At 35.2% G+C, this 56876-nt stretch overlaps 5 protein-coding genes across 13 annotated transcripts; 3 read left to right on the top strand and 2 right to left on the bottom strand.

Annotated features, from left to right (window-relative positions):
- The first annotated feature begins 1099 nt into the window (after positions 1–1099).
- On the top strand, positions 1100–12265 carry LOC128996563 (major facilitator superfamily domain-containing protein 12-like). Of its 3 annotated transcripts, none has more exons than XM_054421958.1 (9): positions 1100–1178; positions 6680–6910; positions 7713–7796; positions 8456–8663; positions 8968–9085; positions 9925–10275; positions 10731–10842; positions 11335–11485; positions 12019–12265. In XM_054421958.1, exons 2-9 carry the CDS (start codon positions 6685–6687, stop codon positions 12155–12157), a joined length of 1389 nt encoding a protein of 462 aa, XP_054277933.1. In that variant the 5' UTR covers positions 1100–1178; positions 6680–6684; the 3' UTR covers positions 12158–12265. The 3 variants fall into 3 exon arrangements, with proteins under 3 accessions (XP_054277933.1, XP_054277931.1, XP_054277932.1); XM_054421956.1 differs by lacking the exon at positions 1100–1178 and adding an exon at positions 4711–5636; XM_054421957.1 differs by lacking the exon at positions 1100–1178 and adding an exon at positions 4728–5369.
- A 2183-nt stretch (positions 12266–14448) lies between these two features.
- Positions 14449–22005, top strand: LOC128996688 (MIP18 family protein galla-1). Its single transcript, XM_054422124.1, has 5 exons — positions 14449–14986; positions 18269–18348; positions 19517–19700; positions 21140–21238; positions 21853–22005. Exons 1-4 carry the CDS (start codon positions 14797–14799, stop codon positions 21235–21237), a joined length of 552 nt encoding a protein of 183 aa, XP_054278099.1. The 5' UTR covers positions 14449–14796; the 3' UTR covers position 21238; positions 21853–22005.
- A 297-nt stretch (positions 22006–22302) lies between these two features.
- On the bottom strand, positions 22303–30792 carry LOC128997275 (p53 and DNA damage-regulated protein 1). Of its 3 annotated transcripts, none has more exons than XM_054422893.1 (4): positions 30602–30778; positions 28380–28708; positions 23485–23723; positions 22304–22669 (listed from the first exon to the last, which is right to left on the bottom strand). In XM_054422893.1, the coding sequence occupies exons 3-4, from the start codon at positions 23708–23710 to the stop codon at positions 22497–22499; spliced, it is 399 nt and encodes a 132-aa protein (XP_054278868.1). In that variant the 5' UTR covers positions 23711–23723; positions 28380–28708; positions 30602–30778; the 3' UTR covers positions 22304–22496. The 3 variants fall into 3 exon arrangements, 2 of the variants coding, with proteins under 2 accessions (XP_054278869.1, XP_054278868.1); XR_008491116.1 differs by lacking the exon at positions 22304–22669 and adding an exon at positions 25226–26270 and having other exon boundaries at positions 23593–23723; positions 30602–30792; XM_054422894.1 differs by lacking the exons at positions 28380–28708; positions 30602–30778 and adding an exon at positions 25226–25362 and having other exon boundaries at positions 22303–22669.
- A 3971-nt stretch (positions 30793–34763) lies between these two features.
- On the top strand, positions 34764–50676 carry LOC128997254 (zinc finger protein 699-like). Of its 4 annotated transcripts, none has more exons than XM_054422868.1 (9): positions 34764–34909; positions 36753–36867; positions 38072–38194; positions 38696–39215; positions 43871–43928; positions 44780–44944; positions 46532–46712; positions 47903–48135; positions 49575–50676. In XM_054422868.1, exons 1-9 carry the CDS (start codon positions 34862–34864, stop codon positions 50391–50393), a joined length of 2262 nt encoding a protein of 753 aa, XP_054278843.1. In that variant the 5' UTR covers positions 34764–34861; the 3' UTR covers positions 50394–50676. The 4 variants fall into 4 exon arrangements, with proteins under 4 accessions (XP_054278843.1, XP_054278842.1, XP_054278844.1 ...); XM_054422867.1 differs by having other exon boundaries at positions 38693–39215; XM_054422869.1 differs by lacking the exon at positions 38072–38194 and having other exon boundaries at positions 38693–39215.
- Positions 50677–51417: 741 nt separating this feature from the next.
- LOC128996465 (SWI/SNF-related matrix-associated actin-dependent regulator of chromatin subfamily B member 1) lies at positions 51418–55568 on the bottom strand. Of its 2 annotated transcripts, none has more exons than XM_054421819.1 (2): positions 54261–55568; positions 51418–51778 (listed from the first exon to the last, which is right to left on the bottom strand). In XM_054421819.1, the coding sequence occupies exons 1-2, from the start codon at positions 55364–55366 to the stop codon at positions 51760–51762; spliced, it is 1125 nt and encodes a 374-aa protein (XP_054277794.1). In that variant the 5' UTR covers positions 55367–55568; the 3' UTR covers positions 51418–51759. The 2 variants fall into 2 exon arrangements, with proteins under 2 accessions (XP_054277794.1, XP_054277795.1); XM_054421820.1 differs by lacking the exon at positions 51418–51778 and adding an exon at positions 51805–51972.
- Between the last annotated feature and the right edge of the window lie 1308 nt (positions 55569–56876).

Raw genomic sequence — 56876 nt, 5'->3', positions numbered from 1 at the left:
CACTAGTGCTAGACACTACTGAAGTGTACCATTGAATATCCTCTTTTCCTGCCTTTTCTGGAACGTCCCTCACCGCTCAGACGTATTGTGGCCACTGCTGGCCACCTTTAGCAAATTTAAAAGCTACTAATTGATAACCGATGTCAGCAGGGCTGTCTGAAGGGGGGGCAACCAGGGCAGGCTGCCCCAGGCGCCGTGGCTGAGGGGGCGCCGAGCAGCGGCTATTTGTTTGGTAAGTGGTTTAATCATTTTGTTACGATTGTGTTACTGTAAATTAGGTATACCATTGATATTTCGAACAAAAATGCAACAATAAGCATACCTAACGATAAGCAAAATTTTCAAACTCGAAAATTTTTAAAAAAACAATACTTTCTTCATAATGTTAGGGGGAGAAAGAAATAAAGGCATAAGATCAGCTGTTGATCTAAATGAAGTACATTAGGAAATAAGCTTATTTGGATTTATATTAATTGTTACTGCTGATAACAGATAGAACAGGATTGTAATGATTATAAACTGTAACTAAGGCAAGGTACTCGTTAAATCTAATGTCCACTTAGATAAGGAATAAATTTGAAATGTTTTAGAACATTTCAAGTGAAAATCCATCAGGAAAATGGAAACTCGCTTGGTCTAAAGGTTAGCTGCGAGAGGCGTATTTTGTCTGTAACATCTCTAATTTTTTTCATAAAACCTTACAATTTTATGTCAACATTTTATCTTAGGTAAAGGATATCAGTGAGCTAGGTGGCATATTTAGATTGTGCTCATATAAATAACTTAATTTCTCACCTAAAATTACAGTTTGTATATTTTTCTATATAATTACGGCTTTGAGCACATCTAACTAGTTGAAACAACTATTAAACAAACTATACAGCAATCTATCGGTGAGAGTTAACAATGCAAAACACACAATTTCTCATCTGCAGCCAGTGTATAAATATTTATAACTGCAACATCCCTATTCTATAAAATAACATTATATGTGAGAATATTATAAAGGTGAGAATTAACAGTAAGCCAGTGGCATATTAGAATGTCCTAATCTAACAACGAAGCCCCTGCAGAAGTAACCTGAGCCAGACAGTTGTTATATAACTAGACTCAGTGGTCAGTCTAGCCTGAGCTATCAGTGCTGCATGATGGATATATAAACAGTCACTTTATATTAGGTGAGCATAAGTTTAATACTTTTTTTTTAAATTGTGAGACAGTATAAATTGAATCATTCAAACTTTATTCAAATTAAAAACATATTTGAAAGTCAATAAGGAGTACATATTTGTATGTGACGTAAAACAAGCTTATATTAATATGTAGGACTTATTATTATTAAATGTTAAGTTTTTTTTAGGATTTAGTAACAAAGAGAGCTAATACTAAGAAGTGTATATAATTTTTACTTTAAGATTATCCCGAAGGATTTGAACTCTAGTTACAAAATAATGCATTAATATGTGTTACAAATTAAGCTTTTTTTCAAAATATTCTTATGTAGATTTTTATCCATATACAGACCAGTTACCTATATTTCTGTCCAATTTATGCAGTGTGTTTAGAAGTTTACTATTTATTTCTTGTTATTTACTGAATAGTTACAAACTAGTCAAACTAGAATACAACAGTTATAATTTCCTCTGTACTACTTACATAGCTTACATCTGTTGCGATAACAAAAAATCTAAGCATGTAAAGTTTACGTGATTGTTACAGAAAAACAATCAACAAATAGTGAGTTTACAAGAGGATAAATACAATAGGATACAATAGGAGTGAAGTGAAGATTTTTACCCTCCGAAAACCGTCAGATCCTCCAAATATTGAAATTCTAGATGAACAGATTGCATGGAACCCTCCTGACCAAGCAATAAAATATTTAGGTGTATACTTCGACCGAAAGTTAAATTGGAAATCTCATATTAATAAAAATTAAATTTGGCTTATGGCAGATTATCAAAATTGTTTCCTTTAATCAACGAAAAATCATGTACGGTATGTCTATTAAAAATGGAACCCTTCCATACAAAACACTTCTACGTCCGCTATTGTTGTACGCCTGCCTGGTTTGGGGAACTGCTTCATCAAGCTCAATTCGTAAACTGCAGACGTTTCAAAATAAAGTTTTAAGGATAATTCTATAATGTCCCTGGTATGTTCGAACCCGTCAAATACATTTAGAGCTGGGAATCAAACCTACAGAAGATTTCATCAAGAAAATGACATTAAAATTCTTTACGAAACTGCCATCTACCAGCAGCATTAGATTTTATAACTCAGGTCGACCTTCTGAAATTCAGAGACTCCGGCTAAAACCCAGATTGTTTCAAGATATTTTATTATAACCTTTTTTTCATTTTTGTTTCATTGGTGGATAGCGCCTTTCCAGTCCGACCCGCTAAAACAGTGACGATAGTGCCTGAGGGGCTACCCATAGCTGACCTCTACCTATGTTAATGTAATTAATAATCCTATTTTGTTTCTTATATTACCTAACCTGTAGAGCAATGTAATGCTGATCGGTTAGTAAACTGTAAAAAAAAAAAATACAATAGGATAAAATACATCTGTTTTATTATTGATATTCACAGGAAAAACTTATTGCCAAAAATGTAGACTAAAGCAGACAAATAAAATATAAAATGATAAATTTATTTCAATATTAAAGTAGATCAATTAAAGTAATTTATCTAAAGTTTAAGTTTATATTTTCCTAATTAAAATTGACAAAAACGAGAATTGCTGTTTTTTTTTTTTAATTTTAAATTCTTTGCCATCTTGAATTAGTTTGTGGTCAAATGTTGCTGACATTTTGATTGAAGTTTTTATCTAGTAAAATTTAGCAGTGTTTAATAAAAGTAAGAATCTTTACAAAAATTTATTCCACTTCATTTTACTTAGCAATTATGTAATGCTTATGATTTTGAAATGCCTGTATTGTGGTTTTGTTCAGTTTCGTTACATTCAAAATTATATGCCTATGGATGAATGTATTTTTTGAAAATATTAAAACGCTAATTTTTACTTTATAGTACCGGGCATTTCAATACTTCAAGTACAAACACAACTTATTTTACTATTGGAATATTTTTAAGAACATTTTATGGGAAATTACATTTGATACAAAAAGGTTTACCGTACTACACAGTTTAAAACAGTAGCTATATGATTTTTGTTATATAAGAATGTTAATAGATTCTGTTAAATTTTTCTGATTCAGCAGACCAACAACTGAAGCCTTAGATTTATCCAGCCCTCCCCCCCCCCTTCCGCTACATTCCTACTCCTACTACTCCTGAATAAAACACAAGGCTGTTTCTTACATAATGCCAATGGAAGATAATTTTCTTATTTTATGATTTCTCATTCACCTATTTAAGTGTTCTTTTTCAATATTGTAATAATCAAGGATATAGTGATAGAAGTTGTATATACTCTACAGTATGGTGAAAAGATTTGTGCTTTAAAAAGATTGCCTATTTGGGTCTGATGATGATTGGAGTGTCCAATCGAAATCAATAATCAAACATCACTTCGCCATTTTATATGACTTATTTACAAGTCTACGTAATTGTTTAGTCTATTTCTTGCGAGTCGACAGTAAAGGTGTAAAAATAAAAATATGTTTTATTAGACAAATTTGTACTATATTCTTTTTGTAAATTTAACAACATGTACAATATTGATCAAGAAGTCACTATAAATTTTTTATAAAAAATACCTACGATGCATGACAAATATATTCTCAACACACCTTGTTCTTAAGAGCCTGTATAAACCTTCCAAGGTCACAGGGTGTCTAGTCATTTTGTAATACACAGCCTTGAGTGCCAATAAGTTTACAATGGGCTTCAAGTTACTCTATCAGGACTGACTAGCTGTATTCAATTGCAACGGACAATGAAAACACTTATATTCTGTTTTATAATCGTAGAATTGCATTTATCTGGTAATGTTTTAATATCATTTTTACCCAATACTTAAAAAGGCTGAAGGAATTTATTAATGTATTTGAAAAATAGACATACTATTGGAAATACAAAATTTTCAATATTAGTAGCGCTAACGTTCAGTAACATTTCAAACAAATGCAGAGAATTGTTAAGAATTTTACTTGGAACGTTCTTTGAACACTTTAAGACATCTTCAAAATTATCACATCCACACCTGTTTACTCAAGAGAATCAAGTGTTGAATATAAAAACCTGTTTAGACAATAGACAATATTCTTTATTAACATATTCCTTGAGAATAGTAAAGCGTTTAAGTACTAATCAACCATTTTCAGTTTTAGTGGAAAATTTTTAGAACCGGCCGCGAGGTTTTTCTGCTCGCCTTCAGTCATATCATTGCTGGTTTGATCCAGAGCAGCGTAAATTCTTGACTCAGATACCATAAAAAAAAAAAAAACATACTGCTCCCTGACTAAAACCTTTCTAAAATCGTCAAAATGTCACAAAATACAAAAATGAATAGAAAAATAAAAAATTGGGACTTCTCTATTTGGTGATTTTCAGACCAAAATCTTTGCAATTAACACATGTTTGCATGTTTAAATTTTGTTTAAATGTTAAATGTTGTAGACAGCTATTGTGTTTACAAACATTGATAACCAAATATTCAACAAATTCATCAATTAAGGTAAATTATGTTGTTCTACTAAAGAGAAGAGTATGTTTTCAAGGTTGTGTGTTTGTTGTAATATTTATGGTCTTCTTTATCTATACCTTGTTATGTATACAAGGAATGTAAAGATGTAACTAGCAATGCACCCTGGGAAATCTCAGTGAAATGTGATAGGCTTCCTTATGGTGTGTTAAATTTGTACAATTAAAAACTATTTAATCTCTTTGGCCAAAAGTGTTGTGTTGTGTCAATACCAGTATCACCAAGTAGTGTCATCAACCATTTATATTTTGGACAGGAAATAACTTGATTAAACTGGGTGAAATACAAATTTTGAAAATTTTCACAGTTTCACAAAAGTATAGGTGCAGCTAGAATGTTTCTTATTTATTTGTGTTGATTTCCATCGATATTTTGTGTAAAAATAAAACATCAAATGATAGAAGTGGCGATGTCAACCAATACAGACTCTTTCAAAGAGAAAATAAATTCACCAACATCGCCGAAATCAACAAAGATTCCTGTAAGTAAAGTGTTTTACGACAAGCAAATAGTTTCTGTGAGAGGTTTCAAATTTCCTCCGGATCCAAACGAGAACAAAGTGAAAAAGAAAGAAAGTAAAGAAACTGCGGTAAACGAAGAAATAATTCTGAAAGTGCCGAACAAAAGCGAACCTACCTCCTCGACAGTCATTTTCAGTCCAGTCTACAAAGAAAGTACCGAAGACAAAAAACCTCCAGGTATTATTTCAAAGTACTCAAAAAAACTTTCAAAAACCGCATCGAAACTTAGAAAGAAGATTAAAGCGAAATGTTCCATTTACTATTTTGGGAATCACAAAAAGTCGCCGTTTCATGTAAAAATGATATCGACTTCAGTGCAATATAGATCTCTAACGTCAGGGAAGGTGATGAAGAGAAAGGAGCAATCCATCCGGCACATATGGATGCCCGTAGAGTCCCTGTCATCTTTGGATGATGATAAGGAATGGCCACCATTCATGAAGGGTAAAACCAAATGCTTGTGTGTGGCTTTACAAGCTTTCCATACATAAAGGCCACACTACGTGGCAGGTTTCTATCTTTTATCAACTAATTTTTGTAGGGAATTTCCATACAAGGAATAATAAGATATTACCACAGGTCTTATGATAAGACCTAGAACCGAGGCTGTTTTATTTCATCATTTTGATGTTCCCAGAGAGGCCAAAAACACCATCCGTTCAAATTCATGTGGTATATAACCTGTCCGTGAACATGATAACTCGAGTTATTTTGGTCCAGTTTTGAGGAAATTTTGCATGAATCTGTATAGCTTGATAAACTTTTGAATGAGTTTGTGAACCAGCAAGATCTGGTCATGGGAAAAGAGTACCTACCAATTTTGGGGATTTTAAAATAGTTTAAACTTTTTCTTCAAATTTTTACTCTTAAAAGATGGAAACTCCCAATTTTTATTACAGACATTGGAAAACCATTAAAATACTGTAGGCCTATATTAAGGTGTTATGCAATTAAAGGCAATGGAGACAATTAAAAAAATTTACATTTAAATTTGTCTTGCTATTCGATTGTTAAAAAACAACTGTTAAGATGAATATATTTTAACATTTAGGTAACATTAGTTAACATTTTGGTCAAAAAACACTTTTACCTACTCGATAAATCTAATGCATTTGAATGAAGTATGTATTTTTTGAGGAAATATTTCAGTAAGAATCCAATCAGAAAAATAGAAATTCGCTTAGTATGCAGGTTTACTGCAGGGGGGTATTTTAGGTTTATCAGGGAAAAAATAAAGCTTTTTTCACCAAAATCTCCAAAAATATGTCCGCATCATAGAATAGATAGGTACAATGAACCATTTACATTCGGTGATAAATTGAGTGTGTTGTATTTTGAAAAACAAGTGTGGTTATTGTATTTTACTTTGGTGCAAGAGTCGGGTTCAATCCTTATTAGTAACCCATTTGATTAGTGGGATTCAAGCCTATAATCTAGCCACTACAATTTCCCACGGCTATTTTTACAAACTGTTTTTTTGTTTGCAGGGAACATGGAAAATGGATTGAAATTAAAAAATGGACTCGTACCCCCAAAAGAGAACACACCACTCGTGTTCCTCAGCGATCGTAAACTGCCACTTACGCAGAAACTGGCATATGGACTCGGACATTTCCACAACGACATATGTGCGGCGATATGGTTCACTTACGCACTTATATTCATGCAGCTGGTTGCAGAACTGGGACCTGTGTATGCTGGCTTTTTACTATTCATAGGTAGGCATGGGTTTTATCTAATTGTTGTCTAGTGTCTAGTTTTAGTCGAGGGAGTATTCACCAAATAGATTAGAAAGTTCTCTCAACAGTGAGGTTTATCTGTTTTTTTTTCTAGACAAGTGGATTAACTAAAAAAGCGTGGTGGTGTGATAGGCTTTGAGTCACCGAAGTTATCACATAGATAAGATTCATTCAAGGTGATTGGTGGGTTTTGAATACAGGAACCCAGGACACTCCCGAGCACTAACCACAGCCACTAGTGTACCGTTTATTACATTGCATAATTTAGCTTTTGCTGGCTTATCAAAATGTTCTAAAAGTATCAAAATACTGCTATTAATATTTTTTTTCTATATAAAAAGTTCATTCACAATCAAGTAATTGACTCAAAGATAATACAACTGAAAAGTCCTTGATTTATTGTCTATGGTATCTAAGGTGTTTGCCCTGTATTAGTTTCTTATTTTAGTTTTGGTTACCTTGGCAGGTACAGTACATGTTATTCATTTTTGTTACGGTTGTAGCAGACATTGTTAATATACATGTCAGCCACAATGTTTTTAAGACTGTGGCATCCTGCCTGTGAGTTGTATATTATTCAGGTGTCTTCCCTTCACAATGGCTCCAAGGTTGACACTTCTACATGCTATATTCTATAAGGTAGGCAGGTTACATGCCTCAAGTAACTTGAAACACACTCGTAAGTATATGTATGCACAAAATGAATAAAATTTTTTGATTTGGTCTTCTGTATGGAAATGCCTCTGTTACGAAATTGAATAAAAGTCAATGCTTCTCTCAGGGCAAGCTGTGGATGCTGCATCCACCCCTCTGGCGGGCTACCTGTTGGATCGAACTGTCAACAGGAAACGATGGCATTTAATAGGTGAGTAACAATTGTTTTTTTTTTTATATATTAGATTGTGTTTGTTATTTTAGATTGACAACAAAACCATAAACCCCTTGAAGATTTGTATTTTCTTTTGTATTGATGGAAATGTCCTATATTTTAAGCTATTTTTGGTTTAACTGGCATTGATAACTAATGCACACATTAAATACTAACTTTATTTTTGTATTGCATTGCAACAAATCTTACAGATCAACTGAAGACAGTTAGATAACAGTCGGTGCTCTGTTCGGTATAGGTAGAACACCAGCTACTTTGCAAGTTCAAGAGCTTGTTAGCTTCCTTTGTTGTTTGTGTCTCTTGTCGCTACAAGAAATTGAAAACCATTTAAAACTCAATGTTACAATCTATTAACAAACTATTTTTATCCTCCGGTTTCATAGTATTTTAGTTCAAATTATTAACATTTTCTAAAATAACAGAGTTAAAACATTCAAGAAACATTAGTCACATTCAATAATGTAACCGACATGAAACCGACGCTAACCAGCACCAATCTTAAACCAACATGTAATCATTAAACACACACTGAATTTTACAACTTGTATGAATCTTTTTGCACTTATCCTCAATGGTATTATACAACATATAAATTCTATCTGAGCAAGTAACAATTTTAACTCATTTCCCGACAGGAAGCCTTCTGGTACTGTTCAGTTTCCCGCTGATCTTCACGACGCCAGCGCAGATCGTGGATGGTCCAGTGTGGACGCAAATGGTCTACTTCAGCATCTCCATATCTGTGTTCCAGGTAGGATGGGCTGTGGTTCAGATTGCTCATCTCTCTCTACTACCCGAACTTACGACACTGACTGAGGAGCGAGCTCAACTTACGGCACACAGGTCAGTGCTACAGCCATACAGTTTGTTGAGATTTACATCCGGTATTCTGAGAGTTATGCTCAGCCAATGCATGTGAAGAAAGTTGGTATTTATTACCATGTATCGCTGTAAGTATCAAGAAGCTTTGGAGGACGATTATGTAAAATTTATTACTTTGGAAGTATAATCAAGGTCAAAAAGAATGTTTCTAAAGTGGAGCTATTCATTGATGTATATTTAATAACATTAAGTATGTCAGAGATAATTTGATTTTTTCTAACGAAATACTTTATCTGTTGATTGAAAATGTAAATTTTTATGGCAGGTACACAGCATCAATGGCTGCTCACATTCTAGTGTACTTTGTTGCTTGGGCGTTCCTCAGCTCCTCTCACGGCATGAACATGAAACTCATCGGACCAGAAGATTCTTGGAGGTTTCTGGTAAATAAAATAATACGGTTTTCAAGTATTTTGCTATAGAAGATTTAAAATTTACATATATTTTCTGGTTGTGTGAAGCTTTTTTTACCGTGCATTTCTTTCTCTGCTGTTAATGTTGAGTAATGTTTTCCCGTTCAAATCAAATAAACTTAAAATTCCATTATTCTTAGGATAAAGTTTTGTGCATGGAATGGCTTCGACTAATCTATCTTAAATTAAATTAATATGTAAACCTCAAATCATTATTCATATTAAAAATCTAAGAGATAACAAATGCAAATTTTATAAAACTAAATCAATTGGAACTGAATTGCTACTAAAGTTCGGCCGCTTAGAAAACGAACTGCGCGCTAATGCTAAACCAATGCTGGAGGAGGTCGCTCCCTTGACAAAAGGTTTAATTGTAACCGCTAAACACAGAATTTGTATATCTACAAACCAATATAGGCTATTAAAAAAAATTTTACAATATTAATTGTTATCCAAACAATCTCTCAATCCGTCTGAAATCTCACAGAGAGCAACAGTTAATTTCAAACAAGGTTTTTATAAGGGAGTTAATCTCCCTCCTTGGTCCTATATTCTGTGATTCTGAAAAACCTTAGTTTACCTATACATTTTAACACCTACCAACATAATGAAATTAAGATACCTAAGTGTACTTTTGAATGTTACCTCTGTACCTTACTTCTCTGTGACATATCTGTTACCTCAGCTCACTCACTCAACAATGGTCCTTTATTCATCTTAAAAAAATATGCACCCTAAATCCAATTAACTCTTTAAAAATTACTGTGATTCAGAGTTAGAACAATATTTTAAAATAAAACATTTTCTAGGACTTGGCTGTCCTCACTTCTATCCTCGGGATCGGAGGAACGATCATATTCCACACGTCGCTCAAGAACTACGCTCACGCCCCGCGGTTGCCAAGGAAACAGGAGATGTTGGCGTTGAAGGCCAAGTCTATAGAGTTTTTCAAGTCACCGCACCTCTACAGTGTGGCGATCATTTACACGTCCAGTCGTCTCTTCATGACGCTCAGTCTCGTCTACATTCCGCTGTTTATCAACGAGACTATCCTCTCACAAGTCGGAGCTCTCGCTACTGTACCCCTCGCTTCATTTTTGGTGTCTGCGTTTGCTGCACTCATAGTCAAGCTCTGCAGTGAAAACTGTGGTGGACTTAGGGTAAGACGGAGTTTCAGTTAATTGTTTTTGTAATTGAAATATTTTTTGTCTTTGACTATGGGAAAGTTTGATGGGAAATGAAAATTGTTATAAGTCATCACAAACAGAAATTATATTTAGTCTTTGTGCAGTAGTTTTTTTTACTGTAATATGAGATGTAACATTTCACAGTTTGTTTTACAAAAAGGTTGAACAATTAAGGTCTTTGTTGACAAACAAGAAATGATTAAAGAAGCCACCACAAATGTGTACGTAAGTCGATGTCCGCCCGGGCCACATAAGAAACATCACTAACACATAAAAAAATAACAGCAACTGAGTGGTGAAATTAATAGCATTGAAAATGTTGTGCAAATTATAAAATGTTATCAACATATTTTGTGATGCAAAAACACTCCATTCATATATTTTATTTATATTATACATTGTTATTATATTGTACACCACTGTTTCAGATCACATATTTCATCGGCAGTGCTTTCTGTCTACTAGGCTGTGTCCTAGTACATTTCAGCTACGCCAAGACGGACGATACAACCAAAGTGTTTGGAGTGGCCATACTATTTGGTAATTTGTTCAAGTTTTTATTGTAGCGATAGTGCTGTTGTGGAAAAACTTAGTTAAGGTAAATCATTGTGGGCCAAAAAGTTTTGGAAAGTATATAAAATAGTATTTTAATTCAAAATTTCAAATGTTAACCAGCAGTCTGACACATACCTTCTCCCATTACCTTGTTAATAGCAGTCTGTCAATAACCTATATCATGGGTAAATGAGAGTAACTATGATATTTTATGGGTAAAATAACAGAATTTGCAATAATTTTTTAACCGTAATTTTTACAGCAGTGGGGGTTTACGAGTCACTGGTTTATTACATAAATAAATTATTTGAAATGGTATATATATATATATGTAGATGACAAATAATGAATTTATTTCTACAATATTGTACATATAGGCCTACATATACATAGTTACTTGTTTTAACCTTTTAGGTTATTAGGGAGGGTATACTGTATCGAGACATTCCCTATACTATAATAGTTTGCTTGTTTCAGGCGCAGGTAGCTCTATCACAATGGTTGTCAGTCTGTGTGTCACAGCCAACCTGATCGGACCAGACACGGAGTGTGGTGCTCTCGTCTACAGTGTCGTCACAACGGCCGACAAACTGCTCAACGGACTCGCTGTCATCATCATAGAGGAGATGTAAGTGTTGGCACAAACAATAGCCAAAATCATCGGCTCCATCAACAATTTACAAATTTGCTAAGGTTTTGCACAGCTTAATCTTTCTCAAATAAATCAGTGTAGTTTACAATACCATTGTCGATTAAATAATAATGTAGACGTCCCATTTATATGTACCTACTTCAGAAAGTAAGTTAAATAAAGATATGTGTAATAAAACACTTGAATCATAAACTTACACCTATACCTTTTGGAACTACACAGTATGCACTTGTGCTCAACTCGTTCTCTTCTAGCTATCAAACTTTGGTTTACATCAGAGCTGTGGTGCCTGTGGACATTCGGTAATGTGTGCGTGAATGAAAAGACAGGTAGACACCAGTGGTGTAGTGGAGCTAGAAAGCATGGGAACAGTGTTACCACTCTGGTTTTACCAAAAGATACATGAATCCTATATGTTAGTCAATTTTTAGTCAATGGTGAGGACACCACTGGCAGACACCTAATTTTTATAACAATATATATTTGACATTGTGCTTGTATGCGTACAGGAAATGTGATCGGGTGGAAGATTGTCCTTACTACTACGGAGGAGTTTTGTCTTACGTCAACGCCGCAGTTGTGTTCTGCGGACTATCAGTCCTCTTTACTCTGCCAACTAAGCTTTTTGCCGCCACCAACTCAGATTGAACTTCAACACGACAGAAACTGCCGTCTCTGATATGTCTACATCCAACCATTCTGCACTCACTGCCGCTCCAATGTTTTCATTTTGCATTAAACAGTTTATACAATTTTTTTGACGTTTCATAATTTATAAACTCTATTCATTCAGCGTCCCATACTGAAATATTGTGATTTTGTTATTACTGAAATCTTGTAGATTTATGCGAAGTTTGGAAGTTTTTAGTTGTAGTTGAGCTTACAACCTTTCAGTTCCTGGATTGTTTGATTGAATTTATTACACTTAACTGAGAATTACATAAATATAAATTTAAGATCGGATCAGGATGTGGCTTTGTTACAGTAACAAATCCTGGAGAAACTAGCTAATCGGAGGGCTTTAGTCTTGGAGATCTCAAATTCAAATCCCGTTAAAAATCAACTGCTCTTATAATATATATACGTGAACCTGATTATGCCGTAACCCTCTTAAGACTAGCCTGATCCAAAGTAATGAATAAAACGGTTCCGGGCTAGTGTCCTAAAATGTGAAGGGAGGACATAAAATGATCAAATACTCCCTCCGCAGCAAACCTGCAAACTTAAGTGAATTTCAGTTTGTCTGATTAGAATATTTTAATATAGTGTTTCCCACTAATAAACAAGTCATATTTGTATTCTCTGTTTAATAGACAGTAGGCCTAAACAATAGACAAACATCTTTATTTATTATTTCTTCAAGAAACGCATTAGTGTCAAAATACGTAAAAATTTAAAGTTGCTCTTGCTTTACAATAAAAAAATAACTAATCAAGAATGAATTAATTTTTTCCTTTTTGAAAGGGACCGGTTCAAATCCTGGTTTTTCTACTATTTTCAAGCTCTAACTTTTGTTAGATAGCTTCATTAATGTATTTATTTATTTACACGTTAAACATCATTTTTTACAAATACATAAGTGACATGTTCATGATATCAGAAATCAGAAATCCTTTATTGTCCTTAAGCAAAACAATCTTGCAATAGACATGGTCACATATTATGGTAAAATAGGGTTTCACAGTAACCCAGTTAGACTAGATTAATAAGCTAATATCACAGACAATAACAGGTAAAAATTTAAAAGTTTAAAATTAAAAAGAAGGCTGTAGGCTGGATGGAGAATATACTAGATTAAGTTAGGAGCCCAGTATGACAGTATGAATATTTGAAAAAAAGAACAATATTTAAAACTTTGCTGATTATGATAGTAGACGTATACCTCTACTGAAAAAATGTATTTTGCTTGACAATGGTAACTATACGCAGGAATGCTTTACAATAAATAGACATCTGAACATAAAACCCTTGACATGATTGTGTTAGAAACAAGTAAATAACATGCATGGAAAAATAATGTGACAGAGAAAATAACGTATGCCTACAAAAACTAGATCATACTAGCAACCTGTCACTTCGAGACTTCAAAATCCGTGATATATTTGATATGTAGTTGATAAGGATGAAACCGATTATGTCTCATCATATCACTATTATTTTTATTGCGTAGGTACGCGATCTCTTCGAGACATTTTAGAAAAATTGCAAATACTAATAAAACATACTATGAAAACACAAAATCTTCTCACAACACAATTTCTACGTCATTTTCTTCTTTTTATTTTATACAAATAACTTTACAACATTTTACTTAAATTCACTGAAATCACCAACTACAGATAACCCCATTTTGGTATGGATGCAAACAAAATTGTATCATGGACCATCTGTTTTGATACAAACAAAAGTAAGATCATCATGAAATAGTTCAGATGATTGACAACGGAATTCAGCAAAATCTATGAAATTGAAATTATAATAGCCCATAGGACGAAGGGCTTTCATGGGATATCATCCAAACTCGCAATGGGCACATCTAGAGGATAAGAGCTTTAAATTGATACCAAATACGCCTATAAAAATAAATATTTAGGCCGTAGTGAAATATTACCCCTGATTGCGTTGACGGTAAGAACCATAGATATTATTATCATAAACGCTGCGGAGCGGCATGGGTCCTGTATTTAAATTCTCCGCCAACCTATCTAGCAGGAGGTGGAAACAATGGGTGAATTCTGTCAATGGTTCTCGGTTCTGTACTAAAAATCTCAATACGGTACCTCAGGTCGGTACGATCCCGGTCTATCGTATCAGCTGCCTTTGAAATGAAATCAGCTGTTCGTTCTCATATACGTCACTTCACTGTTTAGTGTTTTGCGTTCCCATTTCCCAATTCCATTCCGATTTCCAAGTTGTCTTCGTTCTGCTTCTGCTAATCTGCTAGCTCTAGCATCCATATTTTACATCAATCTTCAAATAGAAGAGAAGGTTATGTGATATGAGTGTTGCAACTAACTATTGTAAATAGTGATTATAATTATCTAAGACATTTTTGTGCTATCATGTAAAGTGATAAATTGGTCTTGCAGTGGATTGATTGTAGAAAATAAGTGTACATGTCTGTGCGTTTTAGCATGTCATGTCCTTGAATTTAGTTTTAAGACTGTTTACAAACAACAACAAGCACTAGCCTAAACAAGACTTTCTAATTTTCGTGAATTTAAAAATCCGCTATCAAATATGAACGTTTTCCACACTCGTAAATTATAAATTGGTAATTTGGTAAAATGCTATCAGCTATCATAAATAAAACAAAGTCCTTAGTGGGAATTGTTGAGAATAATTCTGACAGTCCAACTAAAATATCTATCTCATCTCTTGCGACTCACGAAAACTTATTTTTAAACAGGAGAGATTCTTTGGACATGGCTAACAACAATGATGGAGAAAATGAACAATTGCAAGACAGTATATTCGGTAAGTAAAAAGACCTAGTCATTGCTACAGTACACACTGAACAATGTCACCTTCATGTTAAGATAAAACTTTTAAATGTTTTGTTTAGTCCTAGGTTTCTCAAATGTGTAGGGCCTAGGTTTAGTCTGGGAAGAGCTTTGGGGAGAGGATTTTAACACGTTGACTGCACTTCGGTCGCACTTTTTTTTTTTTTTTGGTTGCACTTTGCGTCGCTAGCACTTCGATGTGGCGCTCGCCGACAAAAGTTGGCACCAGACCAACAGAAATATATTTATTTATTTATTTATTTATTTATTCATATTGAGTCAGTGTGAGCTTAGCCTCAGACGGAGACGTTATAATCGTTGCCAGCCTGCCAGCTTAGAATGCGAGCTTTACTTTGGTGTAGGTTGGTACTAAAATTTCCCGTAAAATCCTGTCTGGCAATGCTTTTGTCCCGGTTTCGGGGATTTTTTCTCTTCAACCCACATTACAAAGACACTGGATACGGATCCGTGCAGTGCTGCTACCTTTGGGTGTTTCAGTGAACTACATCCACTCTCAGGGTAACGCAGCACAGTCACCACTGCTCTTTTGTGATTCGTCAGACTGAAATATTTGAATGCCAATTGCGTTCGCTGATTCGGTTGCGTGCCGGGGCTTCGCCCGCCACTGGGAGCGCCTGTACGTGGTTTTCAGCAGTCATCGTGTTAATTGAAAAGAACTGAAGGTTATAATAAGTAGCCTATGGTCAGGTTAGGGCCGCATTTAGACAAACGGCGCCCCTGGGCACACAAAACAGTTGCACCCTCCCTGCCGTAATATTGGTCACAAACGTAAATAATGTCACGATCATTGTCATTGAGTATAGCCTAGTATGTACAAGGATACCGTAATCCGTTGATATTTAAAAGAACAACTCCTTTAAACTGTATAATACCATCACATTAAACTTCACAGTAATTGGCATATATAATCTGTCCCTAATACTACACCTCTAATGAGATTAACTGAACAATGATAACAAATCAGAAAATCTCAATCTTCTAAAATGTAGCAAGTGGAAAATTTACAATACTAATTGTATTGCAAGAAATATATATATGAACCCACTAGTTTAAAAAAAATAATAATTGTTGATATTACTAAAATGTTATTTGGACGGTGTATAAAATAAATTGAAAAGTAGGCCGGTAGACGGTATGAGTTGTTTAGTCATTTATTTGACATCAACCATAGAATAATACATAATAACTTAACACAAAATACATTTATGATGGACAACATTCATGTCCCGAAACATCATTCAAATTGTCGTCTCTAAGCGAAATACCAGACCGATTCGACATTGTTTACTAACAAAGCATACAAACAGAAAGACACAACCTGGGCAATCAGGTTAGTAAACAGGAGTGAATTATACAGGCAGTCGCTGCATGGATGTCGTCGGGACTACAGCAAAAACGAAATATCACACGCGAAAGAGCAGGTTATTCCCAACACGGCAGTACCAAACAAGGCAACCTTTTGCTTGCTAAGCACAGCAAATTAAACTTACTTACTTACTTGAATACTTGTTGTCTTAATCTTTGACCGAAGTATATCGGATTGATTGCGTCGTTATACTAATATTTACAAAATTATTATATACAAAACTTGTTTTACAAAGTATCATAAAACTTAAAACTTTAAACTTAGGCTGTGGTAAGCGTGTCTATTTCTCAACCTGGCATCAAAGGATCATTTGACAACTCGTCAAGACTATACAGGGGCCTATTTGTGAGCAAGTTCTTCAGCTCGGACTTAAACGCTGTACCGTCAAGGTTCCTTAGGTGGTTTGGAAGGGAGTTGTAGATTTTGATAGCCGATCGGGGGTATCTAAACTACACTCGGGGGCTCATAGCACTAGCAGGGCTACCGGTCTGACGTGCGGGCTCATTCGTGGGATTCATTCAAGAGGTTAAAATTTTGCACCCCCTAAAATTTGGCACCCCAGGCAGTGGACCTAATGGGAAATGCGGTACTGGGTTAGGTATAGTAGCCAGCAAGTGATGCAATGTTTCACAAAAAAATTAAATTTTTCTAGCTCTAACCAACTGTGGTTTGTTCATTTTATAAGTTACATGGGTATTTATTTCGGACCCACAAGTCACCTAAAATGTTCTGTAGGCCTAAACGCTTGACAATAACACTACAACTTTCTTGATGACTTTTTTTGCAGCAAGGTTTCATTTTATTACTTATTAATTAAATAGGTGTATATATCAGCTATAAGCAATGACCCCAACTCACTAGGGGACTGGTGGGAATTTTGGGGTTTTGGGGAAGACATCCAACAAGGTTAATCAACGAAAGAGATGGTTAATTAGCCAGGTAATAACTTAAAGGTTAAAAACCGGGAGGAATGGGAAATTTTCCTGAAATAGGCCTAGGAGAAGTTTTCTTGAAATGGGGAACTTTAGTCAAAATCAACCTAAACATTGGTTGTTGAGGCATTGCTGTGTTGCTTGGTTTGTTGCGAGCGTTGCTATTGGTCTGTGGTGAGATCTGCCGACGTTTAGCAGAGATTGGAAATCAATTAGTAAAGGTTGGAAGTAAAAATGTTACCAAATAAGCAACAGTTAAGTTTAAGCCTAGGCTATATGAAAACAAAAATTGTAGGCCTACACTGATCGGTAATCTGATAGCTATAATCATAGGTTCACTGCAGAACTTTACTCGAATGTCGAATGTACATAAGTTTTAGTCAGGGTAAACTAACCAAATAAATTATAGGTTTTATTTTAGACATGTGGGGAGGGCAGATCGGGGTTTATGCGGATTCGAGGCTGCATTAAGGGTTTTGAAGTTGGGTTAGATTAGGAAGGTAAAGTGTAGGTCATAGTCTACGATGTTATTATTTATGTTACATCCATATTGGTTTTAGCCATTGGAGTAGTTGGATTAACAGCGAGAGAAAGATTTTGAAAATGCAAAATGCTAACAACTCAGAGAGCTATTCCGACTCAAGCGGTCTATTTTCATAGACAAATTTTAAAGGACAACACAACATCGACATCAATTCAAAGAGAATCACAATTTCAACTTGCCAAAAACCTTTACAACGAAACTCAATTTTTTATCCATGAATGAAAAAACAGCATGTGTGTATGATAAATGAGTTGCCGTTGGTGGTTTATTTGTCAGTGTCAACGATCTATTTATATTAGTAATTCATTTCAGCTGTTTTTCATTTTGGTAAATGGGGGACATTAGTTTTGCATTATTTTATATTGCAATATACCAATAATTTGTACGTTTCAGATTGCATAAGGACAATAAAAGACCCTGAAAAGCCTGCTACCCTAGAAGATTTAGATGTTGTCTACGAAAGTGGGGTGAAGGTAAGCTTGATAGGAAATTTTTTTAGGGTACACCTTATAGACCTATTTTGTGATTGTTCTATAATGGAAATGCAATTAAAATCGTTTTTATTCATTACTAGCTGGCCCGACAGACGTCGTCCTGTCCTAATGTGGTTTTATGTCAAAAGCTCGTTCATTTTCAAGATGAGCTCGTTCGCATAGCTCAATCACGTCCTGATGCCATACAAAATTTTAAAGTTCTCCATTTAATGTTTTTTTCTAAATCTTATAGTTTATGAGATACCATTGGCGTAACTAGAATGACTTTAAGGGGGGTTTTACACTGAGAGGTATGGAATACCCCCCAGGGTAGGAGGTGATCAGGGAAAAACCTGTAAACTTGTTTTTTAGGCTATTTAGAGACATATAAAAGAGATTCTTTAATTGAAGAAAAAAATTATTGTAAAAAAATACTTTTTAAGGTCAAAATGAGGGTTCAAACCCCTAACCCCCTTCCCCCATCCTGGATTCACCACTGTGAGATACAGATGGTGGCACAGTTAAGTTGTTCACCCTGTATAGAAACACATAGTAAAGTAGGATTTACCCACTTAAGTTTACGGGTAAACTTACTGATTATTTAAGTCGTAAGTTAGTAAAGTAGATTAGTTAATTTACTCGTGTAAATTTGATTAATTACGCGGTTTACCCACCTATTTACTTTTTGCTTTCTTTTCTATTATATTCATCTCCATTGTGTATCCTCTTGTGGAGGGGATGTCAAGAATAACTAATCCAGCTAGTAACACCATGATTTGTAAATTGTACATACTTACTTACTTTTAATACTTTTCATTGAAATGACGACCATACAAAGTAAGTACAATAACTTATATTGGAACAGTCTTATTTAAGATGATAAAAGTACCATGTGAACATTGGGATTACAATGTTATTGAGCTAAGAAGGATCAATACACTTTTTACACTCTGTTCATCAGAAATGGCAACCAGAAAAAAACATTAATTTCCAATGTAATTAAGGTGAAATTTCCATCATTGATTGACCCTCAAATTTTACGAGGTAGGCTTTAATTACTTCGGTGATTAAATCAAGGCTATAGTGATATTGAACACAACCTATCGATGACATTTTAAAGTACCCTACACTTAAAATGTTTAACAAACAACCTGTGTTTAATCTACAGGTGACAAGAAATAACGGAACTAAGGCGTACACGGTGGTTATAGAGTTTAACCCCACCGTGCCACATTGCAGTCTGGCGACGCTCATCGGACTGTGTATGCGGATCAAAGTGGAACGCTGCCTCCTCGAACAGATCAAACTGGACATCCGGATCAAGAAAGGGGCTCATGATACTGAGGACGAGAGTAAGATTATCTAAGGAAACAATTTTTTATAGAATAGTCCGCAAGCTAATGTTGATGGATTTGGTAAAAGGCAGGAGGCACTAAAAATATTGCATCATCTTTAGGACAGTTAAAAGAATTTAAAAAAAATACCGATGTTACCTACTACTATTATTATTGCTATTAGAGTGAGCTGTTGGTGTTTAATTGTAACAACAACAAATCACGACTTGTCTTCCACCTTTATCTTTTTTATGTCCCTTCTTCATATTCAAGTATGTTAGGCTCTAACCAGGCACCTCTTTTAGCGAGTTTCCAATATAGGGAATAAGCTACTACCATTGTACAATGGTAGTACTCATGGTAAGACCTGGACCCGGGACCGATTACTTTTTCGTTTTGAGGTCCCCAGAGGCCAAAAACACGATCCGTTCAAATTCATATATATATATTTATATGTTTATATATATATATATATATATTTATATGTTTATATATATATATTTATATATATATATATGTCCGTTAGCACGATAACTCGAACAAAACTTATCCGATTTTGATGAAATTTGGTATAAACGTGTAAACCTACATTTATTTGAACGAGTTTGCGAACCAGCAGGATCGGACCATGGGAACAGGGGTTTATGGGGGGTTTTATGGGGTAAAAATGGGTTTTTCCCATTTTTGACCCTAAAAATATAAAATTTTTGATTTTCTTTACCAACCATTTTATAGAGCTTAAAAAAAGAAATAATTTTGTATTTTGAAGCATTTTTGTATGCCTAATAATTACGGAGAAAATTAAAAAAGTGCAAATTTAAAATTCCCATGTTATTCTTATGGAGAAAATGAAAACTATTGTAGTTTACTTGTTTATGGATATATGTTGATCAAATTTGGCAAATTTATTTATTTCATCCTATACTATTGACGTTTTGTCAAAAAACACTGTTATTCTTCCCCGTAGCAGCAAACCTAAGCACTCGTTAATTCTAATGTTATTTAAATTGGGAATAAATATGTCTTACTGTATTTATGGAAATACTAGCTGTTACCCACGGGCTGTTACCCAAATTTGTATCACTTTCTATTTAGTCAAATAGTATCTTAAAGATTACATTTTTGGAATTTTTCCTGTTCTTTTTGTTTCATTTATATTATTGTTTAATAATATACTTCTGATGTATTCCACCATGCAAAGCAGTTTCACGTTTCAACCTATGCAAATCTAACCTCATTTCAATAAATTGCAGCTAAAATTCCCCTGTAAGAAAGTTACAAACCTTTTGTAACTTTCTTTGCAGAAGTTAAAATTCTTCTTTTCTCCCAATCACTACTTCTTGTTAGTCTTTGTCATGAGTACAATTTAGTTGTTGACGTAAACATCGTTTACGTCTGTTTACATCGTTCTATGTTTGTTTATTTGAACTTAAAACTCAACTTCTGCTATTTTTCAGTCAACAAGCAAATCAATGACAAGGAAAGAGTTGCTGCGGCAATGGAAAATCCAAACCTCAAGGATATGGTGGAAAACTGCATAAAAGAGGAGGACTGAGGTAATTTAAAATCACTGGATCTTTCTTGGTGCATAAGATTTCTAACCTTTCATGATAATAATGACTAATTTACTGCTAATTTACCTAATATTATCATAATGACTAAATATCTATTATATAATTAGTGATTATGAAACTGAATCATTGTTTTACATTAGTTGCTAACCAAAGCAGAATTAGTTGTAGATTGTCATTAATCCAAAATATTTGGGACCAGATCACAAAAATGTACAAGCACACACTGTATGAGTAAAAAAAACAATTAAATTGTATATTTTCTATTTTAGGCAGGATCTAAAAGAGAGATGATTGAAAACATTTGTTTTGTTGAAGCACTGTAATGTATTTCATTTACAGCAACATGAGTAGAGTGTACCGGTACAGTAAAACATGTGATAGGCTTTCAAGATGCGGTAGAGGTTCGTTTTTTGCAGCTAAGTTCTTGACTCCCATAGCCCACTCTTACAGGCGTTTGAGGGCAGACATAGCTTTTTACATAGCAGGACAAAATTGTATTTCTTGCTTTTGCTATAGAAATATCTGAATTATTGACGTTCTACTGAATGAAAAAAATGTGTTTGATGAGATGTAAAATGTTTACATTTATGTTTCAGGTTTTAATTGCAAGCCTCGAGATTGGTTGGTATAAAGATGTAAATAATTTGTAGAAATGTAAATTTTTCATATTAAATAATATATTTATAGTATCTTATGACATAGGCCTATGTATAATTGGATCAAATAAAGGTTTTTATATGGCTATGTTATACCTTTATTGACTTTTTAACCTGTTATTGTAAATATCCAATTTTATTTTTAAAATGTTGAAATAGAAATTATTAAGGTCCAAGTCCAGCAAAAAATTTTAAGCTGGTGTTTTTTGTTGATTGGAAGATGAACAGTACTTTGACTAGAAAACTCCATGGATGTTTTAAGCTAAATATGAAAGCAGGGCGAGTTATGAGTGGAGTTAAGATTCTTTAAATAACTTTGTATTGAAAACCTTAATAGGGATTGTTAACAGGGATTGTCAATGAAAAGTGCAATTACATTTTAAAAATAATTTATTTGAAAATATAATTGAACCATCTTAAATTGTATTGCAAAAACAGTCTAAAAGGATAATCTTGAGTTGTGTATAACAACGTCTCAGACAATTGCCTTTAATTCTTAAGAGTAAAAACTTACACAGCAATTATTTTCATAGTATAAAATATATTTACAATAATAAGAAATAAAATGTGAGAAAGAGAAAGAACTAGTCCGCATGGTATCCTAGCACTTGATTTATGGCTGACATTTCTTCTCGTGTCATCGGCTTTAGATTCAGTCCTGGAACCGGATCTTCAAACTCCAAATCTCGGAGGTCATTCACCTTTACTTTCAACTCACTCCGAAGTTTATTGATCTCACTGTTGATGGTTACTTGATCTAGAACAGTAAATTTCTTATCAGAAACTGAACTATTTAGGTTACTGATAAGGTTGAAACTACTGTTGATAAAACACATTTCAGAGATTTATCAGCTGAAGACAATTTTGAATTAGGCCTACGTTTCTGTTCTGTGTATAAAGGTGTACAGTTAATTTTGATGTTTACGGTTTACTCCTTATTTTTTCAATAAGTTTAAAACAATTTTAACCAGATGATCTACATTTAACATACACTCCAGCGGAATCTATACTTATTTAATACGCAAGCAGGTTTTTTGTGACAATTACTCCTTTTAAACTACTGAACCGATTGAATGTTTTTGGTGTCAATGGAAAGAGCTTAACGTTGTGACGTACTTTCACGAAGGTCGTCTCAATCGTTGCCACGGATGACTCAGTCGTCGCTGGGTTGGATATTCCAGGGGTCTATGGGAAGGAAAAGGATAAACTCAGATATATGGCTATAAGTCCTAAGACTTCAGGTGTGCCAGTATCATCACCGTTAGTGGGAGGGGAAGTAGGGATTGCTCGGATTGCTCTAGCACTGTAGTAAAGAAACAAATTATAGCTGAAACTAATCTACGCATCTGACCCCAGTGCTAGAGCAATCTTAGCATCCAATCCCAGTGCTAGAGTGATCGAAGCATCCGACTCCAGTGCTAGAGTAGTTTAAAGTTTTCTCTAATTCTTACTGTTTCCGATATCCCAATGGTGGCCTCCTTGAGTTGATCACCCTGTACAGTATATAAGTAGATTTTCATCTATTTAATTGAAGACTTTAAACAAAGTGGACATATTTTACATAGCATTTACCTTTGTTCAGTAAATCACTGGCTGTGGAGACAGGTAGCTTAACAAGTATTGGTCCGAGGGTGAACCAAGTCTTCTTCCCCTTTTCCTTAGACAGAGCTCTCAAAGCTTCTCGGTTACTGTTGCGTCTGCGGTCGAGGTCGACAATCTCAGCTCTGTCTCGCAAAATAGAGTCAGCTTGGAGCTCTGCAGCATGCAGTTGTTTCAAGGTTAATTTAGGATTTTCCATTTCAGATTATGCTCTGAAAAAAAAAACAACATATGGTTCAGTTTGATGATAAATTGTAGCAAACAAGTAAACTTGGGAGGGGACCATTAAAACAGAATTTGCCTTTAAATCATTCAAAAACTACTTTATTGGTCTGAGAGATAAAAACTAACAGATTGGTATCCCAGCCGAGACTCGACACACGACCGACGCGCGTCTACATGTCCGTCATGGCTCAAATAAAAGTAGGCCTACCGTGTATTTTTACGTTTTAATCGTGATGTATCTAAGTGTAAAGTTTGTGTATGTGTTTCAAAACTTCAATGGGGAAGATCAAGAACTTATATTAGGACTGATGATGGCAATTTATTCTGCCGAAATGCATCTCCTGTAATAGGACACAGCAATATTACGATCGACCGGCGGACACAGGTAATTTAACCTTTTACTGAAGATTGGTATAAAAAACTGTAACAACATTTTATGCTTGTTATAAGTTGTGTTATATTGTAATAGCTCATTACTCTATGTTGTTCCTTTTGTACTTTATAGCTTTATAACTTTATAATGACTTGGAGTTTATTCTTTGTTTTTTCTTATTTATGGATTTTGGAGCGAAACCGTTAATTCGCTCTCTCTGATTTTGGCCTTCAAATAGAGAACATGTAATCTGTAAATCAAGTATTGTGTGAAGTTAATAAAAGTTATGTAGAACCAGTAAAATCTGTATATTTATTAATAAAGCCCCACTTGCAACTAAATAATTAATTAAATGAATACAAATTAGAATAATGCTTGGATGTTAAATTTTAGTTTTAACACAAGTGTATGGAGCTTGTCTTCAAATTTGAAATTTGCGGTTTGATAACTAGCAGTAATGAAAGATTTTGATGCAATTGTCACTAAAGATGCTACCTTGAGGCGGGTTTTCCTACCTGCCAAATACGGCAGCATAATTTTGAATGTCATTCGAGGGTTTTAGTATGTTCAGGTTACAGCCCATTCATTAGTACAGCCATTCAGTTAGGAAAATCGTTAAACCTGAACCATGTGAAGGGGTTGTAAAAAAAAAAAAAACGCAGCCGAATTTGACAAATAGGAAATGCCTCAATAAGGTTAATGTCAACTTGTACGGTATTGATGCACATAAAAATTAAGAATGAACTAATTATTGTACTATTGTATGTTGTTGGTTTTGAATACAAATGAACAATTGGTAAACCGTTGTGTAGCAAAGATGTTAAACAATAAGTTATTTAATGGTAGTACAGAACAATTAATTGGCATGAATAGTCCGAATAATAATTTTTAATAGTGTAGGTTATTTGTTTTGTTAAGTTATTTTATTATATGTTTTGAGTTTTACAGCAACAGACCTTTAAAAAAATGTAGGCTACTGTGCTTATCTATATTTTATTTTTTAAATGAATAGTTTAAATTTAATAACTATACAAATAATTTTACTGATTGTAATGGAAATAGTAATATAGGCCTACACTTATTGTATTAAAGAAATTAATAGCTCAACTCACTCACCACTAATTTATATATTTACATTATTTACACCCAACATCGACTATTTGGACCCAATGCTATGACAACATTTGTCTTAAATTCCTTTCCAGTCTTTGGTCCTTTCTTTTTTGCGACTGTAGCTTTCTTTTGAATGTATCTTTGGGTTTTGCATTCCTCCGTGCATCCTCCACATTATGTGTTACTCTTGGTTTGTACTGTTTAGCTCCCAACCCCGTCCGGTCTTGTTTCAAAATGGTTTTCGGGGGAAATTTATTGCCTTCGCCGCTCGGACCTAGCCCGGTTTCTTTGTCCCATCCTGACCTGAGTAGGATTTGAAATCCTTTGTTGCTTTCAGGAATTCCGTACATTGTAGGTATCTTTTTCTTCGATGCAGCGTTGAAATTGTGAACAGTGGAAGAAAGATGTTGCTTTAACGATGTATCCTCGAAACTTAATTTACACCTCTTGCAGTAAAACGGGGTGATTCGTGATTGTTCCGAACAGGTAGACTCTTCTACGGTAGTGTTTTTGGACTGTAGAGTATATTTGTCCAGAATAGTCAAGACATGAGTGTGACCTCTACTAGAAGCTAGTTGACGACAAGTGTTGCCTTTTTTGTCTCGAAGATCAAGTCGCGGACACCATCTTAGTAGCAGCTCCACCATGTCTATATTCCCAGTACAACATGCTGACATCAGCGGAGTCCAACCAAACTGATCCGTCGTGTTGATCTTATCTTCATTTCCATCTAATATTTTTTCAACATCCTTCAAATTTCCGCCTTCAACGGCCTTCATAAGTGTATTAATATTAAATGTCACTTTGACTACAGTTTTCTGTTTCTTGCAATCATCAGCTGTTTCCCTTTTTTCTACTCGCTTAGTATTGGAAACTTTTCCGATCACCTTTTCATAAAACTGTTTGACATGACTACCAGAAACAAACACAGGTCTAGGTGTTGGATTAGAATCAGTATTTTCTGAACTGCTTTTTAGTTCATCAGACGCTTTGACAAACGGCTTAATAGGGCCTATAAAGTAGGTAGAGCTTGTTTTATCCATTGATTCTGCAACAAATGGAATTTTATTACTTTATTTTGTATACTATTTCTATTAGTTTTGTCATGGGGTTGACTTGTCAATCTTTAGGTAAAAGTTATGAAAGCAATTTTTGTTTCAATGATAATGCTCATAACAAAAATGTTGTGATTAAAAAAACAATGATCAGCAAAATTCCTCTAATATCCATTCTCTTCCGAATTGTATCACGTTTACAACTGTTAATTACAACCAATCCTTAAAAACGCTGGATATTTATTTAATCGGTGTTAGGGCTTGTTCCATAAATTGAGAATCATGGTGTCAAAAAATACTATGCCACAGTTATGATACTTTTTATCCAGCTGCGTTGAAGAACATCTGCACTAACTTAAATAGTAACAAAAATAGTAAATTTTCAACAATCTGTCACCACCCATTTTGTCTGTAATCACTGAAGAATGAAAAGTAACTAGACAAATAACTTGCCCTTTCTTCTAAATTAGTTCAATATGCTGGATAACATACAGCTTAGATCCACATTTACCAAAGCCCCGGTCTCATTGACTGCTGGGAAATATATGTTCAATAGTTGGCCACACTGGTAGGCCAGCTTGGACTTAACCCTTCTGTACCTTTCTTCCAACTGCAGATACACCCTTTGTTTAGTTCTTTCTAGTTTAGGGTATAAGTATAACATTAGCCTACAATCAATCAAGAATTTTTAGAAGTACTGTACTGTACTTTTCCTATGAGTTCCACCTGAGCTTTACTTTACTTGACACTATCAAGTTACAGTAACATCACAACATCGCAATGACAAAGATTGACAAAAAGCGATAGCCTACGAGCCGGTAATGCCACTGCTAACCTTTACACTCTGCAGACGGCTCGTCCAGATTGCCAACAGTTGGCAGCCAATCTAAAGGCGGGGACACACTTGTCATACACCCTTCCGATCCTACTACGATCCGATTTGCGGGATTCCAGAAGGATCGGTGCGGGATCGGAGGGGGTGAACACACATGTCATACACGCTTCCGAACCGGCGACCCATCTCCGATTTCCTCCACCGAGTAGATCAACACTCGCCAGTCTGATTCGTAAACGTAAACTACGTGCAGAAGGTGATAAATACTGTATGTTCAAAAACTTTTGTATTCAGGATTTAGCCATGGTTTGTCTAGGTGAAGAGGAAGAAAGTCAGACAACTCTGGAGGGCAGTGGAAAACGGAGAATTTTGGTCCATTCTGCATGGAAGGAAAGCAGAAGTGCCCATTTTATATATTATAGGTTTTTCTCTCTCGAGTTCGTTTAGCTCTCCTACCCGTCCGATTTTCATGATTGTGGTCTCGAATTGAAGGTATGCACGCACAGATTTCAAATCAACCATCGGCATATATTTATCTCAAACAATTGTTCCAATAAAGGTGATTTTAAAGAAATAACCCGTCCTGCATCCGACAAACGAATAGACTGCAGTGTCGGTGCGTGATCGGAGTCAAAATCGGAGTAGGATCGGAGTATGACATGAAGCGTGTCGGAGAGGTGTAAACAACCGCGTTCAATGTTATGTACCATTCCCCTCTCCGACAGTCGTACCGCAGTATGATCGGAGTCGGATCGGAAGGGTGTATGACAAGTGTGTCCCCGCCTTAATACTGTGTGTTTGGTTAAAAGTATTCCTTGATCTGTGTATAATCATATGTCATATTATGTTATTATTGTTATTGTTTACATTTGAATTTTTTACAAGTTGTACACAGATTGAGTTCAGTAATAAAGATACTTTTGTTAAATGGAAATTAGTAAATTCTATTAAACACTGTGTGCGTATGTTATTGCGGATCATTTACATAAAAAAAATTCTTACGTAGACTACATTAGTTTTAATTAATCATAATTTAATTTGTATCAGCGAATTTCCCATATAGAAAATAAGAGCGGTTTTTACTTTAAACTTGAAAAAAAAAACATACCTTATCAATGTAAGGCTAAGGTGCCGGTAATTATTTGTTTCTGACTGAAAATTTAAAATATACATAGCCTAAGTTAACTTATTTAGACCTAAAACAACCTCGGATAAGCCGAGGCTCAGATGCTACCTTTGATGCCCAAGTTAAGTTAGGCCTAGGTACCTTAATTTTTGTTACATCCAGTTGATGGTGACGAACTCTGGAAGGCTTGCACGTTTCTGTTCAAAGAATCGAAGTTTATTGCATGGTATTGATAAGCATTTCTCAGTTTGGACCTTATGTCATCCAGGTTAGGGTCCAATTCTGCCAGTTCGCTTGAAATACTATCAAAATTGTTGCTTAAACTTTTGCTCTCCGTTATAAGTTTCACTATAGATTCACAATTGTTATTTTTATACGTCTGAGTGCTTTCTACTTTCCATTCGATGTCATCAAGTCTCTTCACAGTATTGAGAAATTGTTCCTCAAGATCTATGATAGCTTGCTCCATTCTGTAAGCAAATAATTTTTAGGCATGAACCTGAAGTATTCTTCAATCATAGGTAAATAAAGTAAATTAACATATAGCCTACTTTAAAATTAGGCCTACCTTGGCCCAAACAAGCAGGGGGCTTCTACATAGGTGAACAAATATACCTAATATAAATGGGCGAACATTAAGACCAAAACTATAGACACTTGGAGGGTTAAATCTAACCGAATGAATAATCAATAGCCTATAGGTAACGAATAATCTACACATATCAATATTTTTCATTCGATTGAGTGAAGGACGTTAACTTAAGTGCAGCCAAACTAACCAAACGATATATCGAATGAAACAATAGATTAATCGATATATCAATTCGATATTTTCATTCAAATGAGTGTAGGACCTAAAGTAAAGTGCAGCCGTTATAATTTATAGGTCTACAAATATTTTAAAATAGCCACTTTGTTCAGAATTTTATGAGGATTCCAAAAATATAATAATATAAGGAAGTAGCCTAGGTTTGCAAATAAATAAGTTATGGGCAAAAAACAGATTTCGGTACATAGCGTTTAGCTAAGAATGCATAGCCTAACCATAGCTAGGAATCTGGCTGATAATTTACATCAATATCACTACCACTTCTTTAGGATCATCAACCAGCCCTTCAAAATCACTTAAATCTTCTTATAATGCACCACGTATATCACTACTTTTGATTTTAACACTAAAACAATGATAAACGTAATAAAACACATCAGTCATCGGTGCGAGGTTAACCAAGCTGTTTACAAATACCACGTCAGCTGTCTGCTGCAATATTTTCGGAACTAAAATTAAAAGTGTCTAGAAACAGACATCAGGAGAAAGCTCTGAATCTGCTGAAAAAACCCATACCTAACTCGATCCAGTTCAATACGATTCAGTCAGTCCCAGAGCCGTCGCCGTAAACAGTGTTTGTGAGTCGCAAAAGCAACGCATAACACTACAGCGGATGTGTTATGAGTCGCTTTTACGACACATAAGTTAACACTCGGAGGGTTAAACCTAACTAACCGTAGATTATTTGTTACCTATTATTGATTATTCATTCAGTTAGATTTAAACCTAACTAACCAAACTTGATACAGTAGAACCTCTTTAATCCGAATGCCTCATTGCTGTACTCTATGTACACAGTACAGTAGTTCTTTATTGTATACTGTATTTATTGATATACGCACCGTAATTATTTCAATTGTCTCAACTTACTGTTTATTCCCTATGTTTACTAACTGTATTAAATAAACGCAGTATTTTACTTTATAAAGCATTTTTCACTTATCCCTAGCTATTGTTATGTAAAACAACAATATTTTATGTAATCCGAACTATTCAATAGTCCGAACTACACCTGGTCCCAATTAGTTCGGATTGAAGAGGTTCTACTATATATCAAATGAAATAATCAATCGATCGATATTTTCATTCGAATGAGGGTAGCACGTAAATAAAGTGCAGCCAGAAATTTATGTTTGCAACTTGCCGTACCTATGTGTAGTTACAACAATGTATAAGTGGGTACAGTTTCTTAACTGGGCTATGCTAATTTCGATTGAAACTATCGCTTCGATTAGTAAACCCTAATGCGATTTTTCACCATCAGCAAGTTTGGTAGGTTAGGTTAGGTTATGATAGTTTAATTTTATAATAGATATAGCCTATTTAAAAATATTGATTATTAATCAATATTTCCAATTCGGTAGTTTCAATCGATATTAGCATAGCCCAGTTAAGAAACTGTACCCGTATAAGTATCCTGAACTTAGTAGCTAGCTTGCTAATAAAGATTATAACTCTAAAAAGTTGGAGTAAGCTAGCTAACCAAGACAGGTTTAAGCCTAATGGGGGATTTGAACTAAATAATTAGGCCTACCTAAATTTTACCCATTGCAGCAGTTAAAACAAAAATAACTATGAAATTAAATAACCGTTCACTTGTTCACTACAGCAGTCAACAACTTACAACTTTACTTTACTTAATTAAGTTAATAGGCCTACTTCATTACTTTGAATTTGATCTCTGATCTGACTGAATATTGAATAAGCTTTGTAAGTAAAAAGTAAAGGTTAGGTTAGGTTTAGAGTTTGATTTGGTTTTTAGGTTAGAGAGGTAGGCTGGATAAGTTTTAGGAAGAGACCAGAAGAACTAGTATGTTTAGAAGAAGGGGTAAAGCGTCGATTATGAAACATTCTGTCTGGTAAGAAATCATCCTGCATTTTTCAACAACTGCGTCAAAGTCAATAATGAAGTATATTTACTGGTAGTTATTGAATTGAATTATTTTTGCTGTGTTAAGTATCTAAACAAATTATAGGCATACCATTTACTTTACCTAAAAAGTTTAGGCAACAGACAAATTTTCCCCTTTAGCTATTATTCATCCATCAATCCAACAGCAATGTTAAGTTATAGATGTATTTAATATATCTAAAAGGCAAAGCCCTTACTGACTGACTGACTCACTCACTCAGGAAAACTAAGTAGTTTTTATTCTGATAGGACTCTCGGGCTCCACCCCGGCCCCAGTGGCTTACTTACTTATACTTGAATACTTGATTCCTTCATCCTTGACCAACAAACGTTGGATAGATTGCGTCAAAAAAGAGTAACTTATAAAACACTACTATAAACATATATATATACAATTTAAACTGTACTGACGGATGTGACTCGGATTTTTGGAAAGTTGAGTGGATTGTCAATCAGTTCCTTGATGGAGTACAGAGGCCTACTGACTAGGCTCTGGCGAAGTGCAGACTTAAACTGCTTTGGTTCTAGGGTCCGGATGGTTGTCGGTAGCGTATTAAATAATTTTATCGCTAGAGATGGATATGAGTTAAGCGTGTGGCTAAGTCGACAACGGGGTGCATCCAGGTCATAGGCTCTGCGGGTTCCATAGTTGTGCTGCATGTTTCTGGTTGAGAAGTTGTTTATATTTTCTCTCAGAAGAACTAGGGTGTTTAGCGCATACTGGCTGAAAACTGATAGTATGCCAAGTTCTTTAAAAAGAGGTCTACAGTGATCGGTAGGGCCAGAGGATGTTATTAGTCTTAGCGCCTTCTTCTGCAGCAACAGCACACTCTGGGTCGCGTAGCAATGGCCCCATACCACCAGTCCATAATTTATGTGGCTATGGAATAATGCATGGTACATTATGACTAGGTAGGGACGTGTAATCTCATGCTTCAGTTTCCTGATCAGATATAATATTCTGCTTAGCCTGACGCACACTCTCTCCACATGGAGGTTCCAGTTGAGTTTGGAATCGATCCAGAATCCTAGCAGTTTGACCGCCTCGTCTTCGATGCCCTGTTTGAGGGTACACGTGATGGATTGTGTTTTATCGTCATTGATTTTAAGGCGATTCAAAACGAACCATTCTTTGGCCTCATCCAGCAGAAATGCTGCCTCGGTTCTCAGGTCGTTCAGGTTGCCGTGCCTGGTCAGTAGTGTTGTGTCGTCTGCAAAGAGCAGCGTTCGTCTATTTAGGGACAGATCTTTAATCATTATGACGAACAGGACAGGGCCCAGAATCGATCCTTGGGGCACGCCGTGGTGTATTTGCCTGATACTGGAGGAGGCTCCCTGCAACGAAACAATTTGTTTCCTGTTTTCTAAGTAGCTAACTATTGATTTGTGGACTACTCCAGTGACGCCATATTTGCCAAGCTTGGCAAGAAGGATGTCATGAGAGACCACGTCGAATGCCTTGCTAAGATCACAGAGACTGAGATGGACGGAGTCATTAGATTCAAAGGCATCAGAGATGTTCTTGACTAAGCTAAGGAGTGCAGAGGTTGTGGATCTTCCGGCCCTAAACCCATGTTGAGAATCGTTAAACAGATTGTTGTTCTCGAAATAGGCCACCAGTTGCTGTTTCATTACTGACTCCAGAACCTTAGAGAAAACAGGAAGAATTGATATCGGCCGAAAGTTTGCGGGCTGTGCCGGGTCACCCTTCTTGTAAATCGGAATGGTTTTAGCTAACTTCAGGTTTTCGAGAAAAACACCTTTAGCCAAACAGCTGTTGACTAAATAAGCAAGAGGGGCAGCAATCGATTTAAATACGGATTTAAGAATATGACTAGAAACTCCATTTATGTCCTGACTAAAAGAATCTTTAAAGTTGTGTACTATTTTAATTAGATCTTTCTCACTCACCTTTTTCCAATTTCTAAGGGTGACAGTTGGGGTTAGGTCCGGGAGGTAGTCAACTGAGTTAGGCTGTAACAGAGGTAGGTAAGAGATTATATTATCAGCAATACCAGAAAAGTAGTCATTGAAGTCGTCGGGTGATGATGGAGATGATGGTACATGAGTGGATGGTCTGTGTTGGTTGATGATGCCCCAAGCGGCTTTACATGAATTTGGAGCATTCAAGATGGTCTGTGCATTGGACAATTTCTTAGCTAACCTAACTTTGGAACTGTAGTATTTTTTTATTTTAGAATAGAGTGAGAGGTATTTAATTTTCAGAGCAGGGTCAAGGGTCAGTTTGTAGTGATCATGGACTAAAATCATCAGTGAACGCAGCTTGCTTAATTCTGGGGTATACCAACTGTTAGGCTTGTTACTTACTTTGGTGGATTGAGATTTTGTAGCTTGCGGTTTTTTCTTAATTTCTCTAGCTGGAAAGACCAAGTCAAATTGTTCCTGGAAAAGACCAGAAAACATCCCAAATGCATCAGAAGCGTCAGGTACTGTGTAGATACTCTCCCAATTTATATTCTCTAGCATACAACATAGGGTCGGTACATTGTTTAAATCTAGTTTCCTTTTCACTATCTTGTAAGAGTCTAGCCAGTGGGGTTCTTTGCTTACCTTGGTCAGTCCCAATGTAAGGACCACAGCTCCGTTGTGGTCACCGACATGGGACGGAACAACCTCCGCTTTCAAGTCCCAGGAGTCAAAATTGGTAGCGGCTGAGTCCAGACACGCGTCGCCTCTGGTTGGCACTCTCATGGGGCTCTAGAGTTTCCCATGTTAACCTTATGAGAAATGGAATTAATGAATCTTAACAGCTGTTTCAATTAAACAAGTTGGTTCTGTTCTATGATGTTCAATATCATTAAAGTTACAAGGATTACCAACAGGGTGCAGCACTATTATTTCTTTTACATTTATGACAACAGCTAATTTGCAACCAAAAGGTGAGTGAGCGTAGCGAACGAACTTCAACCTGGAGGCGGGTTAGCGTAGCGAACCCTCCAACCTAAAAGTGAGTGAGCTTGGCGAACGAACTTCAACCAGGACGTGATTGAGCCATGCGAACCAGCTCACTTATAAAGTTAAACGGGGCAAAGCCCGCGGGTACAGCTAGTACAAATATAGATGTAATAGCCATAGACTATTTCAATGTAATATTATAAGTCCAAGTCCAGTGTGTTTGACTGTGGCGACTAGCGCTACATCTCGTGAAGCTCCTGCTCGCTAGGAGGCTAGGAGCATATACATCTTGACAGCTGCGGGTCAAAGCCCTGGTAGCTAGAGAGAGGTGGCTTTGACTGATGGCACTGACTGGTGTCAAAGGAATTTAATTTTTATTATATTACGATTATTTTCATGATTTTTGCTTTACTGTTTGGTCATATAACTAGAGAAATAAGATATTTGATTTTCTAGTTTTATTTAGTTTATGATGTTTAAAATAACTGAAATATCAAGAAACAAATTATTATCGCAAATTGAAAGGGAGTATGTTTTATCATAGATAAAGCATACTCCGTTTTATCACATCATAATCTAAGTGCAAGGTCCTATAGCTCCGATTCATTCAACCATTCAACTCATTAGCATTATTGTTTTGTTGTATGCTTATGAATATAATTTGAATTAAAATCCACGCTATATGGCATTGATTATATTTGGGTGGTAAACTAGGCTACATGTTTGTACAATAATAGTGTTTTGCAATGGAGAACTTTAAAAACAAAAATATTTAGTTTGTAAAAAAAACAAAAACATTAAAACAAAAACAAAACAGCTTTTTATTATTAGGTTATGTTGCTATGCTAGCTAAGATTTAGGTAAACGGTAAACTTAGGATTTAGGGTCTTGAATGCTAATTGTTTATGGATTATGTTAGTGAAATTAAACTTTACATAAATTTTAATGTGATAAATCTCGCCAAACATGAATGAATTAAACTCTGTCAAGGATTTGAATGACTTTAGGAAACAGGTACGTGGGACCACCTAGGCCTTGGACTCGATTTTGCTTATAGGCCCTAGGCTGTAACTAATATTACATTGTGTATTATTTTATTGGTAAACGTATAAACATTAAATAGGCCTATTACTACTCATTACTTGTAAATAAGAACAAAAGTAGATCCTAAAATTAATTTCATTATTCTAAGTTATTGACCTAAATATTATTGATTTAAATTACCTGTAACTTATCCCTCAAGTGATCCTGGTTGACCAGGATCACTCGACGGATTAAGGTATTGAAACTAGTGATGGGATAACCGAATGGTTTCTATGACCAAATAATCAATCAGTTATTTTTTGCGTCAATTGGTTATTTTTAGTTGAATGAATCACCGAATCAATTTTAGTCATTATTCACTGTCACGAAGCACAACTAATTTTTATCTTATGGGAAACTGAATGCCATTTAGTCTTTTAGCGTCAATCGGTGATTTTTAGTTGAACGAATCGCCGAATAAATTTTAGTTTCCTGATGATGTGACTAAATAACTAAACCACCGAATCGCTCGGTAAGACTAATTTAACCGAACCAGGATAAAATAACCGAACTAGTCTATTCAGCATCAATAACCGATTGATTAGGTTATTTTCATTCGGTGATTCCCACCACTAATTGAAACCTTTTATTGTAAAAATCAGTGAGCAAGAGGCTATACCGGTAATTATTCCGTGTAGGTGCCTCCAAACAAATTTTTAATTTTGATATCTTACTTAATAGTTTTTTTTACCTCGTGAATCCAAATATACCATTATTTTTCACAGCTGATGAATATTTCTCAAGATATCGCCATAATAATATACAACATTACAATAAGCAAGGTAGGATGGATGGCATTTACAAGTGGAATGAACTATGGGTTAAGTAAGCCAACAGCTGATTGTTTTGAATCATAGGCTAGTCAAAAGCAAATGGAAGTGAACATTTATAAGCTAACTCTGATTCTGAAATATGAAAATCACCTGATTGAGTTTCACTTTTCACATTCTAAGACCAATAAGCGAACACATTCAATAAATTGTATTATTGTCACCAGTATTCTATTCTTATTAATAATTTATTGATTTATATTACATCGTTTAGAAATTACATAATAAAATGGTGCTATTCTAACGTAACCTAACCTAACCAAACCTCTAGAATGCAAGCAAACTCCATTTTATGTCAGAAAAGGCATGTCAGGGTAGTAGGTCGTGCTTTATGTAAATTGGTGACTGCACTAAGTCCTTTTAAGGTAGGTTGGATGAGGTAAGTTAAAGTTTAGGTTATAATGCAACTGAGTTGTTGGTTTATGTCGCCTGCAGACTGTTTTTGTAAAGTTAAAATCCAGAGAAAAACACTTCAAATTACTATTTCAAAAATGCAAGCATTTTTGAAAAAGGTAAATCTACTGGGATGGGAGGATCCCCAAACAACATTGTCTGCGCTCGTGCACCTCTTGCTAGTATTCTCTACATGTTATAGTCCAGCCGCTTAAAAAGCGACCTGCGCGCTAATGCTAACCAATGCTAGAGGAGGTTGCTTTCTAAGCGGCCGAACTATAGTAGACATTTGAAATATCTAATAATAATATAATATTTGAAATAAAAAAGTAGCATTTGGTAGCGTTGGAAAGTCAAAGTGCACTGAAGTACACTAAATTCAATCAAGCATTGTGAACCTCCTTAAGGTAACCAGTCGCCACTTGTCTCAAGGAACAATTCTAGCCTCTGGCCTTAACCTATTCTTTGACTTCAGTATTGGAAATTTAAACTAAGTTAATTTACTACTATGATTCATCTTAATATTAGCTTTTTTTCTCTTTTTATTCTAGTTGGATTCATTATCTGACACTCTGAATTTCTTTAAACCCGATGAACGAGACAAGGCAATCAAAATTCTTCAAGAATGCATTGAAGACTGTAAAAACAGTTTTACTTTAGTCGAAGGTAACTCAAAATTAAGTTAAAACCTTTAATGCAGTGTTTCCCAACCAGTGTGCCGTGGCACACTGGTGTGCCGGTAGGCCTCTGTAGGTGTGCCGCAAAATTTGAAGTAGTTAAAAAACTTTTGATGTCGTAATAGAGGTGCTTTAAGTGTGGTTGCGCGTTCATGAGAACACAATCTTTTGTGTAGAATTACTTGTCAGTGTTGAATCCATGTTTCCAATTTTGAAAAGTCTGCGTCTGTTTGAAGGAAATATAATAAAGTACTTCTTATCCCTTGATATTTCGAACATTATTGCCACCGGGACTGATGTACGAACTGATAGAAGCCTTGTTATAAGATACAAATACACGTCATCTTGTTAATTAAGCATAAAGTTCAACATTAAAAATTACATTCAACATTAAACATAAAGTTTACACATTTTTAACACAAAATACATTTAATGAAGGTAGCCGGCCACATTTATAAGGAACACACTGACGCAGGTAGCACGGTGGACACGACTGTGGTCATGATATTTTTGTCACAATATTTTTGTAGAAAAGTGTGCCGTGACTACAAACGTGTTCTAGTTAGTGTGCCCTGAACGGAAAAAGGTTGGGAAACACTGCTTTAATGAATGTAATTTGAATCTACGTTAGTTTCACACAGAGTAACAAAATCTCAATAACTTGTTCAACCTTATTAGTAAAATAACCTTAAATATTTATACGAACAGAACAAAAAAAAATTGTTGAAAGCAGTTTATGTGCTAGGACATGGGAATCAAACTTAGAACCTGGGATTTCAATTTGGCAGTTGGCCCTACCTTGTGGATTGGTCTGATCATTGGCTGTCCTCAAATTTGGCAATTGGCTAGATTTCATTATCTTTACTATGTGTGTTACCAACAAATACATGATGTATGAGGATTTCCGATTCCCGTTTTCTTAAGATAAGGAAAAGTTTACAAATTAGCACAGCCAAATCTCGGGTCAAACAAATCAAAGTGAGATAGCTCTCCAGTAACCCATTCCATGCAATTGAACAATAATTCTTGCATTTACATTTGTTTAACCTTACTTAACAAATCCTATTTCTATGTCGTTAACAATGACAATGTTGGATGAAAATGAATAAAATTAACTTTAATTGGTTTTAATCATAATCACTTATATTCATTGAATTTAATGTATGTAATTGCAAAGCATGATTTTCTTTTAGTTGAGTCAGAAGGGATCAGCAACAAAGTTCAAAACAACGACGGACCCAGCAACTGTCCAATGTTGAGAAGTGAAAATTCTAAATTAGAGAAAAGTATTGCTTTTGAGGGATTTGAATCGAATGGTAAGCTGAAACATTTCTGGATACAAAGCGAACATTTCCCTTTATAAACTATATAATTTTACCCTTTTGGTGAAAACTTAGCCTAATTGTTAATTTCTTATACTGTGCAACTAATAATAATAATAATAATATCTGCCAATTTATTCACTCCTTGACAGGATTTTGTAATCAAACCAAAATATTTTGTTTGCGTTTCCCTCAGCATATCTAGGCCAATTTTTCCATGATCCTAACCTTATGTATGTTGAATCTTGAATGTGGATTAAATATTAAAATTTGTGAATGGAAATGCAAAAAAGTATATGCAAATCGGCTAAGCGCCAGGGTTTATCAAGGTATTTATTGTTTTAAATTCAAATTTGGGTGTTAGATATTAAGGATAAGTACATTATCTACAGAGTAATAAACATGGGAAACAGCCTACCTGTAGTGCATAGTTATTTAAAGTCTAATTTCAGCAATATATGACCAATTCTTGGACAAATGTAATGTTTTCAGAAGTATACAAAAGGTCTGCACCTATAGGAACAGAGTCCGTCAAGCTTCCCGAACATTCTACACACAATAGGCCTAGTCATGTGGAAAAAACATCTTCAGATACAAATGCAGAAGATTTAATTTTCATCAGTGAAGAGAGCGATTTACAGAGCGAGGACGATTGTAAAACATCCCTGAAGTGCCTCAAGTGTGAAAAAAAGTATGAAAATAAACGCAATCTATTGGAACATGTACAATCACATTCTGGAAAACCCAAGTCGTGCAGTGATTGCCCCAAGTTGTTTCAAAATTCGCTAGCGTTCAAATGCCACAAACAGTTGGGAATGTGCGTTAAGTCGAGTAAGGTGTTCAAGTGTAAGTTGTGTAAACGTTTGGTTTACGGGGAGAGCCAGTACAATGCACATCTCAGTGCGCACAAACGCAACCAGTGCAAGACTTGCGGCGATCACTTCTCTCGACAGAAACACCTGGAAATTCACATTGTCAATGTTCACAATGGAGCCATCAACAAGGATTTGTTCAGGTTGGTTAATCATCGCTATATAAGTACCAAGGTGCATGGGCTTTGATAGGCCTTGCATTTCAACTCGTAGAGTGAATGATGATGTGAAATGAAGTGAGATGTCTTTTTTAGATAAAATGGTATTGGCAGCTAAGTAGCACTTCTTGAAACCAATTCTTGGTCTATCTGTAGTTTCACTCTACAGCAACCCTACCAATACAATAAAACAAAAATCCCTCTATACAAGTGGAGGAAATTCTCTCTTATTCCGCTTTAACATTATGAAAAAACCCATTTTGTTTCGTATGAAATTTCCTGTTCCATCCCGAGTAAATTTGTACACGTGTCATTTTAAAATAAGGTAGTTCTTTAAACCTTGCTGTAAACTGTTCTAAAATAATTTAATCATTTGGGGTTGGTTTAGTCTGGAAAGCAGTATAAAATACCCCCGCCGCAGCAAACCTGCCGTCTAAGCGAATTTCCATTTGGCTGAATTGATTTTCAATTGGTCTATTTAAATAACATTAGGTTTAACGAGTACCTAGGTTTGCTGCTACAAGGAAACTAATAAATAGTGTGTTTTAAGTAAAATAATTATTGCTTAGTATAAAATGAATATATTTGCCAAGTTTGATCAAAAGATATCCATAAATAAGCAAACTACAACATTTTACAATATTCTCCATAAGAATAACATGGGAATTTTAAATTTAATTTTTTTTTTTGTTTTCTCCGTAACCAATAACCGTACAAAAACACTTTGATATACTGAATTGTTTGTTTTTTTTAAGCTCTTTAAGAAGGTTTAGAGAAAAATTGGAAAATTTTGTGTTTTGAGGGTCAAAAGTGAGAAAAACCAATTTTTACCCCATAAAACCCCCCATAAAATCGTGTTCCCATGGTCCGATCATGCTGGATCGCGAACTCATTCAAGTTTATCCCGCCTTACACCTTCAAACCAAATTTCATCAAAATCGGATAAAAATTACTCAAGTTATCGTGTTCACTGACACATATATATATAAATCTATATATCTATATATATATATATATATATACATATATAAAAATTTGAACGAATGGTGTTTTTGGCCTCTGGGGACATCAAAATGAAAAAGTAAATCGGTCCCGGGCCTAAGTCTTACCATGAGACCTACGGTAATAGCTACTTCCCTATAGGGAAATTCGCTAAAACAGGCCTCAGAGCCAAAAATCTTGGTTTTAACCGTACATATAGTCTAAAATTGGTGTTTTCGAAATAAAGATCCTTTGTATGGAAACACTGCTACCAAATTCTATACTTTGATTATTTTAGTCACGGACAGAAAGTACGTATGAGCCAGTAGTCCTGACAGTAAAAATGTTTTCAGTATTGACCTTTGGTAAAGGTTTATTGCTCAATTTTGACTCTTGTTGTTGGTAATAAATTTAAAGGGCCATATAAATGTTATATATTCAATTCTAGAGGTTAAAAGTGTATTTACATTGCCAAATAGGACTGTAGGAGTAAGGGTAAATAATATATTTTAAGGAAGGAGACCCTTACGCATACTCCCACTACTTCATTATTATTTTTCCCAAATCTAATCATAGCAGAAATCATACAAGAAATTTACTCGTCCGTCGGCACCCCTCCGTCTTTTACTTAGACTCATCCGACGTTCGCACATTTCAGACATTCTTAAGCATTTTTATTAACTCGTATTTTTTCATGTGTCTCAGAGATAATCATTAGGCCTACTAACATTCAGTTTCGTATTTAGGGTTCTAGTGGCCCGAGGCTAAATCAACCCGAGCGGCCCCGCAATAGCGGTGAAATCGTGAACATCTCCCATGATCACAAAACATAGTCATTGTCACCTGTGATCGCCTTCTTGCAGGCTTTATTTAAAGCCCCCTTTTAATTTAATCAAGTTAGCCTCTTGTATTTTCATAATCCGGCGGCAAATGCGCTTGGGATACTTGCATCCAAACCAACCGACGAAAACTCAGTGTGAGCTCAGGCTTGGCCAGAGGAAGGCGATATTTCGTTCGCGAATATTCTTCTCAGTTTACTTTGTGCACGCTAGTGCGATCTGTCGTTCCCGCGTGTGGGGACAAAGTGAGCGTTTTCCTTAAGTACTATAGTAGGTAGTTAATTTTGGCAGATAATAGTAAAACATAGCATGTTTTATTTAGAGTGATTTCAATTGGTAATTAGTCAGTGAGACTGCACCAGTGCTGATGGTGGACACTACCTCAGTGCTTATGGGTAGCCGGTGTCCCATAATTTGGTGACTTCACTTCATGGAGAGTTTATATTTACATTATTTTTGTTACTGAGTAGGCTATTGATATTCAATTATCAATTATCAATCATTAAGATGGGGACGCCACTTAGGTGCGTATTTTAACCCAAATATGAGTGAAGGATGAGTGTAGAATGGAGTGAGATGATCTGTGTAGCTTTGTTACTGACTAAGATCAGCTGTTTCATTAGCCAGGATCATTTATTTAAAGCCCAATGATCAGGAACAGCTGGGTCCAGTTTTGAACCATCAAAAAGCTACTGACTTTTCTCAGGATCGAACCGGCGACCTTTTGATTAGTAGGCGAGCACTATAACCACTCAGCTACCCAGCCAGTTCAATACAGTATAAATATTTAAAATAATAATTAAAATAAAGACTGCCAAAAGAGATTTGATTATTTTATTAGCAGTTAAATGTTAAAATGAAGACTAGGCTTAAATCAAACTCTTACTTGTTCTAAGTCTAACAAAGTAAAAAAATAATAGGAATATCTAGCCTATATATTAATAGGCAAGCATGTTTCTTTAAGCCCCCTTTCCCAGCTTGTGTGCATCGCAGAAAAAAATCTACGCATGCTGTTGGAAAAATACATGCCTGTAGATTTGCAGGATATAAATTAATATAGGCTCAAAAATAAGCACAAACAATTAATTTAAAATCCAAACAAATTAACATGGGCCTTATGGGTTGCCATGCTGGGGACAAAATAACAACAAAATATAAACAGAAAATCAAAACAAATTAAAAAAAATTCCAATCACATGTTTCCTTTACAGCGTGGGGTGAAATTAGAGAAGTCTGTACATGACATATTTTTGTTTGAGTTTTCGACCACTGGACGACTCAGTATATATTAGCCTAATAATATATAAAATAAGTACCCTTTTCCCTTTTTTTAATAAAATTACACAACATGTTATACAGGGTGTCCCGTAAGTAAACAGCCAAACTCCGGGAAATGGTTCTATGGGTCAAAATAAAGAGAAAATCAAGGATAACAATTTTCCAAAATCGTTTCAGTAACCAGATATCCGCCATTTTGTATTTTTTACACAAACATTTTTATTTTAGGATTTTTTCAACCGATCTTTATAAAACTTGGTATGCAGGTTGTAGAAGAGCCCCATGTTAAACATTACGATTTTTATTTGTAAAATGGGGCAAACCTGACTAGCTTCTGCCTTATTCTACCCCATTTTACAACTATAAATCGTAATATTTCAGCTATTTCATATTCAATCTGAAATTGGTACCGGTATCGTTTGATAGGGAATTAAAAATGCTAAATAAAAGTATTCTTGGCATTTTTTCATAAAATTATCTGTTTTTGAGTAATTTAAGCTAAAAAAATGAAAATGGCCGCCATTTAAAAATTTTAAGTTGAATCAAGATGATTTTTTTTTTACCATGGAGCTCTTCTACCTTAATCTGCATAGGCCTTACCAAGTTTTATAAAGATCGGTTGAAAAAATCCTAAAATAAAAATGTTTATGTAAAAAATATAAAATGGCGGATATCTGGTTAACAAAGCGATTTTGGAACAATTGTTATTCTTAATTTTCTCTTTATTTTGACCCATGGCACCATTTCTAGGAGTTTGGCTGTTTACTTACGGGACACCCTGTATATATATACAGGGTGATTGATATAAGTGTGCCAGCCGTTTTATTCGAAAACTATAAGAGATATCAAAAAAAGTTAAATGGTAAGTGCCTTGGATTTTTTATTAAAAAAATTATAGTCAAGTCAAAAAAATTATTTTAGCCGCCATTTTTCCAATATGGCCGCCAACTTTGATTTTTCTTATGGAACACCCTGTATTTTATGATGTATTCTGGTAGAAAAAGTAATTTTAAGACGATTTTATTCATGTGATTTTTTTCATAAACCTAACCGTTTCAAAGATAATAATGGTTTAAGTTGTGAAATTTTGAATGGTTTTCGAGCAAAACAGCTGGCATGCTTGCTTAGGCCTTTATTGAAACTCTTTCTCATGCAGAAATTTCAAAACTTTAACCATTATTATCTTTAAAACGGTTAGGTTTATGAAAAAAATTACAAGTATAAAATCGTCTTAAAATTACTTTTTCTACCAGAATACATCATAAAATACAGGGTGTTCCGTAAGAAAAATCAAAGTTGGCGGCCATATTTGAAAAATGGCGGCTAAAATAATTTTTTTGACTTGACTACAATTTTTTAAATCAAAAATCCAAAGCACTTACTATTTAACTTTTTTTGATATCTCTTATAGTTTTCGAATAAAACGGCTGGCACACTTATATCAATCACCCTGTATATGTATGTTTCTTATAATGTCAAAATATGGCCTACCTATGTTGCTGAATTTTGAGTATGACTTGTATGATTGTTTTTCATTGCCAGGTGTCACATTTGTAGCAGACAGTTTACTCAGCGCCGTTCTCTGGTTTATCACTTGAAGGTTCGTATTATCGGTGTTATGGATTAGCTGTAGCTAATTTGTTATTGAATAGAACAAAGTAGAATGGGCCATTTACAAAACATCTATTGTCAAAATTCTACCCCTCCCTTACCTTGATAATTGTTATCCTTTGATAGTTTTTTTTCCTAGGACGCTAGGCACGAGTCTGGGATTGTTTTTCACATTACTTCAGACTAGACCTAGGGGTTGCGGCATTATCACTTAGATAAAATCCATTGGTGACTTGGCGGGGATCGAACCCGGGACCTCAGGGACTGAAGGTGCCACTACGCCAGCTCGCTCCCCATACTATCCTTTGATAAATGGATAAGACATAAAACATGCTCAAATTAAATCATTTACCTCTTTATCTTGGCTGGGTTAAGCACTTAGCTTATTTTACATATCGTTAATTGACAATAGCGAACTGTCAGTGGCACAGTTCAATTACGTCCATTCTTATACTAAAATTGGCTACAACTTAGGCTTAGGAATAGGATTTCTATTGTCAAAACTCATTAGTCTAATGTGCTACCAATTGTGTATGACTATTTTCTGATAAGTTGTGTATATCTGTAATATGCACATTTAAAGTAGCCTAATTTTAATTTATCAAACTCACCATTATTATATAAAAAATCTCTCCATTCAAGTGAGTTTGAGATTGAATTCTTTAATATACCTTGTTTAGTAGCCTTTGTTCTTGCAGAATTTGTTGTTTAATCCAATATATTTCGCCACGGTGTGTGGCATCTTTAAGAAGGTTTTATATGGATGTTCTTTTTACATTATACCCTTATGTTAGTTTTAGATAACATAGAGGTTAAACACAGTGTTGTGGAATGTTGCAGTTGACCCACCCAGGCAGTGATGTGATGTGCGAAGTTTGTCTAGAGATGTTCAAAAACAGCGAAGACTTGGAGACGCACCTCGCCTCACACAAGTTGACCACCTTCACTTGTGACAAGTGTGGACAGACGTTCTCCCGCAGACAGCAGTATCAGCTGCATGTTAAAGTGAGTGAAGCGGAGCGCAGCAAACATAACTCCTGTGCCTGTGGCTGACAAAAGTTCTTGATTTCTGCTCCTTGCAGTAGATAGAATACAGCTCCGTAAGGAATGAACATTCACTTGGCTACACGAGTGATATTTAAAATGGCGGGTGTGTATCTGACTGGTACATGGGTCTAAATTCCGGGCCTTCAATCCAATCCCGGGATTTTGGGATTTGTCTCAGCCAATCCCGGGATCAATCCCAGGATTATACAATATTATGATTTTTAACTTTTAAGCCATTTTAAGTGAGCGAGAAGTCCCCTTGTTAAGTACTTTAATGTATTAAACTGGCCTTACCAGTGTTACACTGCACAATGTTTCAGTTTTTTAAGTAAATAAATATTACCACGTGGAACTTTCATTGCCCATATTTCTTATTTACAGTGTATAAATGTCGATACGTCACTCTAGAATATAATAAATACATTTAAATAAATCACGAGCAACCGCACTCACGCATAGGCTATACCATGCTAATAGATGGATTAATTAAAGATAGCTAAATAAGAGAAAAAGATAAAATGGTAAGAATCACGAGTAGCAGCGTAAAAATGTTATTTTGACTTACAGCAATAAAACAATATAAGATACTGTAAAACAATAAACCATATATGCTTATGTTGTAGCGTGTGTATGAAAAACGTAATTTTAGATTGAAAGAAATTTAATCACCACACTAATAACCAAATACGAAGATAAAAGTTATAGACCCTAAATATAAGCAATCTTAGTGTGTTTATAGTTATATTTTATGGCTTCAATGAAAATAATACTTAAATTTCCGATTGCAATGTTATGTTTGCTACACGAATTGCGTTGTTTACGTTTAATGTTAAAAGTAAAACTCAAAATAACTTGTAGGCCTACTGTAATTAAGTTCTAACTAGGTAATGTAATAACATTTACAGAAAGTAAATCCAAATCCTCCTCTAAAAACTGAAACATATATTTAGGCCTACATTTGTTCGCCTATTGAGTTTAATGATACTGTAATAAAATCTTCCAATCAAAAAAGACCATTACTTATACAATTTCATATAATCGTCCTAAAAATAAAGAGTATATGTGTTTCAAGTGTTATTGGGCTATTTTTATTAATTTTCCGTAAGTAAAAGTCCTCAAAGTCACAAAACAATCAATATAAACATAGGTTTTGCAATCCCGTGATTAAAAGTCACCAATCCCGGGATTTCTAGGTATCAAAAATCGGCCGGGATCCCGGAAATTGGGATCCCGGGATTGAGACCCCTACTGGTACATTCAGTACATAACTAAATACAGGTATTCTTAGTTGCCGAATACAGCCCGGAATCGAAATGTTATGCGTGTGCCCTTGTCGAACTTGGCAGCTACAAGAAGGCTGAACCCATCCCTTGTGTCAGCTTTCATCTTTGAACTTTTGTTTAGCAAATAATTTACAACACAATGACAAATTACATCTGGGTCTGGAACGTTTTAACTTGGAATCGAACCAGCGATCTTTAGACTTGAAGGCGAGCACTATAACCACTTGGCTACCCAGTCAATAACCAACCTCGATGTTTCCAGGAGCATGAGAAGTACAAGTGCAAGATGTGCAGTGAAGGGTTCTCGTCCAAGAAGGCGGCCGAGGCTCACGCTGCGACGGGACACTCAGTACAAGGTCTGGAGCCTCAGCTGCAATGCGCACAGTGTGGCCAACTGTTCCTCACACGCAGTCAGCTCAACAATCATATGATGGAGCACACAGGTAACCATCGCCATCCAGCCAACTGGGAATTGTAATGACCACTGGGAAAAAGTCTGTGGATTGTATGTGCATTTTGTACAGGACCCGGAAGTTCAAAATAATTGCCAATTTACCGTGTAAACTAAGGACATCAAACCGCAGCAGACAATTATAGTGTTAATGGGTATATCGGGAGTTGTAGAATTTCCATAGCACTATCAAAATACATTTTACGACTGTACTGTTTTACCAAGTGACATAAGTATGTTTATTTTTGTAGATAAATCTTAGTACAGTAAACACATGAGTGTGTGAACATTTATTGTCATGTAATAATGTTTTCCTTAATAATGGTCATATTGCCATAAGGAAACTCAAATTGGCAGTTCAACTATAACTTATCTCCCTAGCAGTTAGCGTCACAGACTGCGTGCGGGAAGGACACGTTTGATTCCCAGCACATATGGGCTTCTTGACCGCTTTCCCTAAAAACGTTATTTCATGTGTCTCGTGTAAAAATTTCCCTGGAGTTGACAGTAAAAAATATTTACATAACAATAATTATTAAGACTAGCTGTTACCCACGGGCTCCACCCCGTTTTACTACATTTGTATTAATAAAACTATTGATTGGTTAAGTTAAGATGAAATAAACAAAACAGAATACAGTAATGGTAATACAAACAGATAATAACAGCAGCTGTGGTATTTTTAACATTAGGTAAATGGAAAGTTCCCTTTGGAAAGCAATTACGACCTTATAGGACAATTTATGAAATAATGGATAATTTTGCGCAAGGTTTCTCGTCATGACGAACATTTTAAGTATATGGTTTATGGGGGTGTGACTTGTAGTTTTCTCAAAAGTTCATGGGTACTTTTGGCTTTATATAGATTGCTTTTGATTTACTGTGTTTTAAATTGGATTTGCCTCAGTTCTATTATAACAATAATTGACTTATGTGATCAAACAAGTAAAACAGTCCAGGCAACAAAGACAACAAAAGAGCAAATAAGGGAGCAAATTTTTGCAAGAGTATCTACAAAAAACCTAAAAAAAGGTCCTTTAGAGCCATAACCCCCCCCCCATCATCACGCTCATCAGAATTATTTCCTCTATTATTTGTCTTTGTTGCCTTTACTAAAGTAACTTTCATATTATGTTTCTGTACTTTTACATTTGTATTTAAACACTTCTCATCTATTTTCAGGTGAAAAGAAGCTGTACTGCGAGAAATGCAAATTGACCTTCAAACGGCTGTGGAATTACCGAAACCATCTTGAGAGCAATGAACATCTTCAGGGAGATGCTCCAAAACAGCTGTTAGCTTGTCCGCAATGTGGAAAAACGTTCACGAACAAAAACAATCTGAGAGTTCACATCAGCCGGGTTCACAAGGCTAATAAAGAGCACGCTTGTCCCCACTGCGATTACAAGACCAAGGTGACTAATTTTCTCTGCTAGAATAGATTTCAAGGGCATTAAAATGGTCAGACAAGATGGTTTTATTTTGATTGTTAAGAAGTATCTGTGGGGTACCACAAGGCTCAATCCTGGGACCCACTTTGTTTCTAATACTAAGCGGCTATTCATTTGTCTTTCAATATTAACACACCTTTTTATCTATGCAGATGATGGATCAGCAGCCAATGAAAACATAAGATGGAGAGTAAATTAAAAGTTGCAGACACACTTGACAATCTACTCTTGACAAAATGTTTAGTTGGCTTTCTCAAAACAATTTGAAGTTAAATTGCTCGAATGCAAAAATATAAATTTGTATTTAAACAACAGGAAAGATCCTGTTGAGGAATTGTATAATGCCCTAGGAGAAGTATGCATATACCCCAACAGTATGCCATTTTGAAGCTTTACTTAACAATAGTTATTTGTGTAACTAGTGGTGAAAGTGGCACTTTGCTGCACACGAGAGCAATGTTTACGCACGAGCCGCAGGCGAGTGCGGAATGATCTCGAGTGCAGCAAAGGCCTTTTTCACTCGTGTTACACATTATATTTTTCCTACAGTCACTATAAAACATAAATAATTAGTCTTTCAAACACTATACAACACGTTTTTAGGTTCACCTAGCAACACAATTACACAAATGGTGCCCTGGAGAAAGTAGTACCCGTGGTCCGTATCACTCCGCTATTTTTCCTCGGCAAGAAATGTGCTCCGTCTTTTGAGAATATAGTTCCGTATGTTTTTGTAATTTGAAGTGGTTTCCGCGCCTAAAAAAATGCTTTAAAGGTATTTTCTTGTTTATTAAGACCGTAGGAATGTTTTAAAAACGTTTAAAAGAAAAGTCCAGAAAGTTCAGAAATACCGAAACTATAAACACGAAATGACAGGTTAAATCGTAGTTATAATAGTCAATCAGCTGTTCATAGTATTATTATCTTTAAGTGTTGCCAACCTATTTCCAAGCGTACACGGATTACGTGCATAATAAAACCACGCTGTTTTGTGTTGTTTGGTTGGAATCCTGATGTGCGGCAAAGTATAAACCGTGCGGCAAAGTATAAACCGTGCGGCAAAGTATAAATATGCAGCAATTAGCAGCTTTCTGTACTATAAACAGTACAGGGAAGCCAACTTTGTCGGGTGACTGTAGGAGAAATAATTTAAAATACCATTGCAGTTCAAGGGGAAGGTTAAACTAAGCTGATTCTTTAGCAATCATGAAATACCCTAGGAGGAATTTCGGCTTTATTTAATTATGATTTGATAAAGAACAATAGGCCAACACTAAAATATAAGGGTTTTTAAACAAAAGTTGATCTTTTTGATCATTTTTCCAATTAGGAAATGTCTGTTACTTTAACTATGCTCAATTTTGTAATGTTATGTGACGAGTAAAGTATTTGATTTGATTCAGGTGAGGAACAACTTGAAAAGGCACATTGCCTCGCACACAGAGAAGCCACAATTTGTTTGTGACAAGTGCGGAGGACAATTCCACACGAAGGCCTCCTTGCAGGAGCACGACTTGCGACTTCACAACGACAGTAAGGACTTCAGCTGTGATAAGTGTGGCACGGTGTTTAGCCGATCCTCCGACCTCAACCGGCATCTGCTCAACAAACATTCAGAAGCGGCTTTGTACTCTTGTCACTGCGGCAACAGCTACAAGTCTCTCAGTAATCTGAAACGTCACCAACTCTTGGGACATCGACAAGTAGATAAACCGAAGCGTATCAAGAAACTGTTTGACGGTAAAACTGGCAAGAAGAAAAAGGATAAAGTAGAATCCGCTACGAGTTCAGAGGGATTACAGCTGTTGGAAAGTCAGGTACAGGAGGTTTCTTCGGTGATGAACGAATCAAATGTGGTTGTTATGAGTGATAATTCGGAACAGTTGTTGCAAGTGTCTTACAGCATGGACTTTGCTCAAGACAAATCCCAGGTGGTGTATACGCAGAGTTTGGACATGAGCGGTTTGCAAGTGGTCGATTCTATGATTCAATTGGAAAATCATCCCAAACAAAGCTCCAACCTACTGATAAATGTGAGAAACCTGTTTGGCCGCAATGATTACATCCTTCCACCGCCCATTGGGACTTCGATGGTCAATAGTTTGGATAATACTGTGGCTACAGATCTGCCAGATATTGCCATATCTAGTCAAAAGCAAAATGTGATTACTGGTTTACAAGAGTATATAATACCAAATGAGTTGAACTTCCTCAATGTATAGATTGGTCCATCTTTGTATCAATTAAAATGTAATTTGTTATCATATTCCAACTGAATCTTACAAAGTAATTATCAAATGTATTTATTTTTGTATTATGAAGTAAACAAGATTTATAAAAATGTTCTGCTGCCTTTAGTTTTCAATTTAACTGCCTAGCCTTGTAGCATTCTACACATGACAGTATTCAAGTTATTACCAATATGGAATTAGTGTGGTTGTGACTCATGAAAAATTATGAAATAGTTATTTGTGTAAAACTAGTGTGCAAAGTGGCACAACACAGCATAGGAATATTTACGCAGCGGAAGTGATGAGACTTTTCTTCAAAACAGTGTCATGAGTTACTGTCAATATAAAATTGTATATTTAGCTTTCCATTTATTAAAAACCCCATCCTCAATGAAAGACATAATTGTATTGATTTGATTTAAATTCAGTATTCAGTCCTCAACTGAAATTCCAGCATAAGGGTATGGACTATGGATTATGGAAGATTCTGTAGTATAATTATATAAACTTCAAATCGAGTGTCTTAGTAAGTAATACAAAATGATTCTGTTTTGAAAGTTAATTCATACCCAATTATGGTAGCCAATAATTCCAAGGATTTTATAGACAGATTTTTTAACTCGCTGTTATAAACCCCGTACAGTAGACAACACTCATCTGTGGGGAATTTTAAATATGAAAAGACCCCAACAACCTTTCACTCTTTGAAAGCAAAATACTTTAGTGAATAATCCAGCAATAGTTCAAATGTAATAAAATAATGTAGTCCCTCCTAAAATTAAATGCTGCATTATCTACACTTGCATTTATTTAGTAGATGTATTTAGGTCATTAAGATGGACACATTTTCCATGCTCATATTCATTAATTGATAACCCATATTCTCATGCACTATGGATGCAACATGAAAACAGAGCATTTGTAACTTTTTTGTTAATTTATCATGTAATTTATAACAGGTGAAAGAAATTACCTGGGGACTTGAAAAGGTCAGTAAATTAATGACGTAGTTAAATACAAGAGAATCTTTTTATTCAATACAAAAAATGAACCTACCCGGGATGAATCAGTTTTAAATTTGTTTACTCAAACAAATATTCATGAAAACAGCAAAATAGCAAAACTTTGAATAGCCTGTATTAATATTTAATTTGTTAAATATAAAACTACAATTTTATTAGGCTACCTTTTTATAGAAACATGACAAATTTACAACATCAAGTGTGTTTACTTTAATAACATGCACAACGGAAATAACTACATAGATACTATCGAGCATTCAGTCGAGATCAATTTTCAAATTACCAAAAGCGAGGTTACCAAAGCCGTTATTCTCTTGCTCTAGGCTGACAGATCCTTAAACTGGCCGACCTTGACTGCAAGGAAATAAACAGCGATAAAATCATTGTTTGCATAATGTTTATTAAAAGTCTAGAGTCCTACAAGTTAAACTATACAAGTGTGTAAAATATTAGTTAATAATGAAAACACATTTAGGTAATCTGATTTGTCCTTGACAATCTTGAAAACGGTTGAAATAAGGTGATGAAATGCTTATTCCCTTTAAGTCCTGAAAAAGTAAAAAATAAAAATAAATTGCTGGTAAAATAAATAAAAAGATAATCTAGGTAACTAAAAAGTGGTGAAAGCACAATTTTTAGGTTAATGAATAAAACTAATTTAAAAATGGTAGGCTAATATATTAGGCTGTGAGGGAATTATATCGGTACCTAGGTCTAAATAAATAAATGTGTATCAAATCCGTTAACATAAGTTATAGGCCTATGGCTTAAAATCTTACTGGTACTTCTAAGTTAAATACCCAACAGTCAATTCTGCTAATTTCTATGGGATTATAGGGATTAAACAAAGCTAATATCAGCACAGTATTCTCAGCTCATTAAATAGATCACCAGTTCTTATTTTTTATATTTAGGCCTATTTTGTGTAAGTTATTCAGTCACCCTTTACTATAAGTTAACATTTTAAAGTAATTAATTAGCCCTATTTTGCACCAGTGCGGTGCGGGCCCGTCCCGTACCGTCTATGCGGGATGTCCAGGAAGGTACTGATTTTTTTTAACGGATGGGATTTAGCCTGCTTATTCTACTGTAGGGTACGGATCTTATCGAGGGACAAATTATTGAAGTTCTACTGTAACTTACTGTCGTTTAAACATGATTAAGCTACAATTCTAAAAGATAGCGTTTAAATTAAATGTAGACTCTATGTCTGGTTTTAATTAAAGTGGTTATTTAATACAATTAAAACAAACACTGTAAACAATTAGTCCTGGCTAGAGGAGCCTTTACTTGCTGGAAAAATGTTAAAGAAAACATGGTGACAGGGAATGAAAGTAGGACCATAGACTAAGCAACACAAGGGAGTATGTTTTATCTATGGTAGGACTAACTGTGGTTTAACTTCTACCTAGATCTTATCTAAAAATAAAAGGCTGCCGGTACTGTTAAGTATTAAGGTTTACGCCCTGCATTCGTTTGACTGATGTTTTTGATTATAACTATCAATATACCTAAGGTCAAGTAGGGTAAATGGGCCCCCCAAATGGCATAGTAAAACTTTGACCACAGATTAAAAAATACCCGTAGGTGCTATAGGATAATCAAATTTGCTGAGCTTATTCTTTTACATGTTTTGTACCTATGTGTTTTTTTATTTTGTTAAAAATATTAATTTTGTTTTAGAGATTTTATTGTAAAATGATGTTTGGGATGTACACTTCTCCCTTGATCTGGGGTAAGAGTACCCCCCACTTAAAGTAGCTTTGCACTGCATATTTTTTTTATGTTGGGGCATGTGGATTGTAAAAGGAAAAATAAGCTTACGGTAACGTAGCCTACTTTTAATTTTTTATTTATTAAAATAGTTCAAACAGTTCAGGAGTTGTGAGCTTTTTTGAGAACCTCTGCAAGGGAAAATGAAAAAGTCAGCTTTATTCAAACTAAAAAATAAAAACCTTATACATTTCACAAGGCTATTTCGTTGAATTAACAATTAATAAGTCTCAAAAAGCAGAAATTGAGCTTTAATTTGTTTTTTTGTTGATTAAAATATCTCAACTATTCGGTACGGTAGTTAGGAATTTTTTTTTTAACTTCCGCTCGGTGAAGTAACTTAAAACCTTAATATTTTTTTATTTAAATGTTTTTAAGATAAGATTGGTCAAAGACTTACCATTTATTTTTCTTCTGGTCAAGTTTTCTTTATTCTTAGATAATATATTACCAGTAGTTATTGAGGGGGGTCTACACTTGCTCCATGGAAAAAACTACACATGCCCCAAACGGATTTAACACAGGGTAAGTGTACGCCCCCCCTAACTCCCCAAAATTGACTTTTTAGGGCTAACTTATAACAATGTTATTTTGGAAATCCTTTTAAAAGAATAAGTAGGTAATAAGATTAATATATTTTGGATAAACCTAGTTATCCTTGTAGTAGCCTATTTTTTTTTCTTTTTCTTTCCAAGGGACACTTGCGTTTTGAGTGGAAACGCAAGGGGGTTTTTGAACACGTCAAGCTCATACCAATAGTAACAAGAGAATTTTATATACTGTAGGTAGTGATTATAATTTAAAAGAGCATAGCCTAACTATTAATGTATATTCATGCATTCATGTAGTTTGAAGTACGTCTACCTTTGGCCAAGTTTTCATGTTTTGGTTAATTTGGTCATGTTAACATGGTTATATTATGTTTTGGATTGCCCCGGGCATAAGCTTGCCCAACTTGACCTTATCAATTATTTCAAAAATTTTGATTATTTTGGATTATTTTATTTTAATGAATGAATGTGGGGCGTAAATCAAAGTGCAGCCAGTATTTCATTAAACTTACCACCCAGGTGTTGTATTGGCAAGTCGCCTCATTCGCCTTGTGTTTCTGTCTTGATCTCTAATTTTCTTCTCCATTTCTGCATCTGTTAATGTTTCCAAGAATGGCGACCACTGGTCAGATTCAGATGGCGGCCTGAACGGTACTTCAACAATAGGCAAAGGAGCTTCACTGAAAGCATACGTTCTCTGATGCCAACTCAGTTGTCCACGTATAGAATAAGCAATGGCTGTTACAAATTCTCCACCAAGTCCTAACTCTGCACACAGTTTCATTGCGAATGCTTCAGGGCTGTTTTCTTTTTCACTCATGTCCCATTCAACTTGGTCCACAAGAGAAGTGTTTCCAACATGAATATTTAGTTTTATTATTACCCTCTGATCAGTTTGTTCATCCAGTATATTATCTGTAGGAAAGGCATCAACTTGTTGCCTTATAGCCTGAGCGATTGCGGGCACAAATGTTAATGGATTCAGATCCAAATCATCACACAGAACTTCTGCGAACTGCTCTGGAGTGATGAGGGTTTCATTTTTGTTCCAAGTAAAAGTGTCCCTAAGCTTCTGACCTTCTATTTCCATATCTAAACGGATTGGAACCAATGTCTCTGGTTGTGCTGCATTTTCATGATTTGTAATTGGGTCAGTATCATCAAAGCATAAAGGAAAAGTTCTTATCTTCTTATTATTTACTCGATTTCTATTGATTGGTGTTGCTTGAGGGACAGCATCCAAATGAGAGCTATTGGGCAGTGATGGTACCCAAGGCATGCTTTTCTTGGCTTTGCCTTCCCGAGGAGTCGGGGTTTCCGTGGAATGAACGGAAACTGCCTTATATTTCTCATCATTACCATCAATAATGTCTTCAACTTCAGAGGCTCTCAAAAGAGAAACACTGGAAGCTAGGCAATGTGCACTTAAACCTAGGTCAATAAGACGCTTTCTTTCATCATTTGTGATGGTTCTTCGGTACATTCCTGGGTAGCGCTTGTATAAAGAACCACGAAACAATCGCAAATAATTACCAACTTCGGATCCAATACAGTAGTACTCTCCATTTTCTTCTATTTGAAAACTAATGGGTTTATCACCGTACGTTCTGATAGCCATTCTCGTGCTGTTAAGTAAATTAATCGATATATATGCTTGGAAGTGTTGTATTCCAATACACCTAGGATACTAATAAAACACAATAAAAAGCTTACAAATACGACGTCTTTCTTAGAGAATTCCACCAGAGTTGAAAGTATAAACAAAGTGGTTAGCGGTTAACATTTGACAAACAACAAAATGACGGACGATTGACGAAACGAAACGCTACGCAACGCAGGCACCAGGCAGGCAAAACAAAAGCAAAGCAAGCAATGCTCAGCTAAAAGCAAAGACGTACAATCTAACTTATGATTTTATTAGCCAGACAGTATAAGAGCAAGAGGAATGAAACTTAGATATATCTCAGTTTGCAATGCTCTATTTTTATCATCGCAATCGTGGGAACAAGCTTATCATAGACAAACTAAAACAATAACTTCATTTTGTCATGTCAAAACACAAAACGTCTAGACCAGCCTTCCGTGCGTAACGTGTTTCTCGGTACCGGGTTTTTGAAATGTCTATTATTGTTATGTAGGCCGCGGCCTTCAAAGTGGCAACGTCGCAAGTAGGGTTGTAACAGCTGTTTTGTTTGGAAGCAGGGTTATGTGTATTTACGAAAGTGGACTATGCAAATATTGACTTCGCTTAAAATGTGCAGATGTCATATTGATTTGGTTTTCAATTCTGTATGTTTTATTTTCAATATTATTTTAGTAAATTTATATTCATAAATTTAAATCAATAAAGTGCGAATTAATGAGCTAATGTCACATGTCTGCCATGTTATCTTATGGGATGTCTGACACTTAACAACCCTACTATAGCGACGTTGCCAATTCTACCAGGCCAAGGCCAGGGGCCCATTTCATAATAAACTACAAGTTACAAGTTACAACTTGTAACTTGTTATTTCCATTAGATTTGCATTGGGCAATCAGCTGATTTACTAATAATATTAGTTTGTACTTTATTATGAAATGGGCCCCAGGAGTTAAAGGTGGCCGTGGTTCGTGTGTTTGTCAGTGACTTATGTTTAATCTATGCTTATACAAATGTGACTTTGATGGATTTTTACCATTTGAAGTTCCCCTCAGGAATGATTATAAATCTGAAAGTTTGTGAGTTTGTGCGTTTGTGTGTTGCTCAATCACGCATAAACTACAGGACGGATTGGGCTAAAATTTGGCATGATGATAGCGAAACTGCAGTAGCCTACATAGACTACAAAGGATCACTTTTGACAGTATAAGGCATTTAAACCATTATACTAAAACAATAAATTGTTAAGCTGTATCTGGCCACGGCAACCTTTAACTCCAGGCCGCGGCCTGGTAGAATTGGCTACGTCGCAAGTAGTGTTAGCGCCACACGACAAATCCCATAAGATAACATGGCAGTCAGGTGACACCAATTCATTAATCCGCGTAATATTCATTTGAATTTAAATTTATGAACAGAAATTTATTAAAAGACTTAAAATAAAACATATAGAATCGAAAACCAAAACAATATAAATTGAAAATAT

Source organism: Macrosteles quadrilineatus, unplaced genomic scaffold (genome assembly GCF_028750875.1).
Source record: "Macrosteles quadrilineatus isolate MER2022 unplaced genomic scaffold, UCM_ALF_1.0 Scaffold_6__1_contigs__length_79288215, whole genome shotgun sequence".
In the NCBI taxonomy this organism is placed as follows: domain Eukaryota; kingdom Metazoa; phylum Arthropoda; class Insecta; order Hemiptera; family Cicadellidae; genus Macrosteles; species Macrosteles quadrilineatus.
Note: the sequence above shows the minus strand (reverse complement) of the source record. Positions and strands in the feature narration are given on the sequence as shown.

What these genes read in the sequence shown, in the direction of transcription:
- LOC128996563 (XM_054421956.1), top strand. Translation starts at nt 5,066, where the DNA reads ATGATAGAAGTGGCGATGTCAACCAATACAGACTCTTTCAAAGAGAAA. An exon ending in GAAACGATGGCATTTAATAG is followed by an intron (nt 7,797 to 8,455) that starts GTGAGTAACAAT and finishes ATTTCCCGACAG; the next exon opens with GAAGCCTTCTGGTACTGTTC. An exon ending in GTCATCATCATAGAGGAGAT is followed by an intron (nt 11,486 to 12,018) that starts GTAAGTGTTGGC and finishes GTATGCGTACAG; the next exon opens with GAAATGTGATCGGGTGGAAG.
- LOC128996688 (XM_054422124.1), top strand. Translation starts at nt 14,797, where the DNA reads ATGCTATCAGCTATCATAAATAAAACAAAGTCCTTAGTGGGAATTGTT. An exon ending in ATTGCAAGACAGTATATTCG is followed by an intron (nt 14,987 to 18,268) that starts GTAAGTAAAAAG and finishes TGTACGTTTCAG; the next exon opens with ATTGCATAAGGACAATAAAA. An exon ending in TCATGATACTGAGGACGAGA is followed by an intron (nt 19,701 to 21,139) that starts GTAAGATTATCT and finishes GCTATTTTTCAG; the next exon opens with TCAACAAGCAAATCAATGAC.
- LOC128997275 (XM_054422893.1), bottom strand. Translation starts at nt 23,710, where the DNA reads ATGGAAAATCCTAAATTAACCTTGAAACAACTGCATGCTGCAGAGCTC. An exon ending in CAGTGATTTACTGAACAAAG is followed by an intron (nt 22,670 to 23,484) that starts GTAAATGCTATG and finishes TTACTGTTCTAG; the next exon opens with ATCAAGTAACCATCAACAGT.
- LOC128997254 (XM_054422867.1), top strand. Translation starts at nt 34,862, where the DNA reads ATGAATGAATTAAACTCTGTCAAGGATTTGAATGACTTTAGGAAACAG. An exon ending in CAGTTTTACTTTAGTCGAAG is followed by an intron (nt 36,868 to 38,071) that starts GTAACTCAAAAT and finishes ATTTTCTTTTAG; the next exon opens with TTGAGTCAGAAGGGATCAGC. An exon ending in ACTGCGATTACAAGACCAAG is followed by an intron (nt 48,136 to 49,574) that starts GTGACTAATTTT and finishes GATTTGATTCAG; the next exon opens with GTGAGGAACAACTTGAAAAG.
- LOC128996465 (XM_054421819.1), bottom strand. Translation starts at nt 55,366, where the DNA reads ATGGCTATCAGAACGTACGGTGATAAACCCATTAGTTTTCAAATAGAA.